This window comes from Chiroxiphia lanceolata, chromosome 2 (genome assembly GCF_009829145.1).
Source record: "Chiroxiphia lanceolata isolate bChiLan1 chromosome 2, bChiLan1.pri, whole genome shotgun sequence".
Taxonomy (NCBI): Eukaryota; Metazoa; Chordata; class Aves; order Passeriformes; family Pipridae; genus Chiroxiphia; species Chiroxiphia lanceolata.
Window position 1 is genome coordinate 47,966,600 of NC_045638.1, and position 72,089 is coordinate 48,038,688.

Below are 72,089 nucleotides of genomic sequence, written 5' to 3' on the forward strand. Positions count from 1 at the left end.
AAAATGAATTATGGGTTTCCTTTGCGCTTTGTTGTCCCTGACTAGACAGTCAATGTTGAAGGTATGGTAAGTAAAACAACCACTTGAATTTTGAGGTAGGAAAAGAGTCGCTTCCTTTAAGTTTTACAGTTAAATATCTTTGTGAGTCAGTTTATGATGATAAATCTAATCCAATAATGAATAAGTTCAGATAAAAGAATTCAGCAGACTTTAAAAAGCTTTGAAACTTATCCTATGCATGTAGGAAAATAACATCTAAATTAAATTGAAAGTAAAACCCAATAAAAATTATGTTTTCATTTTTAAAGTGTACAAAGTGCACAACAGACATAGGTCTACAAAAATAGAAAAGGATGTCAAAAAGCCATTCATTGCAAAAAGTATTTCAGAGATAATGTATAAGTGTACTGAAAGCTTAGATTTATGATAAGTCAAAAGCAAAGTAGACTAGATTTTAAAATCTTGGTCTCTAAATGACTGTAGGACATCCAAGCATTGACTTGGATTCCTGTTATCACCATAGTCATTACACAGTCATAGTACCTTTCTGATTTTACTGAAGTTATTAATTTTTAGCTAATAACTTTGTGATTCCAATAAAATTTATGTGTCACACATCTCTTCTACTCTCTGTCAGTATAATGTTGCGGTCATATAGCAGGAAGAAGTGCCCTAGAGCACCATTCAGAGCTACTTCTGAAATTTTTATTGCATTTTTTGAGTGCAGTATTTTAGCTCACATTCAGTACTAGGTATTGTTTCTTCATTTGCAGAGAATATGTCTCCCTGAATGTAGAAATTAATTTGGTATGAAAAACTGCATACATTCTAAGTTTCATAAATGTAGTGGGTGTTTTCTTGCTCCAAACATTTTGAAAAGTTATTTTAGTGTTATTTTTTTTAAGTGCTACAGATGGATATATTGTAATCACAGGAGAGAACATTTATTAGGATAGTTATGTAAGCTAGGCACTCATTTTAAGTAATGAATATGGAAGATAAATGCATCTGTAACATAGTAGGATGGCAATTTAGCTGCGTTAAACATAGATATTTCAGTCGTTCAACAGAATCTTAGCAATATTTCTTTATATAAGAAGTTTGGCCCAACCAGACATTCATACTGGTGTATGAATATTAATTCACATGTGAATATTAATTCACATGTAAAATTCTAAAGAACTGAATCCATGTATTTCATTGTTATGTTGTCATATCATTGTGAATAATTAATCATGAGTAGCAGAAATGAAATCAATTAGTACAAACTCAGGTGAATATCTGGTTGCCATTTTCAGTCAGGGATTCGTAATCTGGTCCTTAGTGTGTGACAGCTTTTTAGCATTATTTTGATATTCGAAAATATTTAGTTTTATAATTAATAGATGTGTCTATATTTTACCTACGAAAGAAATTTTGATAAAAGTAACATGTAACTGTAAACAATATTGAGTCACATATATGTATGACTTTTTCATGTCTTTGTGGGCGAGACAGGATGATGCATGCATGGGAATCCACATAAGTGAATATGTATGCATATATGTGTACATTTACATATGTGTATAATTTCGATAATATTTAAACATTTTCCGTATATTCCATACACATATGTCAGTCAATTGAGATTCATTTTTGCTGGAGGGTAAAACTGAGAGAAGAAGGAAGAAAAGACCTGATTGCCAGAGACCTGAGTTTAGTCTTTCTTTTTATTAGACTATACACTCCATTATTTCAGCTCTAAATGTCTCAGTGTGCAACCCCATCAAGCCTCCAGGTTAAAAAAAAACCACAGAGGACAGAAGTAACAACTATATTGTTCCCATCTTCTACCAGACACAAATTAGAAATATCTTTTGGCTATAGCTGGTAAATAAATTTCCGAAAATATTTGCATGAAGAAAAGTTTCAGTGCTCTTGATCTAAGAATTTTTTTTCTATGAGTCAAAGTACCTTAAATAGCAGATAATAATGTTGCATTAATTTTGAATAGGATATATATGTTGGATAATTTGTTTTTTCTGGTTAGATTCTTGTCAGATTTTATTTTTTTTTGTCATGGACATTTTTTAAACTTCCATTTTACTTCTCTACTCTGTGTCCTTTTCTGTCTGGATATTTTACCATCTTGCTTTTCAAACCATCTAACTTACATCCCTTCCTCTGTCATATTTTTGCTGTCTCTCTTAATTGTAATACAATCAGTTAAACCAGAACTTTCGACTTCCAAAATCTCAGATGGTGTATGAGTTATTCAGCAATGCTTGCAGGACATGTGACACAGGACAGAGAGATATATGACTTTCAGACATGTTTTCTAGTCTGACCCTTGACCAGCAATTCAACAATACATCTCTACATATGCCGGAGCATCCCCATAGCTGTTTTATATCACACAGTAACTAGTGGCCCTGAGCTTCTGATATTACAGGAAGTTTTGCTGGAATGATGTAGCTAGAGCTCTTTTCATAATACCTACATTAGTTACAGAGGAATAGCTATTGAAAATCTTTGCTGAGCCTCTGAGATAGCTCCTTGAAAAGCTATTAATATACTGGCCTAATAGCCTGCCTTTGCAATGGTGAGAAGAATTCAGTTTCAATGCAAAGATAAATGATGCACCATTTATCTCTAGAAAGAAATAAAGTAGTATATGCTTATACATAAGACTTCAGAATAAAAATGTAAATGAAAATAAATCACATTTGTTTCAGTATATTTTTAATTCCTTAAAGTAGAAATGTTACTGTTGTAATGGACAAGCAGAGTTCTAGTATTTATTTTTTTCACTACCATCATTATCGTGATAAAAATATAGGGTTAAATTTAATGCCGAGAAGAAAATAAAGCAAACATAACAGACCAAAAATCCAGGTAAAAGTACATATTCCTTTAGACAGCAATGTGTTACTGCGTTATCTTTTAAATATATTTTAAAAAAAGATAATACAAAACTAAAACCAACAAAGTAAACTAAAACCCCAGCCTGTCAAACAAAAAACCCCAGCCATTTGCAAATATATTTCAGCTCACGAGTTTTGTCAAAGATAAACCTGGACAAAACTACTAGTGAATATTTTAAAGTTTGTAATTTAAAAGAATTCAGAAGGCTAAGATTTCTAGAAAGACCTTTAGGATAGCCTGACCATCTACGCATCCCTAGTAAGGATGCTTACTAAAGATCCCTAGTTTGGAAGCTTCATGGTCTTGTGACAAAGGACAAAGGTATCCTACTTGTGTCTCTTAAAAGGCTGATCCTTTAATCCTGTGTTGACTACCACAATTAGTCTAATAATATTCAATGCATCCACTAGTAGGAACTGGAACAACAGGTAGTTCCAGTTTTTGTAGAACACCATGGTGGTAAAAGCAGTTTTCCCCGTAATGAGAACTTTAGTGCTGATGTCCTCTACTTTTTTCAGTGGTTCTTTAATTTTCATTGATAGAACTTGTTATCTTTGCACCTAACTTAGATGGTATGGATTACCTCACTGAAGTTTAGAAACTGGGGTTTAGAGGCTGCAGTGCTTGTCCCTTAATCCTCGGTCCTTCGTCTATTAGTAAAATACATTGCATTCAGAAACGTCCAAGGGACTTGATGAACACATAGTACTAGTTACAGTTAAAGGATGTTGTTTTCTTGTTTGATTCTTTCTTAGAGTAGGTAACCTAGTTTCTCTATCCTTTTCTCAGTAATCATGATTTTTATGCCTCTGATTATTCCCACTGTTTTTTGTAATTGCTATGTTCATTTTCTTTTCCTTTGACACTTTTTTTGGAGGTATAGGGATAACAACCAGTTGCACATCATGAGAGCTTTTACTTGACCTGTGCTGAAAGAGATGGACTGAGCAGCACTGCATTAGGGAGTTGATGTCCCACTTCCAGGGTGCCATGAGGGCTGAAGGCTCCCTGTGGAGCAGGTACCAGGAGCTTGAAGAGAAGAAGGGTCCAAGCCACCTCCGGGGAGCCCCAGAGGCCAAGTGGGCTTGTTGAGAGGCTGACCAAGGTCATGATGACTGTTAGTACCCTCAGAGACCTGACAGCCATTTGAAGGCAGCCACTGATGAGGTCAGCTACGAAAAAGAGGTGTTACACTATCAATTGTGTTCCCTATAGTAGCATAAGGGAAAATAAATTTTCTGTCTTGGACTTGTGTGGAAATTTAGTCCAAGAATACAATTCACTGTCATATCACAGTTCCTTCTTACTCTCCGGAGTGTGAACTGGTCACGCAATTGTCTTTTCAAACTTATGGCAGCACGTGGATTCTTCAGTAGGAGAGGAAGAAAAGTTGGCAATAGCAAAACACAAGAAAACAAAACAAAAAAAACCCTGGGAAACTTTAGGAAAGAGAAGTTGGGGAAAAAAGAAGTTAATATCAGAATAATATGTAAGCAGTATGTTGGTACAAGCTTTTAGTAAGATACTGGTGCATCTTTGTGTCCTTTCCAGAACTAGAAGTTAATTATGGCTTTGTTACAGTGTCTGGTAGAGCTATTGTTTTTTGATAAAACATACAAAAAATTTGTTATTCAGAATTTTCCCTGAAGTAATAATCTAAAACATCAAGAGTTATCTGGGGTCCATGAACAAAAAAATACTCCTACTTGTTCTATTTCATAACTGAAATAGTCAACATCTTCTTAGTCTCACTTATGTTTGCAAATTGAAGGCAGTTTTTATCCACTGAGATCTGCATTTCCTTCTGTTGGCATAAAATAACTGTAATACTCCATGTTTGTGTCAGAGCTTTTCCCAGCCACATATCCCCCTTGATTCTAAACAACTCTGTATGATATACATACCATTCAATTTAGGAAGAACAAGGCACTCAGCAAGCATAACACAATCAGTTATTATATTCTGCCTGCTAAAGACTGAACAAGTTAATGTCCTGCAAATATGATTAGAATGTTTGCAACAGCTCATTTTACGCACACACAAAAGATAAGACAGACAGTTGCATTTTTCTTAAATCAGATTATAATTGGCAATTACATTAACATGAGTAAAATTACATCTTGTTAGCTAAGTTTGCATTTCAAGAAAAACAAGTGTATTGATTTAATTAATTTTATCTTCCACATGTATAGATACAATTATTAGTCAAAAGTGACAGTTTAGAGTAGTTTGGTTGGCTGGTCTGTGTTTATTTTGTTTTGTTTTGTTTTTTTTTTCTTTTACTTAAACAGTTATAGATTAAGAGAAAACAGCTGTACAGTGGTGAAAGTTGTGATGTGCAAGGCCAAACTTAAGAATAGACAACAGTAAATGTCGAGAAAAAATGAACCTTGAGGAAAATATCTGGTAGTCTGATTAAATAATTGATTCTATGACTAATCTTTTTTAACATCGGAATAAAAACAAGTATCAGTTAGTGAATTTTATAGTTAAAATGTGAATGCATCAGGAGGTTTATGTCCAGCAGGAATAGATCTGACTCTCATATGAGAACCTGTTCAAACTGAAGTCCTGTGTACCATTTTGGTGGTCCTTATTCAAGAAAGACTAACTCAAACTGATGCAAAGAGTGTAGAGTATCATAGATAATCTGCTTTACTTCAGGATACCATGCAGTGTATTCTACTCTAAAAAATAAAATAAAAAAAAATAAGAAAAAGGTTAAGGTTGAGACTGAATTGTTCTGCAAACGCATCACAAAGTGAATATTAGAAAAAAAGAAGAGTACTTAAAGCTACTAAATAGCACTGACAAAAGAAAAAATGTATGTAACTTCCCCACGAATACATTTTTAAAAGATGTTTAAAGAAAGTTGATAAGCCCCAAAGAATTATTTCCAGAAGAAAAAAAGTAGAATAATGATTATTTAACAGTTTTCAAATGGAAGTATGAAAAAATAACAGAAAATGCTGCATAAGTTGGTAACCAAGTGCTCTAAATCTACATTCTACATTTCTGTGGTCAAGACCAACACTATAAAGAGTATTTCTACATGGCAGCATTTAACACAGGCAGGGATCCACTTCTAGGAAAAATAATTATAATATGTAATAACTCATGCACAGACCAAGACACCAACTGGGTTGGTAACTGAATCCCTTTATTCAAATGAGACAACTACTTACACATGGGGTTCGAATAGTAACACGTGGCACCATGTGACCTTAACCAATCACACCAAGGCACTCCACTGCACATGTGTGATAGAGTACTTGGGAGACCACAACTCTCAGAGTGCTATTTGGCATCCTTCCTGTAACATGAACACCACAACCAGTATTAATATACTTTGCATCTGAGAAATGCTTTCAGTGTGCTAAACTGGAGTTCATCATACACCTAAACTAGAAACAACAAAGAAGTTCTCAATCTTCTTCTCCTCAGTTTTAGCATTCTGCTGCTTACACCATTACACTAGTGTAAGTGCTTGCAAGGCTTCATGTTGAACCAGAGAAGGAAATAGCTGCAAAATAAGCAAACAAAACAAAATAAATTACTCTTTTATGCTTAAGCCAAAACTTGGTTCACTGCACAGCCTACAAGCACTGTAGTTCTAACACAAGAGAAGGAGAAAGGCAAGAACAGAAAAGGCAAACAACAGAAAAAACTTTTTGTACAGTAATGTTTTAATCATAGATTCATTAAATCATAGAATAATTTGGGCTAGAAGCATTGTAAATTTTGATGTGGAATTTAAAAAAATTAACCACTGAAAATTAAGTAAGCTTCTATATGGCAAAGAAAATAATTTAAAAGCTAATAAAAACACTTTAAAAAATATTTTCCTTTACCTTGACTTTCCTTGCTTTTCTAAATCTTGGAAAGCCCTAGAGCAGCTTAATCTAGAAAACAGAATGAGCACTGGACTAAGAAGAGCTTTGAGATCAGCTTTCCCTCTGAAATACAAATCTTCTGGGTATATGACAGGGCAATGTCCTTATTTCCATGTATTTGTGTTTTCCACAATGCATTTGAAATTGTCCCCATTTCATCTGGGATTTAAAGACTTGAAAAGTGTAATTCATTTTTGGTAACCAATTAAGGAAAGCTTGTAACTGTTGGTTCTACATTGGTGTCTCCATTAACTCTACAAGATTAATTAATGCTTTCCTTTTCTCATATATATAAACCAACATGAAGTTCTGAGAGTGAAAAATTATTAAGGAGTTACTTGTATTTTGAATACTCTTTCATGCACAAGTACTCTCTCAAAGAGTACATGATGATGAAGACATAAAGTAGGGCATGTTGAATAAAATTCCAAGTCAGAATACAGGAGCTGGGCTACAGAAAATGCTGACAGTTTCAAATGAAGAAATATTTAAGTCTATCTCAATAAAACTTGGATTTAAATCAGCAGAAATATACATGAAGAGATTATACGAAACATGATGACTAAATAAGAGAAATTCAAAAGCAATATTTTCAAAATATCTCAGTGAGAGTTTTAGTTGATTTGTGTCACTGAACACTACATAGTCCATGCGATTAAAATTAAAAACCTTATCTCCTTTAATTGCTATGCAAAAAGAACAGCAAAAGAATTTATTAGATGATGACTGTTTACTTTGGGACCCTATGAGTAAATAATCACATAAACTGATTGAACATAGGCTATTAAGAAAACGGGACTGGGAAAAGTTGCATGTAGCAATTTGTCTTTCGCTCGAAAAACAGGAACAGTAACACCCATGAGAACTCTGTTGCCTACACAATTGAGGGATATGACATTTTAAGCACTGAAAATATTTATGTTTAGATTGCATGTTAGCAGGAATGAAGGGAAGAAAAATTCAGAAGAAATCCTGTCCTAAAACTGCATAGGTCTGATCTCATTTCCTTTTTTTTTTTTGGCTTGGGGAGAGATGTTCCATAACGTTAGTCATGATCTCAGTTCCAACGACTGAGAAAAACAAACAAACGATACCTCACCCCATCATTGTATAAATTATTTTCCAGTTTGATTGAGTGTAGGAATGAATCCTGTCTAAGAGATGAGCTTTACTGTTTTACATAGCACAGAATGCACTTGCATAGTCAAATGATGAGAATGGCCTATGCCTCCCATACAATGTAGTTCCAATTAAATGGAATAATCATAAATTATCTTTGAATGAAGAAAGAAACAAATAAGTAATTAAGAATAATTGGAAAACTATTTTTTATAACAAAATCATAGCATTAGAGAATGGCTGAGGTTGGAAGGCACCTCTGGAGATCATCTAGTCCCAATCATGAGTATGTACCTCAGGGCACTGGATCAGTTTTATGGTTTAAATAAAACATAGACTGGACTTAAGACGACAGAATTTAACCTAAGTATTTTTATCTAAAGTTAGGCAAATTATGTTAAATTTAAAATTAATATTGAATTTAAATACGAATGAGTATTTTTACTATTAGCTTATTAGTCAAATACAGAAATTAAGTAACTATGACAATTAGAATGAATATTGTGCTACAGAATGACAGTTAAAATTCATACTTTGGCTACACTTGATTATACAATTATACATTGTTCCTTGTTCAACATTAAAATATTTGTAAATTTCATGATGGTTTGTAGTCAAGACAATTGAGAGTTCAATATTACCTTTAAAAAAGATGTGAATCAAGGAAAAATTAGCATTTGTTAATGATTGTTCTAGAAAAAAAAGACTGAGGCTCTTTCCTGAACTATTTGGTGTATAGATAAGATTTTAAATCTTAGTATACTTATAAAAAATATTTTACTGTAATATAAAATATCTATGCTACCTGATACAGAGCAGAAACACAGCAAGGATAGGGAAGAAAGGGCCCTGGTGTAGGGAAAGGAAGAAAAAGACAGGGAAATTATCAACATCAGTAGCAGACTGTGACTAACTAAACTCCTAGGATTGCAATGTGACTCACTGAGTAAAATTCAACAGTGGAAGAAGGCTCATGTGGCAAGGGCGATATGCCTGTACAGCTCAGGCAATAATACAAAGAAGCATAACTTAACCTAAACACAAAGGGGACCATAGAGTCACTTTTGTTATAGATAAACCACTATCAACAGCTGAGTGGATCAGCTGGTGGTGTAAAGGTTTCCCTGCCTCAGTCAGACTGGAACAGGAGGAAGGAACATGTGACTCAACCCAAAAACTAGACAAATAGCAAAATATTTCAAAGATGCCAATGACCTTGATTCAGCTTCAACCTGTATATTCCTTCCTGGGAACTAGGGACACAAACATATTGATGATGAGCTTTTATAGAGATCAACCATGAGAATCACACTGGCATTGTGATTGAACTGTATGTTGCACTTGCTGTATTTTGCAAAGTGTCACTTACCTTTGTATTGTGTTTTCAGTATATTTCATATCACTTGGCAAAATCAATAATCCTGTGTAATGTCAATAATCTTCAAGTAAGTAAATTTAATATTAATCAGTTCACCCTCCATACATGAAATATCTCAAAGAACCTGGTCAGAAAGTACCAAAAGTATCAGACTGGCACAGAGTCTGAATAAACTCATTGGATCTTACCTGGTGACCTTAGAAGAAGCCGCAGTTCAGAGGAAGGCTAATCTTTGAGACTATTTTGCAGCTTAGTGTAAAGCAGATGGAGGGAGATAGGATATCATATTGATACTGTGTCCTAAAAATGTCTCAACACAGATTTGAATCAGAGTGTGGTCAGATGACCACGCCTAGTATCTTTTAAAATTCTCCTATTCCATAACTTGGATTACTATTGAAAAGGTAATCCAGCAAGTAATTTCAGAGAGTGGTTTTATGTATTAAGGCAACTGTAAACATGATGTGACAGTGTATGAAAAAGTTTAAAAAGTGTTAAAATGACAAAAAGTTACTCTAGAGAAAGAAAAAAAGTAATTTTGTAAAGTTATCAAAAGCTGTTAGCTAACACATATATAACTTCATTCTTTTGAGAATGAAGGTCACTTTATATGTTTTTTGAAATACAACAAATTATACCCTTTGAATCATATGAAGAAATAAAACCTGGAGAAAAAAATGTAAGAGCAAAGAAAACTAAAGCTTTTATCAACACCTCTCTCCCCCAAAATAGTCAGTATATATTATATTTTGGTCAGCTAATTTGCTTAAATTAAATTGTAAATACAGGAAAATATGTCTTGATTTCAGTTCATGGCTTCTATTTATAATTCAATATATTGAAATAAAAAGAGGGGCTCTTTTTACAAATTTATTCCCAGAAAAAAATAATGCACCTTTATAAGACCTTAAAAATGATGAGTGAAACAATGGAATGGTGTATTGGTATTATTTGGGAAGAATCAAGTATGCGGCATGTATGATGTGGATATTTCTTTTCTGTCATCCTAAACTGATTTATTTCAAGAGTGAAATGTTTAAATTGTTCATCAAATGACACACTTTGAATTATCCCTCACCCTAATGAGAACAACATTCAAACTTGTTTTAATACACAGACCTGCAGTCATATGCAATTTTCTTCAAGAAACTAAACTATTACCTCTTCAGTTAGAAATTAGGAGACTGAAAACTGTCTTTTTCCAGTCCCACTCAGAGAACGAACAACAATAATTCGCATGTTAAGATAATTGTCCTACTCACAGTCTCCCTCATAACACAGAAGTTGCCATCTTTCAGAATTTTTTCGTTAAGGATTACCTCCTTTATACATAACTCAGGCCATTAGTATTCAGGTGTGAGACCGGTATGGCCTGTTCACCCTGGCTGAATTTTTTCCTAGGCTGAGAATACACTAAAATTGCAAAACCTAGTGATCCTTTCCAATTTTCTGATCTGGATACACATGCTGAACTTCACCTTGACTCTAACTAATTAAGCCCTGGAGTTCCTGCCTTTTTCAGAAAGGAACTTTATATGTTTCTTATACCAGTATGGGTATCTTAAGGCAGAATTTGCTGTTGGCATGTAAAGATGCTCAACTAAAGTTTCTAAGGACATAAGCAATGTTTTTTAATGTTAATTGATAAATTATGAGGAAAGCGTATCCTTTCTGAACATATGGAGGATTTTGAGTGGAGTACAGACAGTTTGTCAGTCTTCTTTGGATCTGGCTATATTTGTTTTACTTGCAAATAGTTTTATTCTTACTCTATTTTGTCCATCCTTGAGGTATTAATTTTGTTCAGTTTATATTTTTTTTCCTTTTCTTAGGCTTTAAGAATTATTACTTGTTCATCAATTAAAAGTTATTTTAAAATCTCAGTTTTAACTGTCTTCAGACTAATTATTCTTTTCCTTTCTTTATGATTTTTTATTCCCTCTGTAGTACTGTAGACTATTTATTCTGAAAAAAAAAGTGAAAAAAATCAACCTTTTAGACATTCATTGAACTCTACAAAAATGAACCTACACATGATCGCTCTTTAACATGGGAGTGATGTTATTCATCTACCTTTATATATTAGAACAAAGGAATGGAATAAATCATGACCTTCACTGGATAAGGCAAACCAAAGTGCCTGAACTACAACTCAATATCTATCATTCCATCAACTGGTTAGGCAAACAGTGAGAGACTTTTGTCACAAAACCTTCTATACATTGGCCTCACATTCAGAATTACATTTCAAAGAGTAGATACAAGCTTTTGCTCTTTCCTCTTGCTTGTGTTTATCACAGAGTTTATGCAGTCTTAAATATACTCGGTTTCCTGTTCTGGTGTAAAACACAGTGTCTCAAGATATAACACTGATGTGATGTGCTGTGGTGTTGAATTTGTATGGTGACGTTTTGGTAGTGGTCAACTCTGTGAGAAGAAGACAGGGCTGCCCTGTGATGGACAGAGTTCTAACCAACTCCAATAGACCAGGGCACAGATGGTCCCCTCACGCAAGATGTTAATGCTTTGTGAAAATGAATTTAAGAAAGGGCAGAATACTGCCCAAACAGTGAGGAGTGAAGGGAGAAAAAGTATGAGAAACGGCCCTGCAGACAAGCTCAGAGAAAAGGGAGAGGGAGGAGGTGCTCCGGGAACCAGAGCAGAGATTCCTCTGCAGCCTGTCAGAGAGACCTTGATGGAAGAAATACTTCTCTGCAACCTGTGGAGGCTACAGCAAAGCAACTGGACATTCCCTGAAGAAGCTGCAGATCATGGAGAGTCTGAGAAGAAAAAGGATCTCCTGACAGGAACTATGGCCTTTGCTGGGAAGCCACTCTTGAGCCTGTTTACCCTGAAGGACTGTAGCCCATGCAAAGGACCCACACTGGAGTAAGAGAAAAGTGTGAAAAGGAGTGGCAGACAGAAGTTGTTATGAACTGACTGCAACCCCCTTCTCAACTTCCCTGCACTACTCAGGGATAGGGGAAGGAGGTAGAGGGTTGGAAAAAAAGGAATGAAGTTAAGCCTGGGAAGAGGGGCATGGAGAGAAGGAGTTTTAGTTTTTGACTCTGCTTCTCACCATTCAACTTTATTTAAATTAACATAAACTGATTTCCCCAAAATCGAATCCACTTCGTCCATGACTGTAATGGGTCACAACAATTGTGTTCAACGTTACAGACTTAGGAGAAGAGTGTCTGGAAAGCTGTCCAGTGGAAAGAGGACCTGGGGGTGCTGATTGACAGATGCTGAACATGAGCCAGCAGTGTGCCCAGGTGGCAATCCTGACCTGTATCAGGAATAGTGTGGCCAGTGTGGACTAGGCCAGTGATTGCCTCCCTGTACTTGGCACTAGTAAGGCTACACCTCAAATTATGTGTTCAGTTTTGGACCCTTCTCTACAAAAAAAAGACTGAGGTGCTGTAATGTGTCCAGAGAAGGGAAACAGAGGGTGAAGTGTCTGGAGAGCAAGTCTGATGTGGAGCACCTGAAGGAGCTGGGGTTGTTTTGCTTGGAGAAAAGGAGACTCAGTGGGTGAACCTTATCACTCTCTGCAACTACCTGAAAGAAGGCTGTAGCAAGGTGGGGTCAGTCTTACAGCTAACAAAAGATAAGACAACGGGAAATGGATTCAAGTTGCACCAGGGGAGGTTTGGATCAGATATTAGGAAAAACTTCTTCATGGAAAGGGTGGCCAGATATTGAAATTGACTTCCAGGAGAAGTGGTTGAGAAACCATCCCTGGAGGGGTTCAGAAGACTTGTAGCTGTAGTGCTCAGGGACATGGTTTAGTGGTAAACTTAGTAGTGCTATGATAACTAGTGGAACTTAATGATGTTCAAGGTCTTTTCCAACCTACACTGTTCTGATTCCATGATAAGTTATCTCCCTGTCTTTATGTCAACCTAAAAGCTTTTTCATCTTATTTTCTTCTCTGACCTTCGGAGGAAAGGAAGAGAGAAACTTGCTGAGTGGAGACCTTGAAGCTGGCCCAGGTCACCCCCCCCATTCCCCCAGGATGAAAGTAAATAAACACCATGAGTACATCTATGCTGCTAAAAAGAACAGATAGACAGGAAACAAAGTAAGTGTTTGGAATTTCCACTGCCTGCCTAGCTCGTCAGTTAATCTGCTCCCAGCGGGTTTAGGTTGTTCCAAGGAAATATTCTATTTTCATTCTAAAGACAGATATCTCAAAGGAATACTCATGAAGGACAGCAAAACCATGAGATTGCCCAAAGTTTTGCTCCCTCTGCCACACCTTCCTACAAATCCAGACCAAAATCAGGTAAAAACATGCACTTTGGTGGTGTGCAGTACAGACCTCTCGTATCACATTTGTGGTGAATAAAAAGATGTGCACCAGGCTTGCAGAGACATCACAGGGGACCCAAAGGATACAAAACATGGATGCACTGTTTTCACCTTTATGCAACTGATACTAAGCAGACTGGATGCAAGCCAGTCCATAGTGTTTGTTTTCATGACCAAGGATAGATCCTGGCTTAATGTTAAGGGGAATAGCTGAACTCACTGCAAGATTTCCTTCTATGTCCTTTATTTCAGCAGTAATCTGTTTGGGGTATGTTAAGAACTACAGAAAACTAAGCTGTGGTATTCTTAACTGGACCCAAACACAAATCAGAACCATTATTTTATTTTATTGAAACGTATCTGAGACAGATGAACAGAGCCAGAGCAGAACAAATGCTATAGGGAAATAAATACAAATAGTATAAATAAAATACTGCTCTGATTGCTGGTTCCCACAGGTAAGACTTCAATTGTCTATATATTTTGTACAAAGGAGCCTTGTTTATTTTTTTTGTTTCAGTTCAGGGTGGGTTTTTTTGATTATAATATCTGATATCATTCTTTTTCACTAAATATTTTCAGATAATCTTTTTCAGCAGATCTTCCAGTAATTTCCCTGACTAATTCATATAAAGACTTAAATCTTAGCCTCTGAAACTCTGTAGGGAAGACAACACACCTGAATTTTCCATTATCCTTTTTCATAACTACATAAAATGAAGTCGACACTGAAAGCTAGTGTACCACCACTACTAAATAAAGAGAAATGTACTGCTTAATATAAAATTATTTTCAGTCCAACAGTATCACAGTGCAGTAAAAGCCACAACACCTGCTATTTGTTATCAGAGATGAGGGCATAAGTGATCAAAGAAATAATAACAAAACGTATTACAGGAATGGCATTATTTTTGCCTTAGAGGAAAACAATTTAGATAAATAACAATTTAAATGTATCGAGCATATTAGTGACATGCCTGATATTTACAATGTACATATGTCATGGTTTGAGACCCCCAAAAATCCAGTTTCCAAGTCCCACAATTTGTTTCAGTGTGAGAGGTTTTTCCAGACATAACACAACTCAGTATGGGGAGAAGGGAATTAAATTACAGTTTATTACACAAATAAATGCTATAATACATTATATACACAATTCTAACTCTCTCTCCTATGGTAAAGCAATATTTACACTAGATCAAATCTCCTTTTCCTCCAATAAAAGTTCGGAAGGGAAGAAGGAAAGATCCTTTCCACTTTCAGGGCAGCAGTGTCTCTCCTCTTCAAGGTAGCAGTTGTAGCTGGAGTTGTAGCTGGAATCTCTCTCTGTCTCTCCATTACACACAAGGGGGTCTACTCTCACCCCTCTCGGCCCTTTGGGTCCAAGTGAAGGTCTCTCTCCCGTGGGCTGCAAAGCAGGGACAAAACTGGCCTTACCACACCAAAACTCGTCTTACCACCTCATATCATGGGGTGTAAGACATCCCATGAAAGTCCCTTCCTCGAAGGGTCGAGTCCCTCGAGTCAGAACATTTAGGGCAGTTCTCAGTTCAGTCTTTGCCCCAAGTGTCCTACCAGAACTCCTTTGCTCTGTCTCAAACTGCCAACGTGGCAGCAGTGGAGGGGGGGGGGCAAGGCCACCTCCTTCGCATTCTGTCCTGGTCCAGATCTCAGGTCATCTCCAAGCTCTCAGCTCTTCTCTCTCTCTCTCTCTCTAGCTGCTGCTGCATTTCGGGACTCCCTAAGAGTTTGGAAGTCCATCCCTCCTCTCTAGAAGGTCTCAGGGTTTTGGGAAAGATATCCAGTCTTATCCCAAAAACAGTCTCTGCTGAGTTTTCTCTGCTGAGTTTTCTCTGCTGAGTTTTCTCTGCTTTGTTGCCAGTTCTCTCTCCTGCAGGAACATCTCTGTGTCTCTCAGCCGGCTATGTGCCATCTCTGCTGCTTGTTATCTCTTTTTGGCTCTCAGCCACAGTTCTCTGTTCAGTGCTGCTCTGCCGCTGCTTTCAGTGTCTTCTGCTGCCCACTCACAGCGGAGAAACTCCCCCAGCCTTTGACCTGGTCAAGTTTTAACACTACACTGAGTTTCCCATAATCTCAGTTGGGGGCTGGGGGCCTTGACCCCCAGCGGGGCTTGCTGGCCCCTGTCTCCTCGTGGTCTCAGACCATGACTGTCCTCTCTTCTAACTATGTCATCTCTTCTTTTCCGGTCTGTTATAATATGTTGATTTCAAAGGAGTAAAATGTAGCTTGTAATTGACCCTGCACCCAGAAATACCGCACCCTGGGGGGTTACCACTTTCTAACTCCAGGGGAAAACACTTTTTACCCTAGGACAATGTGGGATATGACATTTCTAAACTCAGGTTATAAACACAAATTCTCTATATATTGAGTGGGGATAAGTAGGGGTCTTTTTAAGCATTATGATAACCATTGCCAAACAGTCCAGTGCCCTAGAGAGCTGTACAAGTTTCGAGCTGGCTTCCCGCCAAGTCCCCCGAAACTCGACAACAAGAACCCGCCTCCCAGAGAGGGAAAAAGGGAAAAAAAAAAAAACAAGCAGCCAAAGCTATAGCAAAATATATATATATATATATATATATATGTATATACTTTACATATGAGACAGATACACAAAAGGAGAATACCACACCCCGGGGGGGGGGGGAAGGGGGGAAAAGGGAGAAGGACAAAAAGGGGCAAGGACCGAACAAGTCAAACGGCCAGCCGAAGGCAAACTAGCAAAAATCTCACCACTTCCCTTCGAACAGGCAGGATGACCAGACACGGTCCTCGGCTCTCCCCTCACGCGGGCAGATAACGGCAGTCACTATAGGCCTCGGCTCCAGATAAGCCCGACCGAAACAGGGATCCACCGTTCTCGAACCTCGCCGGAGAGGAAGAGAGCGAGATCCCTCCCGCTGGCTTTATTTATACCTCAAGTTACGTAAAGGAATAGCATGGAATACTTCCGTGGTCACTTTTCTAGTTCCTTCCTGGCTACAAGTTGGTCTCCAGGAAGGCCTAGAGTGAAACCACCACATTCTCCACCCCTTATTCCATACTATTTCTTTACGTAACACCTATGTTTCATGTTCGCCTACATCCCGCGCATATATAGCATAGTTGTCTCGTCGTTGGAAAATCAATGCCGATGTCAGTTCAGTCCAGATCTTTGGTCTCCTCAGTCACAATTACAGGTTCGATTTATGGCTGTTTCATCACTGGGCTGTTTCATCGCCGGATACCAGCATCAGCTTAGTTCAGGTCTCTCTCTCATCTGGTGACTGGCTTCCTGTAAAAACACAACTTAGGACCTACAATTAGTTTTTCCCCAAGGCTAAATTTCCTTGAGGCACACACTGGATGACTCCATCCTTCCTCATTAACCACCACGTATGTCCTGGCCCTTGAGCAAAGACAATCCCACGAATGGGTTTGTCTTGGCCTGAGGCAGGGGTAACCCAAACAGCTTTCCCTAGCATTCCCCTCAAATGGATCGCTGGAACTTTATCTCCATCAACAATGTGAAGGGATTCTGCCTGTGCAGGGCCAGCTCGATTGACAGAACCCCTGGTGTTAACTAGCCAGGTAGCCTTGGCTAAGTTTTTGTCCCAGTTTTTATAAGTTCCTTCTCCTAATGACTTTAGAGTGGTCTTCAATAGTCCATTATATCTCTCAACCTTCCCAGCAGCTGGTGCATGATAAGGAATGTGGTACACCCATTCGATACCATGTTCCCTCGCCCAAGTGGTGACTAATTGATTTTTGAAATGAGTCCCGTTGTCTGACTCAATACGTTCTGGGGTCCCGTGTCTCCACAGGACTTGCTTTTCAAGGCCCAGAATGGTATTCCGGGCCGTTGCGTGGGGCACCGAAAAAGTCTCTAACCATCCCGTTGTTGCTTCCACCATGGTAAGTACGTAGCACTTACCTTGGCGAGTCTGTGGCAGTTTGATATAATCAACCTGCCATGCCTCTCCATACCTATACTTATCCCATCGTCCACCATACCATAGGGGCTTCAGTCTTTTCGCCTGCTTAATAGCGGCACAAGTCTCACAATCATGGATAACTTCAGAAATGATATCCATGGTTAAATCCACCCCTCGGTCTCGTGCCCATCTGTGGGTGGCATCTCGGCCTTGATGACCGGAAGCATCATGGGCCCATCGAGCCAGAAACAGCTCTCCCTTCTGCTGCCAGTCTAGGTCTACTTGTGACACCCCTATCTGTGCAGCTCGGTCCGCTTCTCTGTTGTTATTATGTTCTTCATTAGCTCGCTTCTTGGACACATGGGCATCTACATGGTGGACTCTCACATTCAGACTCTTCGCTCTGGCAGCGATGTCCTGCCACAAGTCAGCAGCCCAAATGGGTTTTCCTCCACGCCTCCAGTTCATCTTCTTCCATCGGTCTAACCATCCCCGCAGAGCATTGGCTATCATCCACGAGTCTGTGTAGAGGTAGAGTCTCGGCCATCCTTCTCGTTCGGCGATGTCCAGGGCCAATTGGACGGCTTTGAGCTCTGCAAATTGACTCGACTCGCCTTGACCCTCGGCAGCTTCTGCCACTCGTCGGGTGGGACTCCAAACGGCTGCTTTCCACTTCCGGTTCCTTCCTACAATACGGCAAGAACCATCAGTGAAAAGGGCATAACACCTTTCTTCATCTGGCAGCTGATCAAATGGCGGAGCTTCTTCAGCTCGGCTCACTGGCTCTTCTTCTTCTTCTGCCAGACTGAAGTTCCCACCTTCAGGCCAATTTGTGATAACCTCCAGAATTCCAGGGCGATTTGAGCTTCCCAATCGTACACGCTGCGTAATCAAGGCTATCCACTTGCTCCACGTAGCATCGGTGGCATGATGCGTAGGGGGCACCTTCCCTTTGAACATCCAGCTCAAGACTGGTAATCGAGGTGCCAGGAAGAGCTGTGCTTCGGTACCAATTACTTCTGAAGCTGCTCGTATACCTTCATATGCCGCTAAGATTTCCTTTTCCACAGGGGTGTAATTGGCCTCTGAACCTCTGTAGCTTCGGCTCCAGAAACCCAGTGGTCGCCCTCGCGTCTCGCCAGGCACCTTTTGCCAGAGGCTCCAGGAGGGACCTTTATCTCCAGCTGTAGAGTAGAGTACATTCTTTACATCTGGTCCCGTTCTAACTGGTCCAAGAGCCACGGCATGTGCAATTTCTTGCTTGATCTGCCTGAAAGCTTGTTGTTGCTCAGGACCCCACTGGAAATTGTTCTTTTTACAGGTCACAAAGTAAAGAGGGCTCACAATCTGACTGTATTCTGGGATATGCATCCTCCAGAAACCTATTGCTCCCAGAAAAGCTTGGGTTTCTTTCTTGTTTGTGGGGGGAGCCATTGCTACAATCTTGTTGATTATGTCTGTTGGTATCTGGCGTCATCCATCTTGCCATTTCACCCCTAGGAATTGGATCTCTCGGGCAGGTCCCTTGACTTTGCTCTTCTTGATAGCGAAACCAGCCTCGAGGAGAATCTGGATGATCGTCTGTCCTTTTTTGAAAACTTCTTCTGCTGTATCCCCCCATACAATGTACTGGATGTGTTCGGGAGCCTTACCCTTCTCTAGCGTGACCTGGATCAGTCCATGACAGATGGTTGGACTGTGTTTCCACCCCTGGGGCAGTCGATCCCAGGTATATTGAACACCCCTCCAGGTGAAAGCAAACTGTGGCCTGCACTCTGCCGCTAAAGGAATGGAGAAAAACGCGTTGGCTATGTTGATGGTGGCGTACCACTTTGCTGTCTTGGACTCCAACTCATATTGGAGCTCCAACATATCTGGCACGGCAGCACTCAACGGTGGCGTAACTTCATTTAAGCCACGATAGTCCACAGTCAGTCTCCACTCTCCATCGGATTTACGCACAGGCCAGATGGGGCTGTTGAAGGGTGAATGGGTTCTGCTGACCACCCCTTGGCTCTCCAACTTTCGGATCATTTTGTGGATAGGGATCACAGCATCTCGGTTTGTCCGATACTGTCGTCTGTGTACAGTTGTTGTGGCTATTGGCACTTCTTGATCTTTAACTCGCAGTAATCCTACAATGGAAGGGTCTTCTGAGAGGCCAGGAAGGGCAGACAATTGCTTGGACTCCTCTTCAATCACCGAGGCTATACCAAAAGCCCACCGGTACCCTTTCGGGTCCTTGAAGTATCCTCTTCTTAGGTAGTCCATACCAAGGATGCAAGGGGCTTCTGGCCCCGTCACAATGGGACGCTTTTCCCATTGGTCTCCCGTCAAGCTCATGTCCGCCTCTACTACTGACAATTCTTGAGACCCTCCGGTCACTCCAGAAATAGTAACAGTCTCGGTACTCTTACACTCTGAAGGCATTACAGTACACTGGGCTCCAGTATCTATCAAGGCCTGGTATCTCTGAGGATCCGATGTGCCAGGCCATCGAACCCACACAGCCCAGTAAACTCGGTTATCTTCTTGGTCCCTCTCCTTCTCCTGGCAGAAGGCAGGGCCCCTCTACTGGTCTTGATCAGAGCATTCATCGTCAGAGCTTGACTTTGACTTCTTAGACTTTTTGCCGTTGTCGAAGTGGACCTCCATCTTCTCGTGTTTCGGCGATTGCAGTTTCTCTTTTAAGAAATCTCCGTCTACTACATAGACAACTTTCTTGTCAGTCTTCTTTCGCTTCAGCTCCCTCACTCTAGCTTCAAGCTTAGAAGTGGGTTCACCATCCCACTTCTTCATGTTTTCTCCTTTACTACGAAGGTATGCCCATAGTTGGTTACGTGACCAACGCTTAGAGTTCTCTTTCCTTCGACGTGTGAATGACAGGGACCGTGAGCGAGATCGAGACCAGGATCGAGGTCTAGGCCGAGGTCGTCTTTGTCGGTCCCACCGTGATCTTCCCATTGGCCTCTCTTGGTAATCTCTATACCTTCTGTCCTCTCTGTCTCTAAGGTCGTCCTCATATCTGGAACATTCATAATCTCTCTCCATTCTTTCCCTATCGTAGGTGTGTCGGTAGAGGGGATTGAAGGAGTCTTCCATATTTTCCTCTATGGTTCTTATCCAAGCACACATAGCGTCCACGCTTGGTTCCTCCATCTTTGGATTATATACGGATATCAAGCAGGAAATATATGGTTTGGGGGCACCTTGAATTACCTTTTTCCACATTGGTTGCGTGCATGGAACATTCTCAGGAACTTGGATGTCATAATAATCTGGATCAGAATAGATGATCTCCAGCATGGCCAATTCCCGTAGGTATTGGATGCCTTCTTCTGCAGTCCTCCACCTTCTTGAAGAACTCTTCAGGGACTCCTTAAATGGGTATTTCACTCTCACCGCGTGGAGAATTCGGAGCCAAAGGCTGGACGCCATTTTCTCCCTCCCCATTTCTTGCTCTATCACAGGGTCTCGAGCAATGGATCCCAATTGTCGTGCTTCATCACCTTCAATTACATGACTATCAGCTCCCTTGTCCCAGCATCGCACCAGCCAGGTGAGGACTTCTTCACCAGGCAAGCGCATATAATCTCTCCGTAAATCTCGAAGCTCTCTTGTGGTCAGTGATTGTGTAATTTCGCTTTCTCGCATTATTTCTTGTCCATCTCTCCCACGTAGAATCTTTTCCACCTCTCTCTTTACTCTTCCACTCCTACGTGGGACTGCTCCCACTTCCTCCCTATATCTCTCATGTGGAGGTGGAGACTGGGCATACTGTGGGGATAAGCTTCTATATTGTTCACACCGTGGAGATGGATTTCTACGCCGTTCATACTGTGGGGATGGACTCCTACGCTGTTCACGCCGCGGAGATGGACTTCTACGTCGTTCATACCGTGGGGATGGACTCCTACGCCGCTCGCGCCGCGGAGATGGACTTCTGCGTCGTTCACGCCGTGGAGATGGACTTCTATGCCATTCACGCCATGGGGATGGACTCCTGTGTCGTTCGCGATACCCCGCGGGTGGAGGTAGTGAGTAATCTTCCGCGTGCTGAGATAAGGGCCTTCTCCTCCAATCATTCATACCTCCAAGAGAAGGTTGAGTCTGGAGTGGTAGGGATAATTCCCCCTCCAATTGAGGGGGATGCTTTGACTCCTTCTTTGCGTCTTTTGTAATACTGAATGTGTAGTCAGGATATAAATCATCAAGCGACAATATACCACCGACCGTTTGTACTGTTGCTTTCTTTTCTCTTGATGCTATTCTGTATTCCTTTGGGCGTGCCCCTAGTTCTTTTGGACGTGCTCCTTCCCGTGTAGCCGTTTCTTCCTCTCTGGTAGCTGCTTCTTCTCTTCTAATCGCTCCTTCCTCAGTCACAACCACTTCTTCCTCTCTCGCAGTCGCGCCTTCATCACTTGCTGCTGCTCCTTCTCCCATTGCTGCCGCTCCTTCGTTCACAACATCCTCTGTTCCTTCTTCTTCTTCTTCTTCTTCTTCTCTTTCTTCTGTGCGTTCTGGTTGCGGAGATGGGTCCGCAAGTTCCTTGATCTCCCTTACCCACGTCTTCTTCTTCTTCACAGGGGCAATGATGACCTTCCGGTTCTTAGCTTGAGTCCCGGTTCTAGTGGACTTAGTAGAGATGGTATTGACTTCAAGTTGTGTTTGGACCCCAACTTCTGTGGACCTAATAGGGACATCACTGGTTTCAAGTGGCGTGGTTTGGGTCTCTGTGTCGACCTTAACCCTCTGGAGGTGGTCTATGGCAGCTCGATAAGCATTAGCCAGGCCCCAGCACAAAGCAGAGAATTGCATATTCGGATCTTTGTAGGAAAAACACCCTTCTGCCAAACAGTGGGCCATCTCACCAGAATCAAACATTTGTTCTGGTGTGAACTCCCAATTAATGGGGGGTGACACATGTCCTACTAATCTACCGAAATCTTCCCAAGCTCCATGCCACCCGGGGACTGGCCTGTCTGCAGCCCTTTCCAAAGTTCCAGCGAGTCCCTTTGAGGTGTGATCTTTCCTACAAGAGGGAAAGCAACGGAACCCCATTCTTCCAAGTTTAAGGAGCACTTCCAGTACCTTTATCAATGACAGTACTGTTGCAATAAGATTTATATAGTAATTAGAGCCGATTTTAACCATGGGGATCTCCTTTACCAAACCTTCGATGTCAAAATTAAAGAATGGAAGCAATTCGTTCCATCCATCCTCAAGGTCTGGACGTCTCCCTATAGAGTAGCCTAGCACAGGTGTAAAGATGGCTAGAATTATAAGACAAATTAATGAAATAGCCATTGTTTTTTGTTATTATTTCTTCCTGATCCCAAAACAAACTTTTGTTTATATAAACAAAGTTTCCTTGGCTGCTTTCCCAGATTCTGGCAGTGTTCCCAGACCTGTTCCCAAAACAATAGATTGATTTGCAAAACAACACCGAGCTTGGCTGTCTTCCCGGAAAATGTTTATCAAAACAAGCCAAACTTAACCAAAACAACCATCCTCTGCTACCAAAAATGTCGTACAAGTTTCGAGCTGGCTTCCCGCCAAGTCCCCCGAAACTCGACAACAAGAACCCGCCTCCCAGAGAGGGAAAAAGGGAAAAAAAAAAACCAAGCAGCCAAAGCTATAGCAAAATATATATATATATATATATATGTATATACTTTACATATGAGACAGATACACAAAAGGAGAATACCACACCCCGGGGGGGGGGGAAGGGGGGGAAAGGGAGAAGGACAAAAAGGGGCAAGGACCGAACAAGTCAAACGGCCAGCCGAAGGCAAACTAGCAAAAATCTCACCACTTCCCTTCGAACAGGCAGGATGACCAGACACGGTCCTCGGCTCTCCCCTCACGCGGGCAGATAACGGCAGTCACTATAGGCCTCGGCTCCAGATAAGCCCGACCGAAACAGGGATCCACCGTTCTCGAACCTCGCCGGAGAGGAAGAGAGCGAGATCCCTCCCGCTGGCTTTATTTATACCTCGAGTTACGTAAAGGAATAGCATGGAATACTTCCGTGATCACTTTTCTAGTTCCTTCCTGGCTACAAGTTGGTCTCCAGGAAGGCCTAGAGTGAAACCACCACAAGAGCCAAGAGGAAATGCCAAATAATGAAAGTTCTTATACAACTCTACTATTGTCCCCTGTACAGGTACTATTAGTATTCACAGACTGAAGCAGCATTTGAAGGTGGATGCCTGCAGTTTTCCTTTGGTTACGGAGGGTGACTTCACCTCACCTCAGAACCCAATGCCAAAGATACAAATTGTGCAAATTCACCTTGACGAGGCAACCTGTTTTCCCTGGGCTTTGAGCCACAGATCCTTCCTCTCACCATACTATTACAATGATTACTGCAATCCAGTTTAGTGGTGCACTTACCCTTTCTGGTGAAGCTACATAAATATGGGCAAACAATGCAGTTTGTTGGTGAAAGTGAAAGAGTGAGATCTGGCTTTTTAGTGCCCGTTTGAGGCTTGATTTTTAAGTTTGCATTTAAGACTAACATGATGTAGTGAGTTTTTGTGATATCTGGTCTTCAGTAACTCCTTGATAGTAGACAAAGTCAAATGAGAGATTTCCTTGAACTGCTTAGAGACAAAAGATGAAGTTTTTAATATCTTCAGTTACACTTAGAGATCCAATCTTTCTCTTCCTGTGCGAATAGCATCTTCATATTTAACTAGTTGCTTTCTGTATGTTAAGTAAAATATCTGCTACTTTGATTACTTTGTCTTTCAGTGAGTTGGGATAAAGTTGACATCTGCTTTACCATGTAAGACTTCAATGATTTGGTGGTAAAGTATTGCCTGAGATGCCCAGCTTAGCTTAAAAGAGGAAATTGCTGGTAGAAAGAATAGCAGAGCTTTACTAGCTTAGGATATTCCAATGACATAAATGCTAGGCATTTATACTGCTAGGTACATAAAGTATTAGAGACACTAATCAAATTCCCAACAAAACTAAAGCAGTGTTCTGAACTAAAACTTCGTTTTACGAAATTTCTTTATATTCATTTGCCTTAGTACAACATGGGAAAAAGCAAATATTTTGTTTTATAGTCTACCCCAAATTTATGTAGTTCTCTATATGATTTCAATCGTTATTTTCAGTTATTTATTTTTTCAGAAAGAATGAGCAGATAACTGGAAAAAGAAGTGGCTGTTAAGAAAACTGTTACAAAGTGAACATCTAGAAAAAAACATGACAGATTAGCAGCCGATAATTATCAGTGTATTAAAAGCTATATTAATATTAGTAACCTATAGTAATTTGTAACTAGAACACAATGGTTGGAAAACTTGTGCTTTTTAATGCAAACTGACTTCAAGAAAATGTTCCGAAAAAGTAAACCAAAGTTAACTTAGAATTGATGTAAACTATGATATGCTGACTCAGAATGATGCACTAACTCCCTCTGATTATAGCTTATGTAATACCCTCATCCTTGAATTTCTTTTTCAATCCTTAATTCACTTAACAGTGTCCATTTCAGTAAACAAAAGGATAATCAAATGTGGTAGAAAGGTTGATTTGTTGGGGTTTTTTTCACCGAAAAGAAGACATTTCCTAAACAGACTGAACTTCATCCCATCTACTGAAATGCCGTCCAGGATGTGCTATTCTAATACCAGAAATATTAAACTGATATTCATTCTTTGTCATATATGCAGTTATTCTGTAACAGAATAAAAATGAACTGTATGAAAGAATAAATATTAAATAAATATTAAATAAATATTAAACAAAAAACTCAGTTTTGGAATAGGAAAAAAAAGTAATTGGGAGAAAAGAAGAGGTTCCTTAAATCACCTGGAATTTCGTTATTGATATTATCCTCTGTTTTTCTGAATTACAATATTCAGATGGATATAGACTCACAGATCAAAGACCATAAAAGATTGAGTATGAGAGATTTAAGAAGAAAGAAAAAAGTAAATCTCCTTTGCCCGAAAAAAAACCCCACTTGAATTCTTGTGTTATATTTCAGTGCAATTAGTAACCAACATCACACTAAGAGATGAAAGAAACTCTAGTTCTCAGTTTCTTTTATTGATAGGCACATACCAGCGTATGTCTGGTACAGTTATCAGGTTAATTTTTTATCTTCTTACAAAGTTGATTATAAAAAATCTGAAAGATAAAACTGTAATAAATCACAAAAGAAACTATGTAGATACAGACTGAGATACTTAGGGAGGGAAAGGTGTGAAGTCCCAGTAGAAACATAGCACTTAAAATAGTAACTAAAAAAGAAGTCAATGTATAGATGAAATGTAAGTTTCTGCTTTAACTTAAAAGGATTTTTTAATTTTCTCTTCTCCCTTTCTGTCTTTTTGAAAAGGGATAATGTAAGGGCAGCTGGGTGGGCAGTTGGTAGCTGGCCAAGGTCAACCCACTATAAATATTTTTAATTGTTAATATTTTTAAATAATTATTAATATGATGAGATGCATCTGAATGTAGATGCTTATAATGTTCATTTCTGTACTTGAGCTAATCAACCTGGGTTTCCTTTAGATTCACTTTTAGGCTCAGTTCAGTTTATCTGGAAGTATGTACTTGTTTGTTAAGAAAAAATGCATTCTAAATAGTTAAATTTATTTCCATAAATTGTTCATGATTCAATATTGCCTCACAAAATTACGTGAGATTAATTCTACATCATGGAACTGATGGAACAGAGAATTGTGCTTCTGCTCCCAAATTCCAGTGTTTAATTGCACAGTTTTTCTCCCCTTCATTCTCCTCACTGTGATCTGAGTAATTACAAATGAGCAGGGATGTCAATCCTTGCTAATGAAAAATCTTCATGTCTAGACTTAGGACACAGATGTCAGTAAATAATCTAAGATTTTAATTAAAGCTAAATTGGAAAACACAGATATTCTTAACAAAAATAAATTTCAACTTTCTCAGGGAAAAAAAATCAAACTCTCAAATACCAGGTTAGTAGCAAACACTTTTAATGGAAAAAAAATCTCTTGCTGTTTTCAAAGAAATGCACACTTAATGCAGAGATAAACATCCAGCTGAAACAGTGTAGCTGGAAAATCTCTTTTAGTCCAATTAACAGGATTCAACCTTTTCCATGTAATTCAATTTTCTGAAAAGTTCTAAGAAGAAAAGTGCAAATAAATATGTGGGGAAAAGCCAGGTAAAAAATAGCCGAAGCTATATGATACATCTAACCAACAAATTATTTGTTTCTCATAATTGCATATTTTGGGATGAACAGCATACTTGGTGAAAACTTGAATCAAGGATCTAGAATGAGAACAACTTTGCTGCACATACACAAATCTGCATAGTAGAAGAAAGTGGTTCAACAATACTATATATGGTATGGTTGGTTATATTTTAGCTTTCTTTTAGTCTGTTAAATTGACTTACGTATTATTTGATGAACAAAGTACCGTGACAAGGAAAAAGAAGTAATTTACTTCGAGAAACTGCAATTTGCATCAGTGCAATATGAGCTCCATCATCTAATCTTTCCATGCTGTAAAGAAAGCAATTTTCTTTCAAAATAACATTAAGTTGCTTTTTGTTTGTCATTACAATGTGAGCGTACACCATTAAACTACAGAGGTTCATATTAGCGATACCATGAAATACAACAATCAAGGGCTGATCTTACATTTCACATGCAACCCAAACTCCCAGTTTATAATAGTACATAATAAGAGAGAAAGGTTGAGGTTTGGGCATTTTTTTTACAGTACTATGTTTTTTAAGATCATAACTAACTATGCTATTCAATGAGAAATCACTCATTTTAGAGAACAGAAAAAGCAGATGCTTCTAGAGAGTTGAAGTCTGCAAATGAGAATAAACACCAGCTATAGAAATAAGCTGTTGGCTTTCCATGTGGCTTTCCTGGGCAGCTAATACAATACATGTTTTCCCATTTCCAGTAGTGCAACAATGGTTACCATTAAAGAGAAGGAAAACATTATGATGAGAGATAGTCAAGGTAATTTATAACAAAGATATAGGAAAGCAGAGAGGTAAATAAAAGATTTTCAGGAAGCTGCTGACCATAGAACTTCCAAATTATTTAGATTGGAAGGAATCCTTTTCCAAGTAAACTATTTCCAAGTCCACATGAAAAGCAAGACCAATTATTGTAGTTTGTTCAGAGCTGCATCCAATGAGTTTTGAATATTTCCTGTGGTGAAGACTATGTAATCTCTTTGGGTAGCTTGTACCAGTGCATAACTCTCCTCAGAATGTATAAAGATTTCCTAATATCTAATCAGAATTTACCTTGTTTTATCAATAGTATGTAGATCTATAAACATTTGATAATGCTGTGAGTATATCTAGGCAGAGTGTATCCAACTCAAATGTGTGAGAAATAAAACCATCAAAGGTAAAAAAAGAAACAAGAGTAGTTGTGCGTATACAGCAACATTTGATTTCCAAATAAGGGGAGTTCTTAAAAAGAGGAAAAGTTCATTGAAAACAATTAAGGGGCAGGGGCAAATGATAGCATGCGGATGTGTTGATTTTGTTTCAGAAAATTAGTGGTGTCTCAGAGCTAATAAATGTTACCTAATTTTTTTTTTTAAATTACCATAAGAGCCAACGTAGACATGCAAGAAACTAAAGAAATTCTTAAAAAGGTTAAGTCCTTCCACACTGAAGCAAAATCAGTAGAAATAATAATTAAGAAATGAGTAAAAATATTAGGCATGTGGAGAAATATGCAACAGGAAATAACACTAATGACACTTTCAGAAATAGCTGGTCGAAGCATAACAAACTTGAGTTTTTGAAGTAGTTAAGCACACAGTTACCTGTCAGCAGGTTCCTACACTATGCTTAGACTTACAGAAAATAATTTTTCATGAAGTCTGAAAAAGTAATTTAATATGAAGTTGTAGTTAAGTGAGGATAACATTATTTGCAATAGGATGCCACCAGTAACTTCATCCTATAGGGTTCATTTTTTGTAGCCAAATATGGAGGCTATCAATATTTTACCCATGAAAGATGAAGCAGAGCAAGCAGATTTTATGTTCAGCTTGTTTTAAACCTAAATGGTAGGACACTGACATTGTATAATTGGAGAAGCATTTCCATATGCAGTTGCCCAAAAAATTAATACAGACCACAGGCCTCCTACTGAGAATGCAAGGCCCAGCCGTGGCCTTTTTTTTACCAGTTTATTATGGGAACTGGCTGTGTGAACATGGTAGCAAGTAGCTCCTGTTACCCTGGGTAATTTTCTCATTACCCAGGGCTGAAAGCAGAGAGGCCCTGGAAAACTAAACAACTCTAGGCTGGTTAAGCATTTTTGGCCTTGGTTGAGTAGTGGTGGAGATTGCCCAGGGAGGTTGTGTTGCATCAGTCTTTGAAAGTGGTGCCTAAAGGAGCTGAGGAGAAAAAAAACTCCAAAGCAATTTAATTAGGGATGAGATAAGAAAAGGATTTAATTTGGTAACGACGCACACGTGACCCCCGTGCCGCAGATGTTACAATTTATAATACTGCCTGTCTAATCTGAAGTTTTCCCACCCTGCGGCTTTTGCCCTGATCCATCCCCACCCTGGGAATTGGGGCTGGGGTTTTTTTGGGACCCTTGCTTCATCGATCATCTTCTTCAGAGTACAAGGGGTACATGGTGACCTAGTTCCTGACCATGTTCTGCGGTTTGGGCCAAGATACAAGCATTCTTCAAACAGAACAGGCCTATCTAAGAGTGAGACTAAACATATATTAATGGAATCCAGGGGTAGAATTGATATGGGGAACATGGAATGGGGTAAGAGGGTTGGGGAAATGTGTGCAGTTTCTGTGCTAAATGTAAGGAAATAAGTGCTGCTGCTTCTAAATCCACTTCTACTATATAACTACTTATAAAACTTACAAAAATTAGAAAAATCAAAAAAACCTAAAAGGACCTTAATGCATCAAAGGTTTACAAGAACACAATGCCTGAACACAGCTCTGAGCATTCTGGTGCAAACTCAGATCTGACCCTTCTTTCAGGAGCATGGGACTAAAGACCTCTGGATGTTTTGCAGGCATAGTGAAAAGCTGGATAAGGACTAGTTTTGTTTTAAGAAAACTAGAAGTTGACAAGCAAGGGTGGACAGGAAGGGGGATAAAGAGAGGGGTGGGGAAAGCCACACAAGAGGGCGAGACACCTGCTGAAGCCTGTGAAAGTGACGCTCCTTCAGGCATCACACAGCGTATAACCCCAGGGTGGAGGCTAAGAGCTGCAGACTGCCTAGAGACTCACACTTCTTATAAAAGGATAAACCCCTGAAATAGGATATGGGGAGGTGGAAGCAGGGAGAGGACTTCAGGAGGAGTACACATTGAGTTCAGTGAATAAGAACATAATAGACTGCAGCTATTATTGCTGACGACACAGCATTAACTCTATGATTTTGCACATTCACAGCTGGTGTAGTATGATTGTTAAGAGAGGATTGATTTCATATGCTGTGATAATGATTAACAATGTGCAATAACTAATTATTGTCAATGTGTGATGTTAATTAATGTCACTCTGATAAAGTGTTGTTTAACAGTTTGAGACTGACCTGATTTTTCAGTCTTCTAAGCACTCCAATCACAACACTCTCTGGTTTCCTGATACACACAAGCATTCATTTGTAAGAGGTGGCTGTGAATGGTTGTAGAATGCCTTAAAAATTCAGAGTGTTCTTGACTGTTCATTGAAAACATGATGAAAAACTAATACATATAATCTCGAAATAATAAAATTAAATGAGCAATTATTTATTAAAAATATATGAATATTTTATGGCATGCTAAACTATAATCAGTCACAGCCATCATGGCTTCATGAGAGGAAAGTCCTGCTTATTAAACCTGGTTTCCTTCTATGACAAGGTAACTTACCTAGCTGATCAAGGAAAGCCAATTAATGTCATCTTTTTGGATGTCAGTAAAGCTTTCAATACTGTCTCTCACAGGATCTTTCTGGACAAAATGTCCAACATGCAGCTGGATAAACACATCATGCGTTGAGTGAGCAATTGGGTCGAGCACAGAAGGTAATAGTGAACGGGGGAACATCACACCGGTGACCTCTGGGTCTTAGTTCTTGTCAACGTCTTCATAAATTACTTGGATGCAGGACTGGAGGGGATAATAAGCAGGTTTGCAGATGATACAAAATTAGGAGGAGCTGTTGACTCCCTTGAAGGCAGGGAGGCCTTGCAGAGAGACCTTGGCAAATCAGAGGGCTGGGCAGTCAGTAACCATAGGAAGTTCAACAAGTGGAGAATCCTGCACCTGGGATGGAGCACCCTGGATGTTTGTACAGATTGGGGAATGAGATGATAGAAAGCAGTACCACAGAAAGGGTCCTGGGGCTCATGGTCAATGGCAAGTTGAACCTAAGTCAGCAGTACCCTGGCAGCCAGGAGGGTCAACCCTGTCCTGGGGGACATCAGGCAAAATATCGCCAGTTGGTCAAGAGAGGTGATTGTCCCACTCTGCTCTGCACTGGTGCAGTCTCATCTTGACTATTGTGCGCAGTTTTGGGCACCAAAATACAAAAAAGATATTCAGCTCTTAGAGAGCGTCCAAAGGAGGACAGTGAAGATGGTGAAGACCCTTGAAGGGAAGCCATATGATGAGTGGCTGAGGTCACTTGGTGTGTTCAGCCTGGAGAAGAGGAGACGGAGGGGAGACCTCATTGCAGTTACAACTTCCTCTTGAGGGGAAGAGGAGGGGCAGACACTGATCTCTTCTCTGTGATGACCAGTCACGGGACCCAAGGAAATGGCCTGAAGTTGTGTGAGGGGAGGTTTAGGTTGGATATTAGAAGGTTCTTCACCAAGAGGGTGGTTGGCTAATGGAACCAGCTCCCCATGCAAACGGTCACAGCACCAAGCCTGACAGAGTTCAATAAACATTTGGATTATATTCTCAGGCTCACGGTGTGACTATTAGGGATGGTTCTGTGAAGGACCAGTAGTTGGAGTTGATAATCCTTGTAGGTCCCTTCCAACTCAGCATATTCTGTGATTCTATGATTTTTTCTGCCCTTTCCTTTTTGATTAATTTTATTGTAGAAATGCATGAGAGAGTTACATCTTAAGTATAGTATGAAGTATATGATCTGTCACCTGAAAGAGTTTTATAAAATCACAAATTGAACAGAGGGTAAACATGGAATATCCTTCAATGCATGAAATTAGGAACACGAAAAAAACTATGAGAGCAGGTGAAATTCTTAACACAAACAAGAGAAATATATTATTCTACAATGAAACCTGTGAGATTTATGTGAGATTGTGGAGGTGAAAAGTGTGAAGAGCATCAAGTGTGGTTAGTTAAGTTTATTAGAAGACATGATTATCCCAGAATGTAAAACACATATTCCACTCAGGAAAACCTGTGGTCTTAGTAAACAAGAAGCTACAAAGGTGTATCTGAAAGCTCTAAATACACACATATCCCTAATCACCCTCTTTCCAAAATCTTATTAAAATATCTTGAAAGAGGCAGAACATATTCAGAATCTATAAAATATTGATTGTAACTGATAGTTTCACTGCTGACACTGTATCATGTGAATGTCTTCAGAGATTGATGATAGTGAAGCTAATAATTTCTTCAAGGCAGTGTTAACATGGGCAGTAAGGGTAGTTCCACACTGTATGCATCTAATTTATATTGATCTGTAATGAAGATCTTTGCAGTTGAGGTAAACTTCCTAAATTTTCTTTTCAGTTAAAGAACAAAAAAGGTTCTTTTAAGAAAAGATTTATCAGCTCTATTTTAATGTCCACATTGGTATTCACACACAAATGTAAAACAGCATCAATAACCAAAGCTGCATTAGCTTAAGTTCTGAGTAATGCATAAATTCAAATTGTGAATGTCAATGCATTTCAATGCAGATGTTCAAGTGTACAAATCCTCCCAGTACAGGATCCAGGGACCATTAAAGAAAATAATAAGAGCCAAGTTCAAACAAACAAATAACCCCCCCTCCAATAATCAGCAAATAACAGATATGTGGGATGCCTGTCTAAAAGTCATCACCACTGGAATAAGTTCACATGGGTTGATGAGGAGACTGGAATGTACTCGGAAGAGAGATTAACTGGAAGTTGCTGAACAGATATCAGGATCAGGACACTTGCTCAGGAGGGCAAGTGCAGGGAGCTGTGAAACTGAGGGGGGAAGAAGTATCACATGTGGCACTAAACCTGCATTATATGGGAAAACTGTTGTTTAAACATGTCTTAAAATGGCTTTTAGTGGTCTCTTTGCAAACACATGCTTCTTCTTCCCAACACCCCCCACGGTAGTGTTATCTCAGGAATGTCCTGGGAAGGTGTTCTGAGGTGTTTCTTATTGGACCTTGTTAACCCCTTCCTGTGATTGGGTGTTCCTGTAAGCCCCTTGAGACTTCTAATTGGTTACTCTGTGAATCCTCCTAAACCCTATAAATGTAACATCCCCAACAATAAAGGCTCTCTTGCCTCCTCTCCATGCCCGGTGTGCTGTCTCTGTGCCTGCCATGGGACCACGTGCGTGGGGGGAGGGCACCTCTCCCCTCCAGGCTCAGGGCCAGAAGAAACCCCTGAAGAAACCCCTGGAGTTCCCTTTCCCCGTCCTTCAAGACGTCGGAATGGTTCCTGAGATGGAAATAGAACTAGAACTGGACCACCCCACGTCGTGGGTGGGAAAAGGGATCCAGAATCACATATGCTTGCCTTTTTAAGTTTTCTTTGCCCTCTTACGGCTGCTGCTGAAGATAAAACACTAGGCCAGACAGCACCCTGGTGTGAAACAGCTTTTGCTGTTCTTATACATGGTTTTATACAACGTAAATTCTAACAACTTATATACAATGATCTATTTAGTTCTTGTTTCAGTTAGTAATCTGAGTGATCATGATTCCTCCTGTTATGACTATGTGGGCAAAAAAAAAACCAGACCGTGGGCTTAAGCACTCTACCCCAATACTGTTATTGTAAACATTTTATTTGGTTTGGTTTTGAACAATGATATCTGACAACCTCAAAGAAATATGCCAGTTATAATCAAAGAATAACACAGATCAAGATTCATTCCTGATAAACAACATGAATAACACCACCATGTTTTAGAGAAGGTAAAAGAGATGGTATGCTTGGCTGAAAGCTAGACTGTGCTACTTGCCCTAAGGAGTCAATGATGGAAAATTGTTGTCTTTACTTCTCCAGATGTTCAGCTGACATTCTACTGCTTTTCAGAAGAGAAACTTTCTGGGAGCCCCAAAGAAAGAGAATGGGGTTTAGACTAACTCTGCAAGTTTTGTTCAGAAGAGATTGTCCTAGAAGAGTATTTTTCCCCTTGAAATGAAAGGGACACAACTTAAGGTGGACATGCCAATACACTGCATGCAAGAAACATGTATTCAGTCTTCTGTTCACAATCTTCTTCCATAGTACCAGCTTCCCATTTCTTAGTGCAGCGCTTTGTTTCTTCCTCTCTGTAAACAGATCACTTGATTTGTGATCTGCGACTAGTTTCACTAGGAGACTCAAAGGATATATATACCATGGCTGAACTGATATTGAAATTGCTCCTGTTACTTTCCTAGTTCACCACAGAAGTCCCACAGCAGTCCCACTGCTGTAGCACCACAAGGTTGGAGGAGTGTTACCAATTTTTTTACTCCATCAGCTAATTTACATGTCTGAGAAAGGAGCTGGTGCTTATGTTTCTAACCTTTGCAAAGTGTGAATATCACAAAGGGGGCAGAATAGAAAAAAAAAAATCTGTTCTGGATCACTATTGTATGAAAGGTACTGAACCTTTGGAATATGTTCTGCCCTCTGTGTGATAAAGATATGTTTTGATAAGGCCAGGTAATGTTTAGAGGCGGTGTTGTAAAGATTTTTTGATTTCCATGTTATATGGTATATATAAAATTAGAAGGATGTCAGAAGATATCTCTGTGAACAGCAGCAGATATTTTGTTGACCAAGTAATAGTCTATTTTTCTCTTCACTGACCATTTATTAGCTAAGACATACTTTGTGTCCTAGAGATTTCTCAAGTGTTACAACCACCATGAAAAGCAGATATACAAAAGCACATACATAAAACCTCTCACTGAGTCACTTCCCAATCTATGAGTTGCACAACCCGTTGTCCTAAATTTATTTTTTTCCTGCTAGGTTTAAGCATAGAGTGTGAATTGAATGCTAGGAAAAGTTAACCACAGAAAGTTTTGTCAGTATTACTATTTTATTGAGTGTTTTGCGAAACATTCGATGAACATAATGTTAGAATAATTCAGGTCATAATGTACAAAAATATGACTTTTTTTGCTGCACATTCTGTATCAAATTAATTCAACTGTATAACCGTAGAATGAAATTTGGAAGAATTAATTCTTTAATTTTTTTCATTTTAGAAATGTTTTCTCTAACTAATTATTTTTCTATGAAAATAGTTTTATAACTATGCAAGTTAATATACTTTAAAACATTAAAATGGCTTCCTACAAAAATATTGAATAATTGGTTTGAAATCTTTAAATCTTGCTTCACAAATTAGAAAAAGAAAACAGCAGGGAGTTACAATAGTTAAATTCAGTAGTCAAGCTGTTTAATTTCTAACAATTGCATCAAGGCAAATGGTGAATTCATTATTTTTAAAACGCATCCCTTTAAAACTCAATCAAATTCAAACCAGCTAGGAGGGTGACTTATGTAAGATTTAACACTATTTAACACTAGCCCAAATTCAGCTAGCTGCACATAACAGCAGGCAGGGGAAACGGAATATGAACGTCTTGAGCGCAAGACACTGGAAAAAATGGTCAAGATAAAGAAAATCATGAAATGAAAAAGAAACAGTATTACTCCTACTTAAACCAAGAACAACAACAAAAAATCAGATCTATTTTAATGAAGGGTAAAATTGAAGTGAAAAATTAAAGCAATTCTAAGTAACTAAAACCCAGACAAATAAAACAATCAGACTCTGATTTTAATTGTAATGAGTACAGGTAAAAAACCAGACATTTAGGGGTCCTGTGACTCTACAAGTCACTTAAAAAAAATTCATTGCTTGCTATAAGAAAAAGGACAGATGCAACATCATAAAAGCTTTTGTATCATTTTGATTAAATGAACCACTACAGAACATAAAAAACCTGAATCAGTTCTTGTTTCTGAAAATAAGAAGTATTAAGTTATTTTTAATCCAATATAGAAGAAGCATCTATAGAAAGAAAAAATGTTATCTCTTGAAAACCAGATACACTCTATGCTTCTCTGGAAGAATACAATGCTGACAGAAAAAAAATCTTTCTCTCCTGTTTATGCTCAAGGCTGTACAACTATCAGTTTGACTTGTGCACATTCAGTGTCTCTCATGGCCTCCTGGTTTCTGACTGATTCACTTACTGATTTTACTGCGTAGAACAGCAGAATTCATCTGTTTGTACTTCCATTGGGATGCTTGGTGAGGTTCTTAACTGCCTACAGAGCTTAAGTGGAATCATTCTGACTCTCCTTTTTCTCAGCTTCCTGCAGGTGTACACAAAATATCAGAACCACAGTTCTCAGGCTGTCAACCTGGGCTTGAGAAGACAACCTAGGAATTTGGTTCCTTGGAGTAGGGTAAATTGGAGCACCGATTTAATAAAAAACAGACACATCGTAGTCTACCTTGACTGTATTTCTCATGCAAACATGTGAAGCACTTTATAAACTCAATGTGAAAAGGAATTGTTGAACAACTTCCCTTTATTTGGACAACATAAGCCATCTAGAGACCTTGCCTGTGTGTGTCCACTAACATATTTTCTTGCAATTTTTTCTTTTTTTTGCTGATAACAAGATGATACTATAAGTGATTAAAAGTAGATTTCGGAATTATTAGTAATTAGAAAACATGAAAGCTGTTAGCTTTTCTCCAAGGGCTGAGCAAGTATATCTGTCCGCTCTACTTTTTAAAACATTGTTTTGTAACTTGGTGCCCAGTAGGGTTGGATTCAGTAATGACAATAATTTCACAAAAAAAACCCACAGTATCTTATTATTATGATTATGCAATCCTATGTTATATGTAAACCCCAATCTTTCACATAAATATCAGGAGAACTGTGATTAAGATATCTGGTGAAGTATTTTCTCAAATGTGATATGTATGTATGGCCAGTCTTCGCGAACGAAGATTTGGGAAGGGTCTTTGCCCTTCGAGCCTGCACAGTGGATTTTTTAGGTGAGACACAGTGTGCGCTGAACTGAGCCCACCCTTTAATCCTGAGGTTCATCTGCCGGGGCCGAGCAAGCTTGGACGGTGGCAGTGAGGTCCTCAGGACGTAGGTTTGTTTAGAGTGACCTTCTCTTAGATGGATGGCCTTACAGGGCTGACGAGCTCCATCTACCCGGGGGACTCCTCTGACCGGACCCGAACCCGGGCCGCGGCGGTGAAAGCGCCGCATCCTAACCACTAGACCACCAGAGGGCCCCCCAAATGTGATATATGTCTTTGATAATTTCCTTGGGGATTTCATCTATATCTATCACCCCTTCATTAATCATGGAATGGTCAAAAAATTCAGGTATATTTCACATATTTGTACCACCTAAATTTATTCCAGGACACAATATTTGCAGATGAAAAGTTTAAGTCATGAGAAAAATCCCTCATCACCAAGAAAAAGCCACAGAAACAGCAGAAACTGCTCAACTTTCTCGAGTTTAGCTCTGATTTTCCTAGGATGCCCTGAGTACTCACCTGGTTGTAGAAGATGTTGCACGCTAATGAAGATTTTTTCAGATTGCTTTTTAAAAGAATGACTGACTTCATAGGCTGGAAAATTACAGGTGGCAAAAGGAGAGAACAAATACAATTTGATGACTCAATGATCCTAAGAGTCTTTTCCAATATAAATGATTCTATGATTCTTTGCAATAACTATGACCAAAGATTCCACAGAGACTACCTCTATCTATTTGTTAGTGGAGAAACATAGGATGCAAGCTTGTGAAGTTTGCATTTTTCATTCAGGTCAGGATTAGAGTTCCTTTAAGAAAACATTATTCTTCATAACAAGGGAATAAAGATATATCTTGGGAGTTTGAGGGTGGTGGTGGTGTTATTTTGGGGGTTATTTTGCTTTTGTTTATAAACTTCAGATTTGTTACTCACTGATCCCTTCAAGATCAACACTGCAAATCAGATAATATTGCAGTAGTCTCTATGGATTCATACTACTTACACTTTTCTTCAAACAGACTTCATCAGGAGAAATGTCCTTCTATATGTTACAGATTCATGCCATACTAATGACTTCATTATTGTATTTCATTGTATTAGAGTGACTATAAGATTCCTACTTTAGTACAAGAACCTCAGGATACAGAAAGACCTTTTTGCTCAAAATTTCAGGCTCCATGCACAATCAACTTGGGAAGCTAAGTCTTACTGAAGAGGAATCTGCCTTTCTTTTAAATCTAGATATGATTTTTTTTTTTCAATCATTTTGGCTAGTATTTATGCTCAAATTCAGTGCTTAAAAGTTAACTTTTGAATTTAAGCTGTTAACATTAAAGCATTACATATAAGAAATTAATAAACAAGTAAAAGCCAAAAAGAAAGTCTTTTCAGCACAAAACAGATACTCCTAATTCTTTCTGTTAGCTGTAAAGTGAATCTAGGACTCTTAGTTTGTATTTAATTAGCTAAAATAACTGGGTGAGATAAGGCTGACTGGTCATTTAACAAGGGAGCCTTCTAGCTTCGAACTTGTTGGCTATTAGTCTTCCTTTCATTAAGGCTTTGACAGATACCTCTTACAAATCCAGCTGTAAGAAATGAGCAATTTACACTTTCTTCTATTTTCCTGGCTAGCTCCTGCTCCATCCCTCACTTGCTGCTGGCAGATGTCTTCAACACAGTTGCAAAGTCTATCAGCTTTAACGACACTCCATTATCACTGGCTAGCTTTTAAAATAAAATTCAAAAATTTTTACTGAAGTGGTTCATCCCCTTTCCTACTTTTATAAAGGTAAATTCATCTAGCATGGAGCCCCTCACTAAAAAAGGTAGAGAAAGATATGGAGAGCAGGTAGTGAACCTTAGAGTGTTTTGGCTAATTAGATGATTGAAAACATGTTATAATATACATGCATTTGAAATCTCATCATAACCATTCTTGCATTATACTAATACACCTATGCAAGCAAAACCAAGATGTTTTTCTTTATGTATATACTATATTCATTGTATTATATATGCATATAAGTTTTGCTATCTATATTTAATAATATTGCATAGCCAATGTTTGAGTATTTTCTTAAAATAAGGAAAGAATTCAAAAACCTCGTAAAACTCACTGGACAGGGGAAAAAAAAAAAGTCAAGTAGAATTGTAGACCATGTTCCAAGGAATCAGAAACTGAAAAATTACTGAATTACTGTCTTTTAACAAAGGAGAGACAGGGAAAAATTGATGCTGTCTTTCTTTCGTTGTCATTGCGGTCATTAGACGGATGGTATTAAGCAGAAATGAGCTAAAAAGGTCCAGCAACAGGGATACATGGCAGAGCAGAAATAAAGGGTTATGCCACAGATGCAATAACTTTGTTAACTGAGAAGCAGGTATTTTTATTCAGTCATTTCTTTGTTATCATCTTTGCTCTGTAGAATGAAAACAAACTTCTCTTTTATTTATTCTATTTAAATAGGAGAAAAATGTGGGCAGATGTGTTCGAATGTGATCTTATACAGTCGTTCTGAGATATTTTCCCCATTTAATTTTGTATTGAAAACTCCTCAGATTTTTTGTATCAGCAGCATAACACTAAGCATTTTAATTACAAAGAATGATGAGCTTCAGACATTGAATAAAATGGAGAACCATTTCACGAGCTCACTTATTATATACACGACTTATGCTAAATATTCTGGCAACATCTAGGCAGAGTAAATCTGTTTTACCACTGAATATTCTATATTTACTGAAGTGGTTCGCTGATTTAAAGTGGATATTAATTGGAAACCTTAACATAGCTAACACAGTGGAAATAACTACTGAAAAAAGAACTTTTAAAAGTGCCATTACCATGTTGGCATAGTGTCAAATGTCATTGGTATTATGTCATAGTGACATAGAAGCAAAGAATATTATGTGCTATAGACATTGACATACCAAAATAGTTGTCTAGGCTTTGGTGGTTTTTTACATTTTTAGTGCAACAAATTTCAGCCATCGCTGAAAGCTTATGCCATTCGCTCTTTTTTAGCTAGATTTTACTTACTAGGAAAAGAGTTAGCAATAGAAAATATAATTATATTTGCAAATGTAACTTAATAAAACGTATATGAAATATTTTAATTTCTGAGGTTTTAGAAATTTATTTTAAGTTAATTTTTATTGAACATAACATGCTCTGATAGGATGAAATTTAATTTTGTGAAAAGTCTTTCTTTTGTCAGAGATGCATATTATATGTGAACTCAGTATGAAATGTCAGTAAGATATTTCATAGTTTAGATATGTGGAGTATTAACATCATCTAGTGTCAGACACAATTTCACATTACCAAAAAGCTTTAGCGTGTCTTACCTATCCAGTTTAACTTCTTGCATGTACTTATCAATCCTTTGTCATATTTTATACAAGCACAATTTTTTTTCTCAGGGATGTCCAAAAATAGCTTTATTTCCTATACTTTCTTTTAACACAATTCATTATTTTCTCAAATCTATAAATCTTCCATGTCTTTTGATTTTTCTGTAAGTAACCAGGTGTTGGTCTTTGATACATGGATTTAAAATAGTCTCTAAGATCATTAGAAAGCAAGAAAGCTGTATTTGATGTCAAACTGATATTGAATTGACTTCTTTTTTCATTATACAGATTGTTATGTAATTGAAATTTTTAATTCATCTTAATCACAAAAATTAATTTACTATTGCTTTAGTTCTTGCTGTGTGCACTTTAGGTACATTGGTAGTTAGCAACACAAAGAACAGACGGTGTCCTGTTGTTTGTCAGATCTGAGAGTGCTGTTGTATATTCTCATGATTTAATGAAAAAGCAATGGTCAGCCAGTATGTCTGAAAATCTTTTTTTAGTGCTTTGTAATGTTTATTTCCAAAGATATGACTTTAGTGTCTAAAAGTATTTGACAATTTGTGACAGTTTTAAGTTACAATTATAAGTATAAAATCTACGTTTACATCTAGTAGGCAGCTGCATGTGCTATATCTAACTTTTATATGGAGTAGGTTTAATATTTATAAATCTTGTGCAAATCACAAGAGGACTGCTGTGATCTTTAAGAGTGTCATGTTTGCATCATGGACTGCTTATCTCAGCATATTTAAGTAACTAAATACAACTATATAAAAATTATCCTTCCATAAAAAATTACTACAAGCAAAGAAAAATGGGAAGAGGTAAATATTTAGAAGAATTGTCTCCTAATAATCATAATGAGGTTCTCTTGGGAATGATCTGCTGCTTGGATTACCCGATACCAGATTCAGAATATTTATTCTCTCAGTTTGTTTGTTGCTGCTCTTGTTTACAGTTCCATAAGTGTTTGAGAGGTGCAGGTACACAAGAACATGCATGCACACAACTGAACACAGGTAACCACACATTTTCTTGTCTCCTATTTATTTATTTTTAAATGCTGAATCCTCCAGTGACTTTTCTCACAAACCAGAGGTCTTTACTATATAGGTGACTGTGTACCCTTTCATTCCACATATCGTTCCAATTTCACATACACTTCCAACCCTATCTTGAGCGGTTGAAGTTGAGTGGACTCTGTTTGTTCAGTAGATAACAGAATAGTATGATTAAAACAGAGCCATGGACTAACTACATGAAAATTCAATAGGAAAAAAATTAGCCAAATTAAAGGGGCATTCCCTTTCAGTTTGAAATGAGGAAATACATTATGCACTTAAGAGCAGAATGACCATAACCCATTACTGTGATTCAGCAATGAAAAACAACTACCCTAATTTTAGAATATATGAGATGAGATATTTCTGGCATAGATGGTAATATAACTGTCTAACTTTGCTTCAATATATCTCTCCTGGTGGGATGACACTTAAATCACTATGGACAATTCAGGTCACCTACATTCTAAAACCAGAATATATAAGAAAAAGGGACTTCAGTCTTTTTAGGATGAGACAATAAAATGCTATTTTAATCTAATAGAAGGAGGACTGAAGTGGATAATTCTGCTCACTTTTAAAAAAAAGGTGTGTAAGCAATATTAGCTCTAAAGTAAATTAATACAAAGTGGACATCAATAAGTCCATTAACTACCCCTCAGAAAGATCATATTTTAGAACCTACCTTTCACATCAGAATAGGGAGAACAAAAATCTAAGCAATTTTAAGAAGATTCATTGATGATACACAATACTGGATTCCACAACAGAATACAACCTTTTTAATCCTATATTTTCCCTGTTAAAAAATGACTGTAAACAATTATCAGTGTCTCATAGACTGTCATTACATTTTTCTGGGACGGTTTAGTGGGAGAGGATACACTGATATTTGGATAAGCATCTACTCCTTCACAGATGTTTTAAGCAGCATCTCAGCTGTAGGGGAGATCAATTCTGTAGTATTCCTTGAGCTCCTGATCCCTCAGAAGTTTGGATACAGGATCTGATGAGAAGTGGTTCTTCATTTCACTCAGAAAAAGCAGATGGAGAGAAAGGCAAAGTGCATGAATTCAGGACACAGTCAGGAAATATACTGCAAAGTGCAATGAGTTTTTATGAGACAGTTGTAGTCTTTTATATTTAGTGAAGAATTGAAGAATAAGCAGTTTGTGTGTGTGTGTAGTGGTAGTACAGGTTTAAGACAGAGATAAAAAGTGTTTGTTTGAAACTGTAGAAAAGAAAATAGTTGCTTCAGATGCAACTTTCAAAAAAACAGTAATAAAAACATAATCAATTTGATTGAATTCTTTATCTTCCTTTACTGAAACCTTATTAGTAATATAGACTGTTTTTTCAGTTTCTTTATACCTTCAGAGCCATATTTTTCTACAGAACCCTGATTTTTATTAAATATCAGGATGGAAGCAGAAAATTACAAGACCTGCTGACTTTTTAGAAACTCTGATGCTGGCATGTTGGAAATAAAAGTACAGTATAAATACAGCTGACTAACAGAACTTTTGTATATATTTATTCCTCTCCTAACAAGGCAATAGTACTACTGAAATCCAAGCATTTTATTTCCTGTAAAACAAGAAAATGACAAGGAAAAGTCTAAAATTCTACTGTAATATGTATGAATTACTAATTTCAGAATGAATTTGAAAGTCTAGGAATACTGGAATAAACTTAAAAACCAATCTGGTGTATATAGCAGGGACTTTAAAGATCTGACATGATTTTAATAAATACTGCCAGCAGGGATTTAAGCATTTCTGGTCTTAGTTGCAAATTGATTTAATTTGTGGAGTTAGAGTTTTTGTGTGCTAATGAAATACTTCTGCTACTTTATTTTTGATGTTGTGTACCACTGAAAATATTTTCTTTTAGACCACTGCATATTCTTCAGTATACAACTCTTAAAAATAGCTGAAACACTCAATTTGTATCTTACAGATGCTACATAACTATAGCAACAGACCCAAGAAGAAAACCAGCAGGGGAGAAAATTAATTAGAAAAAAAGGTGATTCAAAATAATGGATTAGGTAGAACCTTACCAAACCTATAGAATAACCTAAATAGACTGATCAGCAAGGCTTTAAATATACTTCCTCAAAATTATCTTGAAAGAAACTAGAAACCTCACAGAAGAGAAAACTATTCAGAGGAACAGGATAATCCATATATAACATGGAGAATATTTTATAGTGTGGAATGAAGAGAAGTGTCAAAGCCATTTACGTAGTAAAAAAAAAAAATATCGGAAGCTACTGATTACTTGGGACCAGATGCAACAGCCAAATAAGACGCTGTGATCTTAGGCATCACACAATATAGTTTTTACATCTGTGAGTCCCGAAGTAAAATTCAGCTAATGTGGAGTGCCTGAGATCCTAGTCCAATGCACTGAAGAATTAAATCACTCAGAATGACAGAATTTATAACAATCGCTCTACAATTGCCTGAAGCAGCTAGGAGACTCTGGAAACAAGAGCTGTGACTCCAGATCAGTGCTTCACAGATGCCCAAAGAAATGGGCTGCCGGGAAATGCTATTTCAGCACAGAATTTACAGCCCACAGGCTGTTCGTCACTTAGGGAATTTGAAAGACTGCAGCAAAGAATGTGTTCTTCTTTCTCTCATAAGACAATAGAGAGTATTTTTTTGAAAAAAAAAAAGCTTTAACAAACAGCACACTTGTGTAATATATATGAGATTCTTGTTGCAGTGCTTTCACAGAACAGTTTAAATTCTACACTTTAAAGGAAGTGTTACAACCAGACCTATATGCTGTTCTACTGTGAACAACATCTCTTTTCCTGTCAACGCTGTCTACATTTGCAAAATAAGTTACACTGAACAAAACCAATTAGTTGGATAAGAGAGGAGATGCAAGAATCATTGTTAAGAATCTAATGCAGTAAAAACAGTTCTAATTTGAGAGTACAGAGGGTTATTTTTACTATATGTTTAGGTGGAATTTCTCTATTCAATGATAGTCATGAGAAGAATCAAATCATAAGCTACTGCAGCTGGAGGAAATGCCTCTATTTTTATATTTCAATCACTTCAGTCTACCTACAGTCTTAGTATCAAAAATGATCATTTGAGCATCAATTCTTTCAGTCACAGGCAGCATGATATAAACGTGAAATGTAAGTACTTCTACTATTTTTTTTAGTCCTTTCTTTGAGAGGCAACCTAGGGATAAAGGGAGACAACTACAAACTCTTTGTACGCTCCGTACAAAAGGTCTGCTCCACTTCTAGGAGGCAGAAGCAGCACAAGAAAAGTGTTTAGTAGGAAAACTTCTGTACCATATTGACCAGGATTATTTAGTCCTATTTCTCATCTTGAGGAAGCAAGATTTACTTTTTACCAATTAACAAAGAAAGTTATCGGGAAGGATTCTGACAGTTTTTCTTTTACTCATTTCCCACAAACCTTTACTCTTTTCCTAAGGTATAAAAAGAAAAGCAGATAAAAAGAATAAGGAAAAAATGAAAAAAGGTACAAGATGCTATGAAGGAGTAGATATACTTTAATTTTTTAATGAAAGAATATTTTATGAATATTAATTCTTATCCTATTAAGTATTCTAACATTCTGAGAAAAATATTGTCTTTAGCAATAAACATATTTTTGTAACTGACATTAACAGATACTATTCTACATTACAATGGAGTCATTAATTTTTTTTGGATATTTATTTTAAGAAATGGTGAAAGGTAAAAATCAAGACATATTTTCAAAACAGTATGAGGTATTGGCTTCTATTAGCAAGAGAAACATGTTTTATTGTGCAAAAAAGAATTCAAAGCAGGACCCTGTAGGATTTGCCTGGTAATTATGTGAAGTTTTTTGAAAAGTAAAGGAGCCAGGAATAGAGTTCTCACTTCAGACACAGTTAAAGTGCTTCCTCCATAGAGAAAAGTACCAAAACAGATCTTCTAGACAGAGTCTGGAATCCCATCAAACCGAAAACAAATCTGAAACTCTCTTCCTGTTCTGGATAGTATACTATTACACTAAAGGTGTGACTGGCATCTCAAAACAGCAACAACTACATCGCAGACACATTAGTCTTCTGCTGGCTCTATCCCACTCTGCCTCACTTCAGTTTTTATTTAATGCTCTTCATGTGCTAGGAACTTTTTGGGATTTAATCTCAATACATTAATAATTTAAATATAATCATCACTTCATGGAACATCTGTCATTATCACTTGAGCTACCTTCAATTCCTCTGGCAGTTTAGTAGCACTGCCAGTGCTAGAATGTTTGAGGTTCACAATATAACTTGAAAGTTGGTGTGAAATGAAGCTACAAGTTCAACAAACTATCACAGAGGATTTATTCAAGTCTATGATTATGAGTCAACAATATAAAAAACAGTGATTCAGAGAGGAGAAACATTTTTTCTCTTTGAAGTCCTTAACTGTTATCCTTAGACCATGCGATAATTAGATCATGAGCTAATTGAAATATACAAATTAATTGCACTGATTGCTATTTATATGAGATGATAGTCTTTTCCTGACAAATTTGCTTTGATGAGGCAAAGGAAGCACTTGACATTTTGCCATTGAAAGTCAATTGCTATCCTGCACCAATTAAAATGACACAGTATTTGAACTCAATTGCTTAATGTGCTGTTCCAAAGGAAAAAAAGAAAAAGCATAACGTAAGGTGTCCATGCTTTTAAAGCACAGTGTATCAGTCTGACAAAATTTGTAATAAGTCTAAAAATCCTTTCGTTGCCAGTGGTTTTTGGCAGACAGTTCTTAATTTCTCAGGACAAAAAATTTATGTCTTTCAGTAAACGAATAACAGGCTGCTGAGTCCCCAATGTTGGCAGTAGCTTTGAGGGAAATTTCCTGTTACTTCCTAAACCCAGAGAAATTAAAACAAACAACGCATGTAACAAAAACTAAACTTGAGAAAGAGTCATGGGGTACAGTGGCAAGTGGAACAAATGAGCTTTATCATGACTGTAAGCTATTATGAACTTTTTTCTTGATGTTCACCTTTCTTACAAAAGCAAGGGCTGTAGTACATCACAAAACAGCAGAATCAATGCTATTATGATATTATACTATGCTCTAATTTCCTCCCACACATCAGTTCCCCCTTTGAAATGCAATTCATAACCCATCATTTGTGATTCTTCCACTACCAGTCCCTTCCAGAGAAGAGCAAAACAGGCACTCCTAACCAAACAACCTCTTCAAGTTCAACCATAAATGTAGCATTTAAAGTAAGAAATATTCACTTGGCCACAATAATTACCTTTTTATCTATCAACTCTTTATTATAAAATGCGTCAACCACTCAATAAGACAAGGCTAGAATCCAGGTTTCTATTTTGTGCTGTAATAACTGATCTAGTTATTCATATGCTTTCTTCATAGAAATTACTTTTCTTCTGTTGTGTATTGTTCTATTTTTAACACAAGAACTTAAACTCCTCTTTCTAGTTAAACTGCCTTCCACTTTCACCTTCATCTCTATCTGTGGTTGGATGGTCACAGTATTTTTCAAATGGATGTCAGAGGGAAGCACTTCTGGATGAGACACTGGCATGCACATGAACAGAAATTGTGTGGGGAGGGTTTCAGCTCTTCCTTCAGACAGAGACTAAAACAATGTCAAAATTCTCAACCACAGAGCAGACAAACCACTACTAAGTTGCTGCCCCCTTCCTATCATCACTGTGGACACATATTTCTTTGACTTGATGGCTCGAAGCCATAAACAGATTTTTTCTTTCAGCTTCACTGAACACCATCAACTGCTTACTTGAATGCTTAAGGTCCCTTTTTTCATCTTAGTCTGCTGGGCTACTGTTGCGGGGTGTTGTTTTTCGGCTTTTTTTCCCATGTTTGAACCTCCTAATAAGGTTTGTAGGCATTTTGCTGCTTTAAATAAGTTTCAAATGCCCCCAAAACACAGTTCCAATAATTATCTGCTAGGAAATACAAAACATCTGTCTTTCTTTGTGTACTATTCTTTATCTTGTGTCAATATACTGTACTTTATTTTGAAAACCACCCATGATGAGCATCTTGGGTGATATCTTTTTACTTCAGAAATAAGTGATAAAACATCATGGTTTCATACCTTGCTTTTTAACTTGCATTCAGTGTCTCATATATCATAAAAAAAAAATGCATTTATTAATACTGTAGTATTGCAGTACCCAACTATTAGGATTTAAAAAATACTGGTACCACTAGAATGTACATTATTTTAAAATAATTTCTGATTTCTAGCAATTATTAAGTTAGAACAATTAGTAAAAGGATAAAGATCAAAAGATAAAATTAATATATTAGAAAACTTGTTCTGTTTCGTATTAGTCTTTACAGCTAATTGACTGCATCTTTGCTGCAGTTGAACAGCTAAAAAAATTAATTCTAGACATGTTAAATCATGTTTTGACATATTCTTCTTTATCACATTATTCAAGTCAATACATGCAGTAAAACTCTCCTTCAGACAAGATACTTTTTGATACAGCTAAAACCTTGCAAAATAGTAAAAACAACTATGGCCATTCAGGGTAAAGAGTTGCAAATGTAAAACATCTCTAGATTGCAAACAAACTACTAAAGGATACATTTTGACATTAGGTCTATTGAACTGTTGGGTTTTTTTCTAATTGCATAAGATAGCCAACACAAAAAGACTGAATCAGCTTGTTTTCATTCAACTATTCCTGAGAAGGATGAACACTTGGTGGGCAAAACCAGAAATTGATTAAATAAAACCCTGGCACCCTGCTCTTTTTTAATAAAACTATATTAAGTTTTAAATCTAGGAAATTGCTGACTCTTCAGAGTCTTTGCTGAAAATATATCACAAAAAAACAACAACACAGCTCTAGAAACATCTAATGAACTGGGAAAAACAACAAAAACGTTCTAGAACCCACTTACTTGGAACTATTCAACTCACCTCGCTCTCTTGTATTATTGAGAAACTTACTGTAAAAGGAAATAAAAAATCACCAAAACCCTGTAGGAGATGAAATTGTGATTTTCTTGGAGTCTGATGAAAGTAGGACTCTGAGATCTAGGACATGAAAAAGAAGCTGCTATACAAAACATATTCCCCAATGGAAACCTGATGAAAAGGTGCAGTTAAAGAAAGTAGTAGCAACTGCTTCTACTCAGGCCACTCATGTTGGGTAAAAAGTCAAGTAAGAGTGCTGAAGAGAGACTGCCATGAGGTGACCTTATCAAACTTTTACTTTTCCTCACTATTATCATAGGGGTTTATTTTATCTTGACCTTACAGTTTTATAAATTTTCATCTGGTATAATGAACTTCCTTGTGTAATTATTAGTAAAGTTAGTGTGATCAATAAGGGAATAGGGTTATTGACCACACCCAGTAAGATTCAGTTGAAAATAATAAACTTACTCCTTTTAATTCAGGTTGTCAAAGCTGTGAGGCAAAATCTTATTCACTACATACTTGTCTATACATTTCTTATATCCTTCTGCCATTTATTTGTATTAGTTTTTTAACACTGCTCCAGTGTGGGGTCTCTCCCACAAGAGACAGTAGTTCACAAACTTCAGTGTGAGTCCTTCCCATGGGCTGCAGTTTTTTCATGAACTTGAGTCCTTTCCATGGGTTACAGTCCTTAGGAGAGACTGCTCTAGAGTGGGTCACCCATGGGCCACAGTTCCTACCAGAAAACCTTTTCCTTTGTGGGCTTACAGTGGACTGCGGCTTCTTTCAGGGTATTGCCACCTGCTCCAACATGGGGAACCCCACAGGCTGCAGGTGTATTTCTGCTCCAGTGTGGTCCTTCATGGGCTACAGGGTGACAGTCTGTGTCATGATGGTCTTCACCACAAGCTGCAGGAGACTCTGCTTCAACACCTGGATCACATCCTCCCCCTCCTTCTTCACTGTCATTAGTGTCATCATTGTTTGTCTCGTATTACTCTTCTGTCTCACAACTGCTAAGCAGTGGGTTTTATCCTTCCTTAAATATGTTATCACAGAGACACTACTAACATTGTTGATTGTCTCACCTCTAGGATCTGTCCAACATGTGACCAGACTCTGCTGTTTTCTCACAGACACTAGACCATCCTGCTGTCAAAACCTTTCTACATAAACACAAATCTTCCAGAAAATGAACACTTCAAAAGTGTTCATATGGAGGATTGGTATTTGGTAGTGTTTTCAGATTGTTTTATGTTTTCAGGAGTGTTGAAAAAAACACGTTTCCAAACATGAGTAATAAGAAGGAAAAGGTAAAAAATGAAACTCCACAGGGCACATCATGATGAAAAAGGGTAGATGCAGGAATTTTGGTGACCTTTACTGTTTAGTCTCAGACCTTATGTGGTATAAAAAACTACTGATAGTAGTATGATCATAGTACTGAATAGTACTGGGATAATGATGGGTAATTGTACCTGCCTACGTATTAACCTTTTTTCTATTCTACTAAAAGAACTTTCCAATTGAAAAAGATGAAGTTTCATAAACTGGAAGTAAACTGCCTTGGAAAGAAAGAACCAAGCTGATTTTTCATTTTCCTGTGTTTGCTGCATAGCCATGCAACCTTCTCTAATTTTGATCAGTTCCTTTTCAGTACAGTTAAGATGTACAGAGAGCTGCAAGTGAATTTGTAACTTCAGATGCTGCTTGGAGCCATGAATCTCTTTTTTCAGTGAAGTCTCTCTGGAGAAGGATGTTCATTCTTCCTAACCCAGCTGTGGCTTTCAAATGCCTATCAGACTAAGCAGCATTTTATTATGAAAGTAAAAATACAGATTTTTGGTATGAGGATGTGATAAACAGAACAATTTAAACAGAGTGTACTAAGCAGAAAAACAGGTCATCTGTTCTTGTTGCTATTTTTCTATAAACTTTTCCTCACCATTTTTCTTTTTAGCTTAATGTCACCATAAACATGTCCATATCTTCAGTATTTATAGACTGAATTCTATGACTGCTAAAGAACTATTTTTTTCCTAGGTGCATTCATAAGTCATATCATGAGTTGTACAAGAGTTATCCAGTTATGGTTCACATGAACAATGGGCTCAGTTCTCTTAAACAGCCTGAGACCCCCTTTTCTAGGCTAAACAATCCCGTCTCTCTCAGGTTTTCCTTAAAGGAGAGATGCTCTATCACTTCATAATTTTAGTGACCCTTTGTTGAACTTTGTTCAGTATGTCCATGTCACTTTTTTACTGAGGAGCACAGAACAGGACACAGGACTCCAGATGTAGTCTCACTAGTGCTGAATAGAGGGGAACATTCACCTCCCTTTATTTACTGGCAATACTATGCCTAATGATACCATTAACTTTCTTTGCTTCAAGAGGACATTGCTGACTTATCTTCAACGTGGTGTCCACCAGGAACCTTGAGTTATTTTCTGTCAATCTGCTTTCCAGCTGGTGGCCTTCAGCGTATATTGAGGCCTGCGGTTATTCCTTCCCAGATGCAGCACTTCACATTTCCCCTTGTTGAACTTCATGAGAATCCTGTCAGACCATTTCTCCAGCCATATTTAAAAAAAAAAAAAAATTATTCCATCCCAAACATACTGATGCAAAATTTCAAGATTATGTCATCAATAATATGGTTGTCATATGTTCAGTAAGGCAAACAAGAAGAATCTTATATCTTAACAGAACAGTTTACTCAAATGGCACACCTCAGGATGAATAGCATAAGGACAAGCATATTATGTTGGTGGCTTTACAAGGTGACTAGGAAGGGCATTCAGGAGAATTCTTCAGCCCAGAGGTTCCTGAATTGTGTTCTGGAGAGTGGTGGAGCTTCCACATGTAGGGAAAATAAAGGAGTATGGGCTAGCTTTCTATTTTGAGGTTAGACCACTCTCCAGAATCATAACATTAAAAGTTCATAATGCAGGAAATGGCCCTGGGTATCCCATGTCACCATGTTCTAGCTTATATCAGGATGTGGATCAAAACTACCACAACTCAGAAGTCACTGGTTTCTATAACTTTTCTGTAGAGCACCATCCTACAGATGTATGTGAAGTGCTCCAAGACTGGATACTTTGCTCCAAGTCTCCAACGTTCTTAATTGAGAAACACAATGTTCCTGCAACCTAATCAAGTTTAGATGTGAAAAAAAGCGCAAAGAAAATGTTGCAGTCCTGTGACAACTCAATCCTTCACAGTATGAAAGAAACATAACTTTGGACTCCTACAGATGTGTAAGTACCAGAAAAAAAAAAAAAGTGATAGAGTTTAGAAATTTTTGGGGTTCAGATAGCAACTGAGTTTTAAATCACACATCTAAGTTCTACCAACCTCCTACATAAGACACTAAACTGCTTTCTGGGATGTGGCCTTCATTACCTAAGCATATCCATTTCCCCTACTTTAGACTTTACTGGAACTCTTTTTAAAATAAATAATTACTCATAGTCTCTATCTATACTGGTGACTGTATCCATCTTAGGAGGGATGTCACCCTACTGTGTGGTGCAGTGATTCATGTATATTTGGCTCAGGACCAGCTACCTCCAGAGCAGATTGGTGGTATCTGAACTGCAGCTCAAGTAACCGTGGGCAACTGGTGTTCCATGTAGTTCCCAAGAATTAGAATATTTTTCTTTTCCTGTTCAAAGTTTCTGACATACCGTGCAGATTATGCTATAAGAGGTTTATTTTCATTGTTTTTCTTGATTTAGGATGAGGTATTAGGTAATATAATAATGACTTAGTGCCTGTTAGTACTTAAGTGCATTCATTAAAGTAGAGAGAACTCAGTCTGGTGCCATTTCACCTAATTTGGAGAGCAGCACTGAAACCAGCTTCTAAACCATGCAAGGGTTTGTTTTGGGGGAGTATATTGGCTTACACTGACAAAGATACTAGGCAAAAATTAATATTTTCACAGTGTAGATGTGCAAAGACAGAATGGTAATGTGAGCAGCTATAATTAGTAGCCTGATTAGAAGGAGAATGTTAGTTAACAGAAGAAAATGTCTGTTGAAAAATACTGACAGACAAATTGCCTGCCAACCTGAAAGCTGCGAACCTGGGAACTAGGCCTTGGAAGCAGAAACATCCTTGAAAAGTGCAGCTGGCATCTTTGAAATACAGCTGCATAAATAGAAACAGGAGGCATCCTGAGACATCATCAATAACTGCAAAACCCAAGAAGCTGTGATGGTAACTTATCATCTGAAAAAGTGGAATTTGTGCGGGAAAATGAAATTGGTCTAAAAGAACACAAAATGTCATCATGTACATGTTCTTGCGGGTGAAAAATAGAGATTGACAACATCTATTGACTGTTCAAAATGCTGGTGATATATGTGGTCATGTCTCTATGATACAAAAAGAACTTAATTTTCCTTTTTTAAGCAGGTTGAATTCTCTGAATGAAATTTCTATGATATCTTAGACTCAGGCTGAGGATGCCTGGTCGTTTCCACATTCTATGGTATAGGTCATCTTTGAAGACAGACTCTGTCACTTCATTGATCCCACTTCTGGGGTTAGATTGGTTTATCCTCTACCTCTGAGATAGCTGGGTTCCTTTCTGGTATCGGTATGTCTACCTCTTTGGGGTGGTTTCACCGCTTCTGAAATCTGTCTAATTCACTTGATACTGGTACTACATATCCATATAAATAATCTATTATAACTATACCTGTTATATTGTTGATAAGTTTGTTTCACTAATTATAAGTTTCTCATAACTGGTAATAGAATGCATCTGTTTGGTTGCTGGTTTATAATTGATTATTGTTATATGATTGCTTGCTGCCATGATTGGTTTCTGCCATACTATTTATTGATTCTATATTATTGATTGCTGATAATTTGTAATACCTTGATATACATATGTATATATATTCACTTTACTTGCTAGTGGTGATTTTGTGGTAGTATACCTGCTAGTGGTGATATGGGGAATATTTTGGTGATCTGTAATAAAGTGGAGACATTTAGAGGATTAAAGCCTCTGAGTCCTTGTGTATTATGGAATCCTAAGAACCCACAGTCACGATTTTTATACACCCACAGAGCAGGTTATTTTTTTGGCTGTGACAAATGGTGAGATAAGCTACTTGACAGATTTACTTATTTTAAATATGTTAGAGTGCAGTATACTTTCACCAGGTCCTTTGAGATATTCGTTGCGGAGGTTGTAGTGTTTAATATCAGTTTTACTTATTTTAAATATAGCTGATGTTTTAAAGGATTTCTGATTTATCAGTGATTCAAAATATACTGCATAACACAATCAAACATAAGTTACAGTTAGCAAAACACAGCAATGTGTACGCAGTTCATTCACAATACCAATGTGATTCCCACTACCAGTCTGTATGTTCACCATCACAATGTTGGGTGTCCTCAGTCAGCAGGAAGTAATACATGGGTTGAAACCAACTCAAGCCCTTTGCTTTCTCAGCAATTCTTGTACTAGTTGCTTACTTTTTATACTCTGTGTTGGGCTGAGCCTCATTTTCACTCCCCTTCACATTGGTCTGACTGACTCAGGGAGACATTTACACTTTTAAAGAACTCGGGGAGAAACATTTACACCACCAGTTGACCAACTCAACTGTTTATCTGAAGTGAAGGCCACCCTTTGATTCCTTTTGTGTTGAGATCAGTTTCTTTACGTTATTCCTTGATCTTCTTGAACACATCAACTTGACCCATTTCCACTAAAACTTCTTCCATTGTATGAGTTTAATGATCAGTCACAAAGTGGCATATCAGGGCTTCCATTAGGAAAAAAATAAAAAAATCTTAGGGAAGACATTTGACTATCATTAGAAATAAAATATGAGTTTGTCTACTCCATCAATATTTCTTCCTAAATAGAAAGTTTTCTGTACTAAAATGAAGATTTATCCTAATTAACTCTAGATTATAGTCATGAGATTTTCTGTAAAGTTAACAGGGTAGCTGTGTGACTAGGCTTTAGTTCTGGCTGGTTAATTGTTTCAGGATCATAGTGAATGTACAATTATGTTGATTGTATTGAGCAATTCCAGTCTTTTGGTAATCTGTAAATAATTTATTTCAGCCTGTTAGGTCATTGAACAACAGTTTACATATAGTTTTCCTAGTAGAAGAGATAACCATGCTCTACTAAATGACTAGCTAATTATTGGAGCAACTTTCCAAATTTACTAGTTTTCCCCTACCACCATTAACCACTGCTTCAGCTGTGGAAAAACGTGCATCTATTAGGATAACTCTTTCCAGTATGTATCACCCCCTCGAACTGGCTTTTCAATATGATAAATTATTTGTGATTGTACTATATTGACATTTTAGGGGAAAATTAAGGCCTTGATATTTGTTTCTCGATAGGAAAGGAAGTAATCATTTGCTACTGGTGAGTAGGCAGTAAATAGATTTCCCAGAGGAATTACATATAATTAAGAAGCAATTAACAAACATGGTCTACAACAGAGGCTAAAAGAATATACTACCAGAGTGAACATTATTGAAGGAACAATATTCTTTTGCTAAGTATCATACAAATTTGTCAAATCAAATTAATTCAATTCTGATAATTTCTAAAACTGTTTGATTATTCAGTGTCTGATGGTATCTGAACACATGAAAATATACATCCTGAAAATATAATCAAATGACTGTTATCTTTTTGTGAGTTATCATTCATTGTTCGTAGCTATTCACTGCACATTGATATAAAAAATAAAAAAACAAACCAAACATTTGTGTTAAGCTTACACAGCTCATTAATATTAAGATTTAATTTCAGTTTTTGCAGAGATGAGAAACTGGATCTAAACATGTCAAATCATAAGAACACAAACAATACATATTAAGAAAACAATTGACACATCATGCATAATTTTCTCAAAGAGAATGACTCATAATTACACTCATAAGGTTGGTAGGAGTGAAAGGGCAGGTTAGTGCACTTGAGGTAGTCTGCTAAATTTAAAATTATTTTCCTCAAGTCAGTAAAATCCATAGTAAATAGAGACTTTTTAAGGTGACATGAAAAATCATTATGAGGTAAGGAAATTTCTTGTATTGTCATACAGAAACAAGTAAGTATTTTCAATGTCTGGAAGAGAAAGCTATTGTCACTTAGACAATACATGACCCAAAATTTCACCCGCCAACAGATACACCACACTTTTACTGAGCACAAGTGTTGCTTAAATAGATTATCCCAACCTTCAATAGATGTCTAGTTTTCCACTCTTACTGGGTCTGATCAGTCGTTGCAACCTTCTTGCATTACCCAGCATCTCTACTCCTTCCTAGAATGCAACCCTGAATATGTCTCTTAAAAAAAGTAGCTACCTACTCACAATTTTGCTGGAAGATCACTCCAAAGTATCTTCCTTTGTTTTCCCAGTTGTATTTGAGTAACTGTAGGCCCCTCTGAATAAGTAATTCATATTGCCTTTTTCCACCTCTTTACGTTTCCTTTTGAGCACCTTCTGTCCAAGACTGAGTTTCATCACTGATTTACATAAACTTCTTCCACTAGCAACTAAACCCGGGAGTGTCTCTTTTCTAGAATCTTACCCAAGGACTGGTAATGAATTACATGTTTCTTTTGATCTCATTGTCTTTAGCTGGGAAAGGAAGCTAAAACATGGAAAAAAATCCCGCTGAGCCTTAATCATCTTGAAAGGCTGTGCCGGAGGAAAAAAAATTACAAAAATAAGTGCAATTAATAATTGATGACTAAAATTCAAAACTATTTGTAGCAAAACAAGAATTAAATTGTTTTATACATCTTCACTTGTCTATGAAAACTGATTGGACTAGAAATGATACATAGCATCACCCGAACTGATTTATTCATTTTTAGAATGTCCCTGAATCTGCGTACCAAGCAAGGCAAAGTAATGACATTCTGGCAGAAGGGAAAACTCTCACTGCTTCCATGTGCAACTTGTCAATTCCACATCCCGAGGCTGAAAAGGAAAACTAGGTTATAGCAAAACTGGAGCAATGTGTTAAACTTCTATTGCTTGTTTTAGTCATTGTGAAGGAGCACTCCCAGTACACATCTGAATACAGAAGACTTGCAGTTCTGGTCCAATGCACACTGTGAAGAATAGAAACTACATCTAGAACCTATGAGGACAAGATGCAAGTGTCATGTATTTTTAACTCATTGTTCATTAAATAAAATGCCAAGTTAAGTTTGCAGTGAACAAAGAGGGCTTGCCAGCAAGTAAAAAGGTGCAAAAAAATTAATTCTTCAAGTTGAAATTAAAACAAGCAATAAAGCAGACAAGCAAAACAGATTCTGGAGCAAGTACATAAATACAACGATGACTTGAATTATCATCCCATTCTTCTCGTGCATGTATGCACTACTACGGAGAAGCACAACATACCCTATTGAGTGTTGGTGTTCTTCTTCCTTATGTCACACTGGAAGTACAATGACATATTTTAAATGATAGCATTGTTTTTAAAAATCCTAATACCAAAAAACTTGGTAATGAGAATGATATTCTGGGGGACTCTTAGCTTTATATTCTCAGTAGATTTTTCCAATGACATTATGTAAATTCCTTCTTTTTCTTTTCTCGTCTCACCATCCTTTATTCATTCCTTGAAGCCCCACATGATTTCATTTAGAACTTCTTTTGACAGCATGATTTCTTTGATCTACATTTTTTTGAGCTTTTAATGACCAGCAGGTATGAAAAGTATGTCTTACTGATTCTCACTGCCTGAAAAATTGTTTTATTTATAATTAGATCCCTGGACTCCATGGAGTTGGCATTTATTTCATTTATACTGATGTAAATCAGCAGTAAATTGCAAAGGCAAACTGTAGATAAATCTGAGTAAAACAATACCAGAATCTGACTCTACTGTATACCAGTTATGTATCTGATAGCTTTTTTTAAGTTAGGGACAGACCTGAATTTTAATCTTATTCAAATATTGCATTTTTCTTGCTTGACGGCAAACCAAACTAAAAAAAAATATATTAAAAGAAACCACAAGAGGAGTTTAAATCTAAATTTCCATACTATTATCATTCTAGAGATATTACCCTCATCTTTGACTTCTGAAATCAATAGTCTGTCCTGCATTTTATACAGATTTTAATTAGACACAAGCTGGTTTTGACCAGTCAGTCTAGACTGAATGAGAAGAGGAGAAACAGGACAGAAAGAGCTAGGATTTTTATTGCTGTAATCACAAATTACATGGTCACTTGAATAAGACTAAAAGAAACATCAAATAGAAAGACAACACCTCTGTATTCTGGTCATCTTGAAGACATGACTATACTGATTCAGAAAAATTAAAATATCTTTTACTATCTGTGTTACTTCTCAATTCATTAAAAAATTATTGCTACAAGAACTTCATATAAAAAGACATTTTTCTTCTCTTTCCATCAAATGTGTCTGTCACAATGCATTTGCTATTGTGTTAAAAATGTAATATTTCTGGAAAGTAGCACTTGTGGGAATTCCATTACCCTTAACATGGTAGCTGGTTAATATTGTGACTACCTGAGGGCATTGCTTCCAGGTAGTTGTTTGAAATATTTAATTCTACATAAAATAGTTCTGGTATTGTTCTGGAAAGTTCGTAGCATATTAATCTTGCAGTTCTTAAAAAAAAAAACAAAAACAAAAACAAAACAAAAAGGAAAACAAAATAAAACACCCTAATTTTTTCTTACACTTGTGAGCCAACACTGAAGAAGACAACACTTTTATTATTTATTTTAGCTCCTGAGAGTCTACAGTTTAAAATAAAAAAAATAAAATGTTCATGGAGTAAAATTCACACAAATGTCTGTCTTGAAGGAAAAGTTGCTTTGATAATTTAATCTTACTTTCCTAAAGATATTTAAATTCTCCAAGAGACAGGGAAGAATATTAACATTCCCTTGAGATCCTCTGGATGATGCCAAAAATTTGTAGTGTCACAGTACTAATTTCTTAGTCCTTTTGTTACTGTCAATTTTCAGAACAATTCCTTGGAGTGTGTGTGAATCATTCTGAAAACATTAAATTTGTGAATTAAATTTTAACAACAAAATATATATTTCCGTTTCCCATTGATTTACATTTACAGAAAGAATAGGGTGTTCTGCAAATGAGGAAAGATCCTTTCAGAATATTGAAAAAAATTAAACAAATTGATTTTCACTTTAGAGAATACTGATATTAAAAATCTTCTTTTTAGATATCTCTGTAGGACAGACTGTGTTGAGCAGCAAGAAGGAACATTGAGTCAAGTGTACAACGCAAAAAAAATAATTTGCAAGCTTATTGAACATTACAAGATAGTGGCTTGAAGATTTTGTAGTCTATTTGAAATTATCAGTGAAGCTCTTTAGGGGGAAAGACACTCAAAAGCAAGGAAAACATACTCATTGTCCCTGTGCTCATAATACATAATGTAATTTTAACTTTCTTAAGTGGTGCTTCTTCCAGCACACTGCTAGCAGAGTATTGTGAAAACATGTCCTGTCCTTTAGATAATGATTCATTGTGAATACAAATAGATATTGCTGTAAAGAGATTTCTTGACTTAGTTGCTGTATCTCAATGGTAGAGACATCAACCTGAGATTCAGCAAATAGTTAGAATTTAATAATTAAATAATTAACTTAGAAAGAATTAAAAATGTTTCCTTGTATTATTGTCTCATGTAAAAGACAAAATACCTTTCAAAATACCTGTACCTCTTTATTTCTTACTGGATGTGCTGAGAGGAGCCTTAGAGATAAATGACAAAAAAAAAAAAAAAAAAAGAAAAACCCAGAACAAGAAAACCTAACAAAAAAACCACAAATAAAACAGGAAAACAAAACAAGCAAGAAAAAACAAACAAAAAACAAACACCCCCCCCCCGAAAAAAACCAAACAAAACCCCAAAACTCAAACACACCAAAAAACCAAACAACAAACAAACAAAAGAAACAGATATCCTGAGATGTCTACTATATATTCATTGACTGTGTTAGATGTCACGGTTATATGAAATCACAAAAGGAGTTCCAATCAAGATTTTGTATATATGTAGATAAGGATGTCCCATAAGATCAGAAAGATTTTCCTCAGTTACAAGAATATTAACTTTCTGATATTTTTCCTTCAAAAAATGGATACAAATTTCTATCAGACTACACTCTGTCCCTAATTAAATCCTTCCAAATCAGGTGAAGTTGAAGAGAATAATGAAGGAAAAGGAACATCTAGACCTTAAGCATCAACTAGAACCTGAAACTCAAGACTTTTAAGGAAAATTCTTTCCTACAAAACTTTGCATGCTTCTCTTTCTGTCTTCTTTTTATTTTTTTTACTCTGTTGTTTCACCATTCACATTCTTCTCTGCACAGTTTATGTCTTACTACTGTGCAACTTCTGTCTTTAGAGCCAAGTCTAACTACCTTAGCATACTCTGCATACAGGTTGATATCTCAGTTTCTACTTCTGCGCCTTCGAAAACATAAATGGTGTTCACATCTATCAAAACACACTCCTACACTTGAGACAGTATGCCAAATCTGGATATACCAGGTTTACTCCTGATACTGTGTATAAATCTCAGAAGACTTTGTAGAATATTCATTATAACTTTATACTATACCTTGACTCAGAGTCCCTCTACTTTTGTTACCTGCTGAAAAACCAAGTCATTCTGGGCTGTAAAATGGTCCTTTCCTTTCCACTGTTTTCTCTGTCACCATCATGGATTTTTAGAGGAATGGAGCACTGGTTCTTCAGAATATCTGTAAGAAATATGCTGGTTCATTACGCTGAAAAAGGAATAATGTTTCCTTTTTCAAGGGAACAGTGTTAGTCCAAGTTTGAATTAAGATAGCTTGCTTGAACATAGATCTAGAGGTAGTCTTTGAGAGTAGATTTTTACAGATATCTATAGTACAAAAAAATTCAATGTGATACTTGCTAATCTCAGGGATCAATGTCAGCACTCCATATCCATAATCCAGAGTCAGAGCAAAAACACTGGGTTCTGGACTGTGGGGAAATAGATTTTCTGCATGTGGTACTCATGTTGCTGGGAGAAGAAATACGGATCAATGGATAAGACATACATTCTGCTTTAGAGACACACTGTATAGTGCTGAAGTTAGGTTGTCAGCTAATACATGTTGTCAGCATGGAGGACCTCTGCAATGCAACCCTGCCTCTCATGATGGTTTAGTCTGTCAAAGAGCATCATCATCAGATGTTGTATGCTTCAAAGCAAGTACAGCTACTATCATACTGTTGAGGTATTTCCTGTCAGCTTAAGTATTTTCATGCCATTTTAAAATCAGTAGAAAACCCTATATTTCATATTGATAAAAAAAGCAGCATACTAACTTAATATTATATTTAGTTTGAAATGGAACAAACCCTATAAAGTATTCCAATAGGAAAAAGGGTATATTTTAGTGACCAGTTAGCATGTTCAGGATAAAAGGTTTGTCATGAGACTTTATTCAGATAAATCAATTAACCTGAAACCTTGTTGTGTCGCATTTGAAAAGATAATAGAAGCGACCCCAGTTGCTATGATGTCAGCTGGAGTGTGTGCTCTCAGTTTATTAATAAAACATGTGGCTTTGTTAGTTCCTCTGTAATTCACTTTTGTAGAAGAAAATAGTCACGTTCATTGCATGCTTCTATATGAAAGAAATATCTGCAAGGCATACATAGATCATGAATGTAATGTCTCAATTACGTAATGCTTAAATTCAAAATAACAGATTGTCTGCACAAGAAATTATTCTTGACAACTGCGCTGTCTTGCCTAAGAAATTTTCTCTCCTATAATTCCTGAAATGGGAAGAAAGTGTGTTTCAACAAAACTTCTTTAAGCATGTTTAATTTATGTGGTTTAAAAGCATGAGTTCATCAATTGTCCATGAAAATTATACTTGATATTAATCACAGTGTTTTATTAAAAAAAAATTGTTTTTATATTTGCCAGGTTGCATTTTTAATGTTCTTATTTCTTCAAAGGGGAACCAAAAACTGCTCCTATAATTAGAAAAATATAGCAGGGCATAGGATAACCGTTTATGTTTACAGGAGACACATGGGAGGTTTTGTCTTTGTGCCATAAAAATTAAAAAGCTTGTCTATTTAATTTCAAAAATACAGCAAGTTTGATTTGATGAATTTATCCTTGCAATAACTCAGATTTTTATTCGGGGGGGGGGTTGTATTTTTTCAACTGATTATTAAATTATTACTTACTGGGAGTTTATTAATAATAAAGAAGATAATCTTTTACCTCTTCCATCCAGCTCAGTAAGAACTAAAAGCTGTTTTTATCTAATTAATTTCATAGGTTTTTACGTGAGAGATTTTCAGTTTGAGTTCCAGTCTCACAAACTTACCACCACTTTTTCCCCAATTGCCAGACTCCTCAGACTGCAAGAACTTCAAAAACTCAAACTGAACTCAGTCCTATCTACCTCTTTTATAAGTGTCAAGCCTGACTAAGAAAGCACATGTGGTGAGCAATCTTTGTTACAGACCTGTGAGCACGCAAAGAAATGAATCTTCTGAAGCTGTCAGGATGAAACCTCTCAGCCTCACTAGCTCTACGTCATACTTTGAAGTTAATAAAATAGGTAGGTTGTAAGTAACTTAGCCGAGGAACATTTTCTTAAGCATATTGAGAAAAATTGTCTGTCATTTAAAATTAAGCATTTCTATGTCCACTCCCAGCACTGAGGACAGCTAAAGCCTTGAGCCTGCACCACTGCAGATGTCCTTCACTACTGCAGATCTCCTTCACTGGGTCTTTTTTCTTCAGATGCCTTTACCATATACAGAGTGACTCTCAGAGAGACAAAATAATTATTTATTGACACAGCAATTATTTATTGCCAAGTATATACAATAGATAGCCGAGGATAGTGTTTTATTAAGCTAATATTATATTAATATGCTCAGCACTCTGGACGAGACATCTGATGGGGCTCTGCTGGCCAGGCATGTGCCAGTTAGGTGAAATATGGTTGTTTCTTTGGAACAGGTTGATCCTTGATGTGTTTTTTTTTTGCTATTCTATTTCACCTAGGCTTTATATCCTTTCATGACAGTTACTTTCCTAGTACAACTTTAAGCTATTATTTTTATCTACTTAATAACACCTCTGTCATTGTTTTCACTATTCTTGTCTTATATGGGCATAGTTTATGTAGTAATTGAGGCCTTAAGCCTCAACAACTTCCTGAGCAAAACTGAGGTTACACAGCTGGACTGCAGCAAACTGGACTTCAGGTCTCAGATCTATACCTTGTCCATTCTATCACATTCTGCAACTATTTAAACTGTATAGTTAAAAGCTCAGTGGATAATCAATAGCATTATCAATTAAAATCCTGAACGATTAATGGGGAGTGTTTGGAAAAATGATGGGTGACCCAGGCCTAGATAATGTTGAGAATTATTCTGATATTTTAGTCATAGAAACAATTAAGTTCCAGTGGCTCTCACTGTTAATTTTGTAATGCCCCATCTCTTACCAGCCCATGTCTGTTCTCTTCTATGCTGCATCCTGTCTCCTCGTCTCAAGGCCTCTGATATCATACTAAGCCTGTATTTCTCTACATTTTGTCATTGCATTAGGGTTGTAAATATTTCATTCTGCTGATGCTTATTAGGAGCTAAGGAAAAAAAACTCTGGAGCAGTTAACTGAGGATGAGATAAGAAAAGGGTTTAGTTTGTGCCTAGGTATAGATGTTACAAGACACGTGCCCAGGCCGTTTTCAGGTGTTACAATTTATAATACTATCTGTCCAATCCCAAGTGTTTCCACCCCTTAACCTTTGCTCTGGTCCCCCCCCAGCCCACCCCCTGGGAATTGGGTCTGGGGACTTTTTGGGACCACCTCTTCATCACCTTCATTATCTTCAGAGCACAAAGGGTACACGGTCACCTAGTTTCTGATTGTGTTCTGTGGTTCAGGCCAAGATATAAGTGTTCTCTAAACAGCATAGACTTTGTCTTGACAAGAGACTAAACATTTTCTACTGGAATTCAGGGGTAGGATTGATATGGGGAACATCAAATGGGGTAAGAGGGTTGAGGAATGTATAAACTATTGTGTTAAAGAGTGAGGGAATAAGGGCTGCTGCTTCTAAAATCTACTACATAACTACTTATAAAGCTTATAAAATTAGAGAAATAAGAAAAAAAACAGATGGATCTTACGGCATCACTGCCTAGAACAACTGCTTGTTACTGTTACTTATATGAAACTACAGTCGTAACACACAATATATATAGACACCTGATAAATTAGAAATTATGCTGTCAAAACTAAGCCAAGTAAAACAAAATTATAGGCAACTCAAAATAATCTCAGATAAACCTCAAACCTGTAAGACCTCAGTCTTGAGATCTTGTAAGCTCAGTACAATATGCAACAAAATGAGAAAAAATGGTAAAGGATTTCTTATACTTTTCAGACTATTTTGAAGGACCGTTTATTGTTTCATCATTTTCTCACTGTTTATTATTTTGGAGATGCAGTAAAAGTTGATCAGCAAGAAGTAATGAAAAGTATATATAATCTTGCTGGTTTTTTCAAGAAGAGGATTTTTTTTTTTCCATTTTCCACATAAATTTTTTAAAATTACTGTTACCAAACTCAGATGAGGGGGTTGTATTATTTCCTCTAAGTTTAAACCAAATACCCCTCTCTGGATTGCACATAGTTCTCATTATGGGTTACCAAAAGGGCTAGGATTGTCATAAAAGCTTTAAGCTTCTGTTCTTTGCTGCACATCAAAAAAGTGGAGTAAGTACTTGCCTTAAGGTAGTTAGTTACTCTAGTTTTACACTGAGCAGAATCAAGAACAATTCCTATGGAAAAGTCAGGTCTCATACAAAACAAACAGTGCCATTATCTGTGCCTGTGCAATATATATTTGATTATCATCAGTAATAATTTTGTTGAATCTAACTTATTATCTCTACTACAGATAAAAACCGCAGAAAATTACAACAAAGTTGTTAAGGTGCTACCAGGCATTACCTCACGAGCAGTACCACATATTACTGTCATTTGATGACAAACAAAGTTTCAAAGCCTGAAAAAAAATAAGAACAACCTTTGCAAAGTCTAGTGGTTTCAACTGCCTCTGAAAGGCAAGAAGAAGAGAAAAAAAGGAAAAAAAGAACAAAAAATTCCAGAACCAAAGATTTTTTTAATCATACAATTTTGACTGTAAACTTTACCATCTTGCACAGAGTAATGATAACATGCATATACTCTCCTAGTCACTGGTATGTTAATTTACTGTTGAAGTTTAATTAGCCATTTGCCACCAAGCAGCTAAGATGCACCCAGTTTTTCCAGAAGTCATGTCCTGCTTTTAACACACTATCCATCTATTCACATTCTCGTATCTGTTTTTTATAACTGTCTGTAAAACTGTCCTTTATAACCTTAAAAACTCAGGACTGTTCTACTGTTCTGAAAAAAAAAACAAGCCAATTGTGCAACAGCACATTTTATAGAGTAGTTTAAAATCTACACTAAAAGAAAATGAAATTGTATATCTGACAATGAATAAAGGCAACCTGTGAGCCATGGGACTGGTAGAGCTTTGCATTTTGCTTAAAGAGAGAGATGGACAATATTTTCTCTTAGCTTTCTCAAAAATCAGATTATATCTGCATTAGTTCTACTTACGAACATGACAAGGGTCCAATAATAGACTAAACATATTGATCATTGTAATGCAAAGCACCCTTTTATTATTTATTAGAGCAGCTGATCAGGCATAAAACCTTTTACACCTCTCCAAATGAAAAAATATTTTTTTAATGTCAAGATTGTAATTTACATTTACTGGTCTTCTACTCAAAGTCAAGTCTATGAATTTCATAGAGTGAGGCAGTTCTTTGAGGTGAGTGAAACACTGCTCTCCAGATATTTAAGTGGAATAACCTTGAGGAACTCTGGGCTGATACCTCATGTTTCTTGTCATTTAAAGTTGCTAGCTTGATATAGTAAGGATATATGTACATAGATGAACAAATTCAAGTTACTTACCTTTATACTAATAATGTACACACCTATATTTTTAGAACTAGAAATTGTCAACTTTATCCATCTGAAATGGTGTAGATATCAGACTTCTTGATGACTTCAGTCTTTTTGCAGATATTCTGATCTGCTGATATCAGAAATAAAGAACCCTTACCTTGATGGATAATAAATAATAATAAAATACAAAGAATTGAGGGAAATTAAATCTTTATTTATTTTACAAGAATAATAATGCAGAAAATTTGTTTCCTTAATTCCTTTTCTGAAGGGTTACCATGCATTATTATCCATAAACCAGAAAAAAATACACAGCTTGTTAAAGATATATAAGATGAGGTCAAGATACACAGATAATAAAATATATGCAGGCTTTTTCTAGTTCTCTCTACAAGATGAAAATTTACTTGAAGGAAGTAAACTCGAACTTGCTGTTTCTGTGTCATGAATATTTAAAAAAAAAAAGTCCAAAACTTGTTCACCTGCAAAATGAGATGACAAAACTTTTCAGCAGCTTGTTTACTAACCAGGAAAGTGGCTAACCCACATACATGTGTAGTCTTGTACATACAGTTCCTCAGGTAAACTAACCCCATGGTCAGAATCACCTCCATTTTTCCATGTCTTAGCAGACTGTAATCTGACTCACTGGGATTCATAAAGAAGTTTTTAATGGCTATCTTATATAGAAAGAGTGAATCTTGTAATAGGATTGACACTTATTCTATTTTTAGTTGAATGGTCTTGAGTGACATACTCACATGTCAATCATTCTGAAACAATCAGCATCTATCTTACCCTGTCCAAAGACCCAAGGGAAGTAACATCAACCCATGATGACTTGTAGGGAGAACAGGAGTACCTCAGTCAGTCCACAATTCCCAGACTTTCACAGTGCTTTTCCTTTCACATTTCACTAGAAAGTTCTTTGGAAAGAAAATGTATCAAACCTGTGTAGTAACCAGCTTCATTCAAAACTTATACCTCATGCTACATAAAAATAGTATCTACTGTAATTTTAAAAAACATGCCTACAGGAATCAGTGCTTCCATGTTACACAATATCTCACAAGCAGCACTTATTTAAGGCATTGAATATCCAATTTAAATTCCTTCTGCAGTCACAGAGGATTTAGTTCAACAAAATCCTTTCTTCAGATGTGTGCTCTTTCCTAAGTTAAAACTTTGAGGTGAGTAAAAGAAGTTATTGAGACAGTCCATTTAACTGTGGAAAATCAAGATGCACCAAAAGGTAAACTTTATAATTTGCAGGAAGGTAACTCAATTAGAAAAAAAGATGGATGGAATTCAACTGCTGTTCAAGAGACATTTTCTGCATTTTATACTGAAGTAATCCAATAGTGAGTAGAACTCGATTCTGAAATTGAAAAATCTGGAATTCTCCAATCCTGTTGATGGGAGCTACCTGTCTTAATAATTAATCTTAAGAAATACGATTATTTTTTCTATAGCTCTATCTAGAACACATTAGCACACATTGTTGTTTGTATTTTCTTTTTGTTTTAATGCAAAAGAGAAACATCCTATACCTCACTATATTATCACTGTCTATATGATCTAGAACATGCAGTTAGTTAATGTTCTTGAAAGTTTAATGATGTAATTTGAACATGATTAGATAAATTAAATAATCTGATGTAGATTTTTCATGATTTGAGTGAAATTTTTAAGACATAATTAATTTAATAAAAGGTAAGGTTATAATACTGTTTACTCATTCTTATGTGCTTTGAATTGGAATCAGAAAATTTTATTCCTGTTTGAAAATGAAATCTTGGCACTTAAAACTTGAACATAAAGATATTTCTCCAAGTAGTACTGAGTAAAATTACTAAATCCTTCATGACAACAAGTTTTGGTAGCTTTCCACTGAGTAAGTTGTCATTCTGCTTGCCTAAAAGGCAAGTCTACATAACCAGTGAATTTTTTCTAGATTTCAAGATAAGCAGGGTGAATCAAACCAACTCAAGTTTTGCAGGGGAAAAAAATGTATGACTTCTCCTTATTCTTAATAATACAGATTGAAGTCACAACCAAGTAATTCAATTAGTTTTCAGGTTGAAAGGGAACAGAAATTCAGCTTTTTGTGCAACTTCATTTAGATACATGGTAAGTCTCTCTAAATGCCTCTGGGGTCAGTAGGTTTTTTGAGGCAGGTTTACCTATTTTGCTTTCAGGGAACTCCCTTATGAGAAAATCATTCAGATTATCTAATAAATGGAGAAAATTTAAGTTTGCAGGTAAAGTAGGAATAAAAATTGGATAAAAAATTTATAGGAAGCCATCTACCTTCTATTTTGAGACTTTGTAGAATGGGTCTTAACTTTCAGACCTATTTTTAATTAATTCAAGGCATTTTATGAGCTGAAATCCCTTAAGGTGCCTTCCTCTCTTTTTACATTCTCTGCTTGAGCTGCAATTTCCTAGTTCCTTCCTGTCATTCTCATGTTTGCTGCTATAGCCACACCTTGTAGTCTGGTGTCTTCTTTCTTTTATATATACTTAGTTGCTTTTCAAGGAAGGAATACCCTTCCCTTCTTCCTGTGTGTGACCTGTCTACAAGATATTTTAAAGGGACAAAAATGTGCAGTCAAAGAACAAATTCTGATACTGACAGGAAGCTTAGCATCTATTTGAAGACAGGATCCCCCTAACAGAAGCCAAAATGCAGGTAAAAGAATGATAAGCAGTTTGAGGTTTCTTTTTTTTTTTCTTAAGATATGGCCCTTAAATGGCTTATTATTTGTTTTAAAACATTTATCTACAACTGTCTTTTTAAAATACAATATTTACTATTAAAAGTTACTGCAAATTATAGCTGTTAGTGACATTATACAGATAAAGAAACATTGTAGGAAATCAGTATGCTCAGCATAGACATTTCAGGAAATCATTAGTCTGTATAGAAACCTTCATCCATTTACTATTACTGAAATATTGTAGTTTGTTAAAACTAAAGTTTTAGAGTATATTCTTCATTACCTGTTTAATTATATGCTAATTATTTTGACATCAGAGCCAGATTCTTACTAAGAAATTAGACTTTTTCATAGACCAAAAATTTTATGCAAAAATATATTTATGTCTGAAAACACTAAATATTTTTGTGTGGCAGTTAAGTCACCTCTATTTACAGCTTTACTTCAAAGTGCTTTAAATGCAAAACTTTTTTTGTAGCTGAACACTCCAATTTGAACCCTAACCATTTCTTCTAAGCTCTTTCCTTCACACATTATAGGATTATTCTGAGGTGAAGAGAAGCCTGTTGTAGTTATGCTGATACAGCCCTTCACAAAAGGGATTTTGTTGATAGATTTTGATTGGCTTTATATTGTTTTAAGAGAAATTTAATCAAGCCTAGATACAAGCATACAAAGTAGTAGTAGTAGCAGCAGTAGTAGTATTAGTAACAAAGATTGACCTGCTGGATCTGTTATTGAAGAGAGAATGCACTTTATAATATTACTGTGATTTAGCAAAGTAATAATCATGTGTAGCTATGACGTGGGGGATTTATATCCATTTGGCCCCTTATACAGCAGAACTTTTTCAATAAATAGGTAATTATTGACAATATTCAACTTGGAAAATGGCTTTAGAAGAAAGCCAGTACAGATGAAACACTTGTACAGCTCTTGCAAATACATTCTTGCTGCTGTAAAATGTTAGAGCAGAACATTGTAATTGAACTGTGGACAAACACAACAGAGCTCTTCTGCCATTTTTACTGCAAACACTCCCGGCCTCTACTCTGTCATTTCATATCTCCAAGTGTTCTTGCTGCCCATAAGGGGTCTAAGACTCTCTGATAGTGACACATTTCTTATAGCTAAGGATAGCAGTGGAAAGCCAATTATAATAGCTTCCCTACCAGGTCCTGTGGTGTTCGAATCTTTGTAACCCTTGTGGCTTAGTTTTCTCTGAACTGGACTGCTAAATTTCTAAAGAGACCGCCCTTCGAGGCAGTCACCATTTTCTGAATCAGAACTGATGAAGAACACGGTAGAGGAAACATACTGTGCTCTTTCAGGGGTGTTTTATTATAGTTACTTCTGCTTTGTTAAGTTTAAGCTTTTAAAATGAAGTTGAGGTGAAGGCAGTTATACTACACCATCACTTCTGATTGCCACTAACTTTAGAAAAGAGAAAATATTTTTAAAAGGTTGTATATACCTGCAGTCCATCCTTCCCTCCACCTTGCTAGAAACTGAACTTTTAAAATACTATACTCTCAAGTCCAAATGTATAAGACTGTGAACTGAATGAAACATGATATTTGCCCTGTCAATAATTAATTATGAATCTTCTTGAAGTTTAATGACATGATTAAGGATAAAAACCAATTAAATCAAATTCCTTCTAACTGGCAGGAAAATTATTATTTCACACACACAGTTGGCTTCTACATCAAATGGGGAGCAGCTTAAAAATTAAACACCAATTCAATTTAATAAGAGTGACCTTGAAAGGACAAAAAGTGGGTTCTGGAGGGAAAAGCTATTTGATAGCCTGAGCTGGAGAAAACATCACTTTAGAGGTATATATTCTGTCATTTTCTTTGTTCATGTAAAATCAGATCACAAACATCTACAAGTCAGGATTAATTTTACAAGATTAAATTTTTAGTGACTGCAGTTCTTCATGAAATCAGTTAATAGTTTCACACTGTCTCTCCATCTTGCTCCCCAGAACTACGGATAAAAATATGAAACTTGTAAAGATTTTATTTCAGCATTTTCAGTATAAAATACTCCATAAGCCCCAACAAATTTGCTTCTTTTCCAATCTGTTTATCAAAATGAAAGTTTCTTCACCGCAACTTGAGAAGAAATATAACAGGTTCCAACCTTTTCTTTCAATAGCATTTTTGGACAGATATGACACTGTCAGAGAGAAATGGAGGAGCAGTTAAGGTCTTTGGGAGATTTACACTGGAAATGAGGAAAAATTTCTTTACCAAGGGCACGTTTGAACCCTAGAACATGCTTCCTAGAGAGGTGGTTGATGCCCCAAGACTGTCAGAGTTTAAGAGGAATTTGGACAATGCCCTTCATAACGTATTTTAATTTTGGTCAGCCTCGAAGTATTCAGGCAGTTGGACTAGAAGATCATTATAGGTCCTTTACAACAGAAAAAATCTATTCTATTCTGTCATATACGGGCATATGCTTTGCATAGCCAAAGTTCTTCCTTCATGTCACCTCTGTCTTTATTCTACTGAGTCAAATTGAAAAAAACATACTTCTCTTTAAATTTAGGACTTTTTTTTTTACTTTTTTTTTTGGTCCTCTTGTAAGACTTACTTTCAAAGTATTTGAAGTATATATCTTTTATGATTCAGTCTAATTTAAGGTCATCAGAAATCACATGTTCTTCCTTCACAGAATAGTTATCATTAATTTGAAAGGATTTGCTCCTTAACTTTCTGTGAAGTATGGAGTTGCCAAGGAATACATGTATCTAGGGAACCTCTTGACGTAATTTTAAATGATTGAAAAGAAGCTGAAAGAAGTGAGTTTATTAGAACAATTTAAGACTGAAGTCTTTCAAGATTAGAACAGTCTCAGCAAAATACTTTCAACCTCATAGTTTAAATATGACTAATATATTTTAGAAAAAGTTATTTAAAATTAAACAACATGCAAAATGTTTTTGAATGCCATCATTTTACATTAATAATTACATATTTCATAATTCATTATTTCTCCTCATCTGGTCCAATTCTTTGTTCAAAGTAAAATTAAGTTCAAAATTAGATCAGGTTGCTCTGGTCCTTCTGCAGCTAAGTTTTGAAATTCTCCTAGGACAGAAATTCCACAACCTCTCTGAGGAAACTGCTGCAGTGCTTAACTGCTTTCAGAATAGTGTTTAACCCCAGCATTTACCTTATTTAACATATTTCATGTGACACATATTTAGGTGTGCCCCTGGTCTACCAACAGAATATAGATCACAAGCCATTATGTTGTTGATTTTTAACCAGTTTTCCATATGTCTTAAAATTCTATGGCTTGAGGTTTTGATTTGTTTTTTTGTTTGTTTGGGGGTTCATTTTGTTTTTGTAGATTTTTGTTAATTTTTTGTTTGTTTGTTTTGGGGGTTTTTGATACTTTTGGAGTGGCTTCGAGTTTTTCTGGGTTTTGGTTTGGTTTAGTTTTTGTTTTGTTGTTGTTTTGTTTGGTTGGTTTGTTTCTTCGGTTTTTTTGAGGTGTTTTGGTTTGATTTGGTTTGGTTTTGGGGGTTATGTTTTTTTCTCAGTACTATAACACCTTTTCAGTTTTGGTATAACTGGCAAGAAATCTAAAAAATCAGCAGACTTCACACTTATGTCGGCCTTCGATAAACATGAATAAGGGAGTTGAGGCAGTGAAGGGTTTCTACTTATTCAAAACGGACCTGAAAGAGTATTTCCTAACTTATAGTTTTGCTCACTGGCTAGTTATTTAGATCATGCTTTAACAATCTATTTTACTGAATTCATGATTTATGAATGGCTGCCACATTCTGTTTTTCTTCTGACTTATGTCAATGTTTCTAAAGGGAGAAAACCTGAAATTGTAGGATTTCTGCATATGGCAAGCATATCTTTACATGAACAATGAACCTTCCATGAGTATTTTCAAAAAGACCAACAATTAAATGAAAAATTGCAACATTTTTTTTCTATGAATACTGTGTTCTTGTTGCATACTTAATTATTGATTAATTTTTGAATATACAGACCAAAGCAAATACATATAACTTGCATGTCTTCCACCTGTATCTAAATTTCATTCTTCGTTTTTACCAATTAAACCTCAGAAATTGATTTTTAAAAC

At 36.9% G+C, this 72,089-nt stretch overlaps 1 long non-coding RNA gene across 1 annotated transcript; it reads right to left on the reverse strand.

Annotated features, from left to right (window-relative positions):
• Nucleotides 1-21,884: 21,884 nt before the first annotated feature.
• Nucleotides 21,885-41,770, reverse strand: LOC116782279. Its single transcript, XR_004355193.1, has 3 exons — nt 41,760-41,770; nt 26,053-26,057; nt 21,885-22,013 (listed from the first exon to the last, which is right to left on the reverse strand). It is a non-coding gene; the product is annotated as an uncharacterized LOC116782279 (long non-coding RNA).
• Nucleotides 41,771-72,089: the final 30,319 nt, after the last annotated feature.